The following is a 72,089-nucleotide window of genomic DNA, read 5'->3' on the forward strand; positions in this document are numbered from 1 at the left end:
GCAATCAGCTTACAGGGCTCGTGTTGCTTTTGTGCTTTCCTGTGGTAGCCAACTATTCCTCAAACGGCTGCCAGAGTGATTTCACAGTGCAATTGCCTCGTGGTTCTTCCTTGTCTACGGCCTGTGAGAGGTCTTCCATGACTCAGAAAATTAAACCTTGGTACTTGCCCAGGCATACAAAAGAGAGGCCAGAAGAGGGGATTTGCTGCCTCTGTCTTCTCTCCTCACGCTACTTGTTCACTATGTTGATCCACCATGATTCCTCGCTCCTCCCTCGTCTTGCCAGGTGTCTTCCCTTTCCAGCATCTTTGTAATCTCTTCTCTACATTCTGATCACAGTACCTGGATTTTAGTCTTACCTCCTAAGAACTCAGTCTCTTTTTCCAACCTGGTGCTAAGTGGTACCAATGTTTTACTCCTGGGTCATTGGATGATATTCTGCTTGTTAGGTGCTGTGGAACTGAGATCTCTTTGCTCTTCCTAGGAAAGTGACCCTCATAGGCCTGTTACTGAAGGAAAAGAAGCCCCATCACCATCACTGGTCCGTGTCTTGGCCGAAGTGTGGTCATTTCAGTGCTTGACAGGAGAAATTTCTTCCATTTCCCATGCCTCCACTCACTACCTGGGCGATCCTAACTGGGTTACTTCATTTTTCTGTGTCTTTGTATCCACACTGGGAAAGACCTCTAGTGTCTCTCTTAAGTCTAGCATTCTTTCTTTTACTCCTCCATTTATTCATCCTCACATATTTTCTGAGGGACTACTTTATGCTGCTGTGCTAGCACCAAGGCCTAAACTGTAGATAAGACAGATGTTCATTTCTGCCTTGCAGGAGGCTAAATTTTAACACAGGAGACATACTAAGTAGTTTTATCCTATGTGCAAATGAATATCAGCAAATAAATACTGATTTGAGTGTGTCTGAGGTAGAGGACAAGATAAATACTTTTATTCTCCCACATCCTATTATAGGAACCAGAAGGAAAGGGATTCCTTTCCAGTAACTTAAATTGGCGTGGAGTACTGGTACTGTCATTTCAAGGCTTTTCAGGTTTGTTTGTGCTTTTCCTAAAAAGAATATGACTATATTGTCTGAAAAGGCATAATATTGAACCCACTTGTACTGATACAGTAAGCTTCCGAGCATGAATGATCGAAGCAAAGGAGAGTAAACAAGGCAAAAGTCTCTCATGAAATCTATCCGCAAGAAGATTCATCTCCACTGAGGGGATGATTGACTATAAAGGTGAAATTAGATTTAGAGAAAATTTTCTATTCCTTAATAGAAATCTCAGCTGTACAGGGTATAAGAATTATTGTTTACTCTGGAAGGTAGAGTGTGTGTGTGTGTGTGTGTGTGTGTGTGTGTGTGTGTGTGTGTGTAACAGAGAAACAGAGTCATGTAGTAGTTCCTACAAAAATATTTTTAAAACAAAAGGAAAACTTATTTTTGTTTCACAGAAATGGAAAGTCGCATAAGGATACCTGCACTGAAATGAAAAACCATCTCCAAAGTTCTCATAGAATGTCACCATGCTTTTATTTTGGATAGGATTCAGATTTGAAGAAGTGTTGCACTATGATTATTTGCATCATTTAGCTGAACATGATAGATAGAGATGCAATAATTATAAGGCAAGATCAGCGACTGTGAGTTAGGAGTTGAATCAGTGGGTCACAGTTTACTCTAGGATAGTCTGAAAAGAATATCTGGGCAAAGGGTTTAGGAATTAGTGCTGCCTGCCAGGACAGCCCTCGTGTGAAATTCTTTCCTTTGAACTTTTCTAGTAGTGATATTTTACATCTAGTTTCTAAAATTTTTTTCTCCTACACTGGATGAACTGAAGTTCTCTGAAGAAGCTGCATTTATATTGGAGCTCTTACAGACTGTTTGACCTTGGCTCACTAGAACCTTGTGTCATAGAGAGATGGAATGGTACAGATCAATGCTCAAAGTTACCTTGGGTTTCTTTAGTCCCTTTAGAGAAACAGCCACTTTCCTCTGTATCTGACCTAACATTCTTTTGACCAAACCTCTCAGAATGCTAAGCTTAACCTGCTTATCCCATACCAACTGTAAAGCTAAGAATGCAATAGCATCTAAATCCTTTAGAAGAGATCTCCTGGCCTTACTGTAGCCTGCCTACCTGATGAGCCCATCTATGTATTGTGTAAACACAATGATTCATGACTTTCATTTGTGACTATAAAGCTCATGTAACCTTTTCCACAGTGAAACATATCTTTCACGGTAACTGAAATCTGTGTTCTCAGGCCATGACCACTCACTCATATTTTGCTAAAAAAAAAAAAAATCTGTTTACTTATTTCCTTTAAAGCAGACTTGCTATTTTAAATTGGCAGCTATAATATCCTCTGGTAATATCTAACTCTTCATAAAGTGTGCTACACATGACAGCCTTTTGTTAGTAAGATTGTTAGTAATTAAAGGTCAAAAAGGAAATTATGGCTTCCCACACATCACCTCCCACTGAGGCCAGCAGCAACGACCAAAGAAGTCTGTGGTACCAGAAACCCACAAAAGAGGGAACACAAGTAGTATCCAAGGCGTTTCTGAGAGTAGAAAAGAGGAGCAGTTGATGTGGTGAATTCAAAATGGCGGGAACCAAATAATTCCTTTCCCCAAACACATCGGAGGAAGGAGATTCTCAAAGGAAAAACAAGAGACATTTGAAATGCAAGCACATTGGTGGCAACTAGCCCTAGAAAGTGCACAAAATACTGAAAGAGGAAAGAATGAGGGAATTGATTTTACTCTCAGGTATTACAATACTGGAGAGGATTTATCAAGGCCAAAGGCACGTGCCAAAGAAATGTCCCTGGTAGGGGGAAGAGTGACTGCTCATGGTGTCCAAGAGCTGAAAGAATGTGCCTATCGCTGGATTGTGCGCTATGAGACAAGGTGAGGCTGGTGAAACTGGTGGAGGCTGGATCCTATAAGAACTCATAGCATAGGTTTAAAAATGATAGTTGTTTAGATCTAAAGCAAGAAAGTTGAGCATTCCTCTAAGCCCTCAGTCTAAGTGTCCTTACCTACAGGAAAAAAGGAATTATTAGGGGTTTGTAAGACACTGAAAGCACAGTCCCTTGAGAAATGAGAAAGCTTCCTGGAACATGTTAGCCCTCAGATTTATCACACAAAATTGACAGAATTGATGTCAAGAGAATGTGAGATGGGTCATAGACATTACATAAGAGAATGCTCTTGGTCCACAGAGTAAAAGTAATCATTGTTTTTGTATCAGCAAGGATCTAAGTCTGTAGGGAGTAATTTATAATTTTTTGTACCTTATAGAAATAAGTATTTCTGCTTGCAAAATATCTCAATTTTGATTTTCTCCTTGTCAATGCATGTGTAATTAAATATTTTAAGACCAGATGCAATGGATTGGAGTTTGCTTTTCTGCCAAAATTCAGATTATGAATTTCTAATCCCAGAGTGGCGGTACTAGGTGGGATTTTAAAGAGGTAGTTAGGTCATGAAGGTGGAGTACTCATGAATAGGATTAGTGCCCTTAAAACAGGGACTCCAGAGAGTTCTTTCATCTTTCTGTTATGTGAGGATGCAATAAGAATTCTGCAACCCAAACCCAAACCCCACCAGAAGCTGCCCATGCTGCCTAATCTCAGATTTCTAGTCTTCAGAACTGTAGTAACTGGTCTTTGATACTTTGATATAGAAGCCCAAAGGTACCAGTTGAGATCTGATTTTCTTTCACAGTCATGCTGCTGGATAATTTCTACTGCTATTGTCCAACCACAAAAATTCCTCCATATTAAAGGTTTTTTCATTAATCTAAAACAATCTTTAAAGGAATTAGGGTTGGATATTTTCCACTGTACTTGTGTCTGCACCACAGGAATATATACACAACTAAGAAATGAGGATTCTTTTTTTTCTGCCCATTCCTCTTATGTTAAGAATAAGTTAAGGTGATATTTGTCAAGTCAAACTTTATTCTCAATCACTTTTATTCAGAAAAATAATGCTCTTAGAGTATTCTGAGCTGCAAGATGACTTAAATATATCACTATAGTCATTTAATCAATAACAGGTATGTAGAACAAGGCAAGTAGTTCTGCATGTGAATGTTCAAAAAGACATCAGCAGGGCTCTGGTGCTCTCCGCCCTTCTGCTTGGCCAAGCATGATGCCTCATAGATGTCCCCCTTATGGTTTTTTTTTTGTTTGTTTGTTTGTTTTTTTGTTTTTCTCCGGTACTGGGAACCGCACTCACGACCTTGCACTTGCCAGGCAGGCGCTTTTGCCGCTGAGCTAAATCCCCAGCCCCTCCCTTATGGTTTTAAAATGGTGATAGCAGTGTTGGGAGTCTGACATAAAACCACGTAGCCTTAAAGAATTCTTCTCTCTTACAAAGTCTTTTATATTGGGAAGGGAAGTTTTGAAACTCTCTGATGAGAACCATTCCTTTAAGCCTCATTGGCCAGAGTAGGTTACATTAACATGTATAAAGCAATCACTGGAAAGATAAATAGGATTCAAATGATTTCCTAGACTCAATCATGATTTATGGCCCAAGATGAGTCTTAGAAGAGAAGAAAGAGGGAAAATCAAAGACAAGACAAGAAAAGGGACAGAGAATGAATAACTCTAAAGCTAAAGGGCCTTTCTAAAGATGTGTAAGCCATGCATGAGGGTACATGCCTGTAAACCCAGCATTCTGGGAGGGAAAGGCAGAAGGATCTCAAGTTCAAACCCAGCCTGAGCAACTTAGTGAGACCCTGTCTCTAATTAAAATTGAAAAAGAAAAAGAGCTGCTGATGAACTCAGGACAAAAGCCCTGCTTCAATCCCCACCACTCCTCCCCAAACCTCCCCAAAGAGATGTAAGCATGGTGTAGCAAAACCAACATCAAAGTATTCTATTTTCCCCAGGCCTAAAAGGGCAAGGGGAAAGAGTAGTTATCAAAACAAAGGAGGAAGTTGTTTGAGAGGACCTTCCCTTGAGGGCTTACTGAGGCCTGAGGCAATCGCACAAGCAGGGAGCCCAGGGAATAAACACCTGCAGTTTGCTCATCTCCTATTGAGGCTCCCATTGGCTACTTCCACCTGGATGGCAGATGGCAAGTACTTCACAGCAAAGAGCCTCCTGTGACAGGGTGAGGGGAAGGAGAGTAGAACTGATTTGCCAGTGCAAATGGAAGAGATCCAGCATAATCAATATAACCAGCCAGTAAGACCATTCTCACTGTCATAGCAAACAGAAATCATACACATGCACTTTCAAGCAGAGAATTCATTCACTTTTAATTAATATAAAGAGGTATTCCTTTTCTATTCCTTTCCCTTTAAAAGTTTACCTACAATGTTATTTCATTTTTTACTCCCCGGTGTTTTAACCTGATCAGCTAACAACATGTTAGCAGAATGGTTATGCTCACGAGTACAGACTAAGACAGGGGAATCCAGCACATTCATACTCTGTGCAAGCTGGGCAGAAAACCTCATGGGGGTGGAATCTACACAATATGGTAGTTTCCGGAACAGTTTAAATTGCTCTAGAGCATTTACATTTTTAAATAGTTTCCAAAGCTTTTTTTTTCCCCAAAAAAAATCTAATACTTCCAACCTACACAGAACAGCATTTTGCCAGCTTGGATTTCTCCCCAAACTTTTTTACAAACTCCTCTAATATCCTTTAAAGAAGTAAAAATCTTTGTACCATCTAATTTCTGGAGCATCAGGAGAAAGAACAAGACAGAAACATATGTAGAAACCAAAGGAAGAACAAGAAAATTTTAAAGGGTTTCCCCTATTTTCAGTCCCTTACTTTAATTTATACCCATCTGACATCTGCATGTCTTCTTCCGCTCTATTAACAGAAAAAAAACAAACAAATGTCATCTCTGTATGAAGCCTATCAACTACTGCACTTGGCTTTCAGATGCCTTCCTTTTATCTTGCTGTGGCTAAAATATTACTACAGCACACTTCTGTGTGCTGTCAGTACTAAGGTGCTTGTACCATGCTAAATCAATTGACTCCCCATTTTAAAACATGATGGTTTCAGGTGAAAGATACAGAGAATGAATAAAATAGTTATGTAGACCCCATTATACGGCACTAATTGATTTTTAGTACCTCTTCTCAGCCAAGGAAATTTAAATGGGTTAATTTAAGATAGCTGTTAGCAACACTTAATCTTTTCATGCCTGAAATTCATACTTTGTCTATTGCTAAAATTAAGAACTCTCTTTGAAATATTAGATATAAAATGGAGTGGCAAAGATAAGATGGACTTTGTTTTAAATAGCTAATTCTCTAATGATGATTTTAATCTTTTTGTTAATATGAAAGCAAGATGATTAGTCCACAAATGTAAGACCAGGAGAGCTGGGATTTGCATCTGATGTGCTCATCACTATGTTTTCAGTGCTGAGAACAGTGCCTAGTCCAGCACAGGAGATCAATTAATATGTGTTGGATAATGAATGAATACATAAAGCCCCCAAGTAAGAATATGGAACTATAAATGTAAAAAATACAGTTAAGTTATTCTAGTGGAGAAGTGCTAAAATAATATCAATAATAACAATGACATTATCACCATTTTTAATATTTATCTTTTGCTAGCCCAACTTGTGTTTTATTCATAATATGTCATGGAATTCTAGAGTTGAAAAGCATTCAACTCTACCCTAAAATAAATAGTCAGCATCCACTCTCCAGTTGAAAAATCTTTCTTTGAGGGGCTTCAAATGGATGAACCCAAGATTCACATCCTCATCTGTCTGCAAAGCTGAACTTCTTATGTACAAAGCTATACCTACCACTTGTATCATCAAAATTTAGCATCTAACCTGGAATTCAAGATTTAGTTCTGAGATCAGAAAACCTCTCATGACCTGGATTTGGGCAGCTCTAGCTCTTTATATCCATCACCTCACTTTCTTCTCAATGAAAGTGCACAAGACACTTAATATGTCAAGCCTCAGCTTCTTAATCTGTAAGATTTGTGTAATTATTGTACTACTTAAGAACTTTATTAGAATTAAATAGGAGACTTTTGTGAAGCTTATGTATTATGTAACCAATGCTTAAGTTGAAGATTCTGTGCCTCTACCCCAAAATCATGTTAACTGTGAGTTAAATTATTGTAGTATAAAATAAAAATGTAGTATTAAATAAAAATGTGATTTAAGTAATTTTAACACTGAAAGCACTTACTGTCATTCTACTATCCCCCTTTTGTTGTGGGGGGTGGAATAGACTTTTTACTCCCATGGGGCTGGGGATTTAGCTCAGCAGCACAGCGCCTGCCTGGCAAGCGCGAGGTCTTGAGTTTGATTCCCGGTACTGGAAAAAAAAAACAAGAAAAAAACAAAACAAACAAACAAAAAAAAAAAAAAACAGACATTTCACTCCCAGGATTCTAATATAAATTCTTTATTCACTTCAGCTATACAGAAGGTTATGTCTATTCAGCCTTCAAGAGCAATTTTCAGGGAATACTAACAGCATTGATGATTGATCAAAGAAACTTGGGAGGTCAGGTTGACATTAAAATAAAATTATTCTTGTTTCATTTACTTATAGCTTTATTTTCAGAGTCCAAGGAGAGCACGGAAAAGCAAAGAAGAGAACATTGCCTGCTAATTACTTTTTCCTAACTCCTAATTACTTGCTGTATTTGTTTATTAAACTTTCCATTTTCTTCATAAGATCGCAGACACTTTCATTTATTGTTTAATTTTTCCAAATTACAGGTGAGCATGAGCCTTCCTCTGGGGTTATACTCCCTGTACTCCCAGTACTGAAGGGCATTTTTAATTACTTAAGCCTTTCCATTTTTGTGAGAATTATTACATACCAGAGCAGAGCATCATCCTAAAATTAATATAATACCTAAGCCAGTGCTTATCTGAGTTCCTCATCTCCTTGAGGCCATCCCCTAAAAGAGAGGCAGGCCACAGTGGGCAAGAAAATGAACAAAACAGGAAAACATCAGGATCAAGAGGAAGAAAGTGTGGGTATAGCAACAAGATGGTTGAACAAATCACTCTCATAAACATCTCCCCTCTGAGCCACCAAGTGAAATACTTATCCAAATTTCACAAGAGCTAAGGAAGCCAGGTGAGAGATCACAGTACCTGGTTTTAGTATAATAATAAGAAAAGACAAATTGACGAAGGTAGAAAAGAAAAACTCGCCTGCATCACCCTTCCCTCAACTCCAAGCACCACAACATGGACAAGGAGCCCTCCTGCTTGGGGGGGAGATTAAATCCAGACCTTTGACTTGACATCCAGTACCATATCCACCATGGTGAAATCCAGTGCTCATCAGATCCCCATGACCCCTGATACAGGTTGGTATCCACAACCTGTTCATCAGCAGGCAAGGGACTGCCTCCACCACCCTCGCCCAACCTCAGGCAGTACAGTAAGGGGGAAACTCCATATTTTAGGGAGTAGGGCAGGGAAGTGACTTTGGCTTGGAGCTAAGTGCTGGGCCTCCGTGGTGATGCTTCTAAATCTACCCTGCTGTAGACTGAGCACTGGTGTCAAATTCATGTTTCAACTCGCATCATTATCAACTGCAAATACAGATCCAGCATGCAAAATTGTGGAGGATCCTGCAGTGTGAGTTGCAATCCAGCTTAGTGATAGCTTGGGCAGCCCAGGGACTGCCTCCGTCATCATTGTCCTCAGGAGCACTGTAAGAAGCAACACTCCTCCCATTAAAGGAATAGGGCAGGAAAGTGAGGACAGAATTGTGTGTTGGAGCTCAGTGTTAGACTGGCAAGACATTGGACAGATCTTGCTGGTCCCTGTCCAAGGCCAGTGCTTGTAAATACCACTGTATGGTCAGTTTCTGGTGCTCTATTTTGTCCCTTATGTAAGGTGATGGTTTTCTGAAAGTTCTAGATGTTTATTGGTATACAATATCATCTGAACTTCATAGACTAAGTATTTATTCCAGTCTTTGTAATCTGCCTCTGTTTATGCCTATACCTCTAGAAATTCTAAATAGCATGTTGACTGTCACCTGCACATTATGTAAAAGAAACTCACTTCAGCCTAAAGAAATGCATAGACTGAAAGTGAAGTGAGAGAGTAAAATATTCCATGCAGATGGAAAAAACAAGGGGTAGCCGTACTTGTATAAAAAAGAGTTTAAATCAAAAACAATAAGAAGAGACAAGGAAGGTCATAATGCTAAAGGGTTTGATTTGGCAGAAGGAAATAATTCTAAATACATATTCACCTAATATCAGAGAATCTAAATATATAAATATTAATAGTCAAAATGGAGAGACAGGCTTTGAAATAATAATAGTAGAGAACTTAATATCACCTTTTCAGCATTGGACAGAACATCCCATCAAAGAAATGAACAAAGAAATAGCAGATTTAAATTGTACCCTATGCCAAAGTGATATATGCCAACATATATCTAAACAACCTGCCATCCAATAGCTTCAAAATATCCACCCATCTCAGTAGCTCTTAGATCCTCAACATTTTTCCATGATAGATACTATAGGAAGTCACAAAACAAACCCTGACATATTTTTAAAGCTGAAATCCCATCAATTATCTATTATGACTACAATGCAATAGAACTTGAAAGCACCAAGAGGAACTTTAAAAATTGTAAAAGCAATAGAAATCAAGCAACTTATTCCTGAGAAAACCAATGAATCACATAATAAATTAAAAGGGAAATTTTTAAAATTTCTTGGAACAAATTAAATTAAAAAGGAAACCTGTGAAGTACAGCAAAAGTATTACTAAGAGGGAAGTTTATTGAAATCCACACCTACACCTACACACACACACACACACACACAAACAGATATGTCTCAAATAAAAAGTATCTATTGCTGCTCACTGGGGACTAGAAAAACAAGAACAAACTTAATTCAAGATTAGTAGAAGAAAAGAAGTAACAAAGATCAGAACAAGAGTACATGGAATAGAGGCTAAAAATCCAATATAAGAGATCAATGAAACAAAGAAGTAGTTCTTTGAAAAGATGAAAAAAATTGAAATAAATCTTTAGCTAGACTAAGAAGAAAAGATTCAAGCCAGGCATGGTGGAGCATACCTGTAACATCAGCACTCAGGAGGCTGATGTAGGAGGATTGTTGTTAGTTCGAGACCAGCCTGGGGTACAAAGTGAGTTCAAGGCCAGCTTGAACTGCATAGCAAGATCCTGTCTCAAAAACACAAAAAAAGAAGAAGAAGAAAATAGTCAGATAAATAAAATCAGAAATGAAAAAGGAGACATTACAAATGAATCACAGAAATACAATGGTCATTAAAGATTATTATGAGCAACTATATGTCAATAAATTTGATAAACCAAGAAAAACTGGATAAATTTCTAGACACATAAACTTTACCAAGAAAGAATCAGAAAGGAAAAGAAAACCTGAAGGGATCAAAATGAATAACCAGGTTGAATCAGTAATAAAGTCTCCCATCAAAGAGAAGAGACTTGATGAACGTTTCACATTCATCTTAAATTATTACAAAAAATTGAAGAAGAAGAAATTCTTCCCAACTCATTTGTATGAGGCCAGCATTCCCTGCAGCTTTACCTGATAACAAAACCAGGCAAGTACACACACACACACATACACACACACACACACACAACTACAGGCCATGCTCTTGATGAACATAGATGCAATAGTTTTGAACTAGCAAAACTGAACCCAAAAACACATTAAAAAGATTACTCATCATGATCAAGTAAAATTTGTTCTGGGGATGGAAGGATGTTTTAATAGATGCAAATCAATAAATGTAATACACCATGTTAACAAAATAAAAGACACGCTTGCCTTAGTATATGCAGGAAAATTATTTGATAAAATTTAACATTCGTTTATGATTTTAAAAGGCTAAACAAATTTGAAACAGAAGGGACATATCTTAAGATAATGAATGGCAATGGAGAATGAGTTAACAGCAAACACTGTAACAAATGAGGAAAAGATGAAGAGTTTCTCTTTAAAATCTGTGCTAAAACAGTAATTCCCATATTCAACATATTTTATAGCATAGTGATAGGAATTTTAACCAGAGCTATCAAGCAACATAAAGAAAGAAAGGGAATTTAACTAGAAAAGAACATAAGTTGCCACAGCTTCTGAATAACATAAGGTTATATATAGAAAATTTCCAAAACTTCATTAAAAAACTGTTACAAGTAACAAGAAATCTGCTATTTCTTTGTTCATTTCTTTGACTGGATGTTCTGTCCAATGCTGAAAAGGTGAATTCAGCAAAACTGCAGGATAAAAAAATTAATATAAAAAAATCAGTAGCATTTCTATATACCACTAGTGAATTCTTTGAAAAAACATCAAGAAAGTGATTCCATTTCTTAAAGCTACAAAAGAAATACAATACTTTGGAATAAACTTAATCAAAGAGGTGAAGGATTTCTATAATGAAAATTTTTAAGATTGATAAATGATATTGAAAAGGACACAAAAGATGAAAAAACATAACATGTTAATAGATTGTAATGTAAAATTTAGTAAAGAGCATCCAGACTCACCAAAATAATACACAGAATCAATGTAATCCCTGTCAATATATCAAAAATACCCAAAAAACAAGAACAAATGAAGAGAAATTACACTCTCTCTGTCTAAAATATATGACAAAGCTGGTAGTTAAAACAGCATAGTATTGTCATAGAAATAAACACATGGAGAATGGAAAAGAATAAACAGCCTAGAAGTAAAAATAGTATATTTGTAGCCAACTGATTTTGAAAAAAGACACTAAGAATATGCATTGGAGAAAGAACAGTCTTTTCAATAAATAGCACTGGGATAATCAGGATTCACATGCAGACCACTTCTCTCACCATTTGCAAAAGTCAATTCAAGAAGAACTAAGACAAATTTAACACCTGATACAATGAAAGTATTAAAAAAAATTTTTTAAAGTTTCAGGATATTAGAATGAATAATGATTTTTATGACAATTTTCAAAGCATATAAAATAAAAACAAAAAGAAAGGAATATATCAAATTTAAAAGGTTTTGTATAGCAACAGAAAAAACAATGATGACACAACCTAAAGAATGAGAGAAAATGCTTGAAAGGCACATATCCAACAGGAATTAATACCCAGATTACATGTGGAACTCTAACAACTTAATAGCAAAACAACCCAATTTAGAAAATGGGCAGTAGCACTTTTGAAACAAAGATGTTTAAATGACCAGTAGCTATATGAAAAAATGCTAAACACCACTAATCATCAGAAAAAATGCAAATCAGAACCATAGTAAGAATGGTTATTACCAAAAAGACTAAAGGTAACAAGTACTAGCAAGAATGTGTAGAAAAGGGAACCCGTGTAAACTGTCGGTGGGGATGTAAATTAGACACTCATTACTGAAAACTGTACGGAGGTTCCTTTAAAAATTACCAGTAGAGCTACCATTTGATCCAGCAGTCAAAAAGACATCTGCACTCCAACATTTATTGCAATACTATTCACAATAGCTAAGAAATGGAAGCAACAAAATGTTGATAAACTGATGAACAGATAAGGAAAATGTGATACATGTACACAATGGAATACTATAAAGTCATTAGAAAACATTGAATCTTGTCATTGACAACTATACAGATGGAACTAGAGGTCATTATATCAAATGAAATAAGTAAAGCACAGCAAGACCAATACTACATGGTCTCACTCATATGTAGAAATTAAAAGAGTTGACCTCACAAAAGTTAGGAGTAGAACAGTAGTTGCCAGAGGCTGGGGAGAATAGTAGAGAAGGAAGGATGTAAGTACTAAGTTATAGCTAAGAGCAAGAAGTTTTGATGTTCCACAGACAGTAGGGTGAATATAGGTAATGATAATGCACTGCATATTTTTGAGAAAGCGAGAAGAAAGAATTTTGAAAGTTCTCAGCATATGGAAATGATAAATGTTTGCAAAAATGTATATTTATTCTGAATTTAACACTATGCAATATAAACATGTGTCAAAACATCACTGGTACCCCAGAAGATGTTCAAATTTCATGTAACATGGCTCCTACCCTCTCACCAACATGGAAGAGCACTCTTGACCCAGAAAGCTTCAGGAATGACTCTGAATCCCAGGAAACCTAGGGAGATTTAAAAATGCAATCTTAAGCCTCCACCCCACCCAGAACAAGTCCAGGAAACATGAGCATGGAAGAATATAGAAGTCACACATCTGAAATTTCTAAAATGATAGCAATAGAAATGAAGAACCAACTACATTGGTTGGCTCAGGGCAAAAAAAGAAAGGACAACCATAATGAAAGAATAGCTCAGCATATCAAAAGAAGACATAAATAAAAAAAATAGAGGAGCACAGAAAAATGATGGAAACCTTGCATGAAGTATAGGAAAGAATTAGGATGCATGAAACAGATTCAAAGACATATACAGGAAATTAAAAATTACATGGAAAACTGACAAAACCACTTGAATGAAACAGAAGATAGGTTTTTAGACCTCAAAGACAACAATGCAGCTTGTGATCATGCAAGGAAAGATTTCTCAAAAATAACAAGGAACCAGCAAATAACAATTCAACACTGGGAAAATGGCCATACTACCAAACTTGTTATAAAGATTCAGTGCAATCTTGATAAAAATACCATTGGTATACCTCACAGATCTAGAGAAAACATTGTTAAAATTCATCTGGAACCAGAAGAGACCCAGAATAGCAAAAACATTCCTGGGCAACAAAGGCAAGGCAGGAAGTATCACAATCCTTGATTTGAAATTATATTACAAAGCTACTGTGATAAAATCAACATGCTATTGGCAATAAAACAGACCTGAATATCAATGGAACAGTTGAGAAGACACATCCATAACCACAAACACACTCAGCCACCTTATCTTTGACAAAGGGGCCATATATGTTCACTGGAAGAAAGATAGCCTCTTCAATAAATGGTGCTGGCAAAACTGGCTTTCCACGTGCCAAATACTAAAACTGGACCCATGTCTATCACCATGCACCAAAATAAAGTCAAAATGGTTTAAATATATAAATATGAAAACAAAAACTGTATTTACTTGAAGAAAAAGTAGTTAGAAGTCTTGAAGACATAAGGGTAGGTAGAGAGTTCATGAACAAAAACCAAATTACACAGAAAAATCTTCAAAGAATCAACAACTGGGATCTCATCTTATTGAAAAGTTTCAGCATATCAAAAGAAATCATCAACAAAAGAAAACATACACAGTGGGAAAAAATTTTAGCCAACTATCCCTCAGACAAAGGACTCCTATCCAGAACATACAAAGAATTAAAAAAATCAGGCCCCTGAAAATTCAAAGACCCAATACAAGAAAGGCATCTGAGATGAATACACACTTCTCTGATAAAGAAATACAAATGGCAAATAAATACATGAAAAAAGGTTCAATACCATTAGCCATTTGAGAAATGCAAATTAAAACAACATTGAGATACCATCTCACCCCAGAAAGAATGGCTATCATTAAGAAATCAACCAATAACATATGCTGGAGGGGCTGTGCGAAAAAAGGAACCCTACTCCACTGCTGGTGAGAGTGTAGACTAGTAACCACTGTGGAAATCAGTCTGGAGATTCATCAGTAAACTAGGATTAGAGGGCCCATTCAACCCAGCTATTCTCCTCCTGGATATTTTTGCAGAAGTACCGAAAACATCATACCAAAGCAATATATGTGCACCCATATTTATAGCATTGCAATTTGTAATAGCTAAATCTTGGAAACAACCCAAAGGTCCATCAACTGAGGAATGGATTAAAATGATGTATTTTTTTACATGATGGAGTATTACTCAGCTATAAATAAAGATAAACTAGAGACTTCTACAGGTAAATGGATGCAACTTGAGACCATACTTATAAATCAGACTCACAAGTGTAAACATTGTATCGCCTCCCAAGTATAAGATGCTGAAAGAGTAAACAAAATCTGAAAAGTACAACAGATATTGTGAAAGGGAAAGAAACTTCTTAAATAGAAAAGAATAACTGGGATGAGGGAAAAGAGAAAAGAAAGAAGGAAGGGAAAAATAAGTGTATTTATATACATAAGTTAGGTAAGATAATTGTACTATTAATTTCTATTAGTTTATTGAAAGGAACAGTTAATGTGTAATTGTTTGATCAATCTCATATGCCTATATCTTATCTGAGTAACTACTTTGAAGATAACAATATGTAATATAGCAATCATTGCTAATTTCCTGTCACCTTGTTTTGAAATTTTGTATCATTTTTGTTTTTATATTGTTTTATTTGTGCCTTTGTTTTTGTTATTTTGTTTTTGATATTTTTTCCTTAAAGTTTCAAAAAAGAAAAAATATATATACAAGGATAGCTGAAATAAGTGTATTACTCATGTCTGTTGATCTATTGAAAGGAACACAATGCTTAATTTTTTTTCTCTTGACCAATTTTGCATACTTATATCTGGTACTCAGAACAACTAATTTGAAGACAACAATATGCAATAGAACAACCATTGCTGAATTCCTGGCATTTTGTTAAATGAAGCTCTGTATCATTTGTAACCTTTTTTTATTACTCGCTATTGTCTTTAATTGTTTGATCAGTCTTGCATTCTTACATCTGGTAATCTCAGCAATTTCACTGAAGATAACAATATGCAATATAACAACCATTGTTAATCCCTATCATCTCATTTTGAAACCCTGTATTGATTTTATTATTTGTATTGTTTTGTTTTTGTCTTCATTGTTGTTATATTGTTATTATCTTTTCTTTTTGCTTTAAAATAAATAATAATAATAATGAAAACAAATATCATGTAGCATAAATAAAAACAAAAACATACGTAAGAAGAAAGAAAATAAAAATTTAGTATAATTTTTTAAATTTTTATTTTATTAGTACATGCTTGCAGTATATAATGATTATATTCATCATGGGGAATTAGTACTTGTACATAACAGCATAGCTTTATTTTTGTTGAGTTGAGTAAGTATGAGCTTCTTAGAATCTCTAGCAGCAACTTGACAAAAAAGATTGTGACATCTTCATAGGGCAGTTAAAAATGACATATTAATGAAAAAGAGATGATCTAATATTATAGCGCTGCAAGGTGACAATTTTTTAATAGTATTTGGAGAAGAACCAAACAGGTATAAAGCTGAGCTTCAGGTGAGACAAAGAAAGGTGCTCTGGATTTGACTGAGACTACGAATGAATAGTTCTGGGAATATTTTCAGAAAGTAAGTAGACTAGCGGCAGTGATTCTCATCTTTGGATGACCATGACAATCAACTGGGAAACATTTTGACTCAAGTTGCCTAGCTGCCCCTCACCAACTAGGCATCAAAGTCATAACCTTCGAGAGCAAGATATGGACAAGTATATATACAAGTTTAAGCTCTTGGTGAGTCCAATCAGCCACCAAGGCTTTGGACCACCAAACTGAATGGTAGATTTAGATGTTGATTCCTCATTATTTGGGATTATATAAAACTCTTAGTAAGCAAGGTCATTATTTTTCAAAGGGACAGTAATAAACCTAACACATTGTTTGCATGAAGTCCCTGAGTTTCCTGAAGCACTCTTGTTCCCTGCCTGTGGGACAGGTGACCATGCTATGTGTAAGAACCAAATTGCAGTTCAGATTGAGTCTACTAGCTAGGAGGTCTGTAAACAATGGGCCATTGGATCTCTGCACTCCTCTACAGCTGTTGAAAATTCTGAAGACTCTGGAACAGTTGTAGATAGAGCCTGTCCTCTTTCCAGCCACTCAGAGAAACACTTGCCATCCCAAGCAGCTGTCCCACAGCATGAACAAATTAGCCTCTGGCAGGGATCACAAGCAGCTGCTGAGATCAGCTGCGAGATGAAGAAGGGGACAGGGAAGCACTTCTGTAGCTACTGTCAGCTCCCTAGGGAACCCCATCATCACTCCCAGTGTCAAGTGAAACAGAAAAAGGGAGAAAGCTTAAGAAGGAAATCACAAATAAATATCTGCAAGTGAAATGACTATTCAAGGTATACACACTTTGACAAGAAGCCATTAACAACTTCCCACTTCCCGGAAATTTAGATATCTGTCATTTTTTTAAAAAATGTCTTGAAACTTTAAAACATGTTCACAAGAATTGCTTATTGTCTTTTTAGCCATTGTTCATTTTAAAACAAAACAAAGAAACTTGACTTTAACAACTTCATCTCTGCATTTGTCAGGTATTATAAACATGAGCTAAGATTTTTTAAGCCACTTTAAATGAATGGATTCTTCATTTCAAGCAGCAATAGTTCTCAGGTTTTTAAAATGTATTTTTAGTGAATTGGAAAGTACACTTGAAAGTGTTAACAAACTTGAGACACACATTTCAATTTCTTTAGCACCGAGTGAAGTCTGCTAAGCAGTGGGACGGAGCTTCACATTCCGAAAGCACCAAGGTCCTAAGATCATTTTGACAATTAATTTGTATGTATTATCCCAAAATAATGTTCGTATTTTGTTCCCTCGCTCTCTCATACTTCTATGCTTCAAATGGCATAGGGCTTGATTTAGGTTATCACACTTTTAGTTCTAGATATGAATCCGTAGTAAAAGGTATAAACTAAAGACAGTGTGAAACAAGCCCATAATAATTTCATGTAGTTTTACAGTTCAGCATCTATAGATTTACAATGACATCAATTGAATCTTTTCTGCCTTAAAGCCTCAGATGTATCTGCTAGGTTGCAAATACTATATTTTAACACCACCATCAAAGTCTTTTTGAAATCAATTTTTTCCCTCAGGGTGAAATATATGCTTTATACAGCTTTTATAAGGCTGCTCAAGAGGGAATATACACATACAAAAATATACTTTTGGAATCAAGCAAGGCAGGTTTAGGAGAATTGAAGAAAGTTCAAAGAAGCACTACACTGACAATCAAAAGGTGAACACTGGAACACACAGAGAACAAGGGAGGGAGAAAAGAATATATTAGAACAATTTCTGTTACAAATCACAATTCAAATGGCAATGGTTTAATCAAAATAATAGTAGCACTTGGAAGTAGCCACTATAGGCTGAAACCATGGTCTCAAAAAGACATCTTTAGAAATCTCTCCCCCACCACCACCACTTTGCAGGCCTTTATTCCTGGACAGGGTCTCTCAGGGGAGTGATGACAAAGCCAAGGGAAAGATCTGTATTCACCTGGGACCTGTTCCGCATTCACAGGGAACATGGAACCCCTCTTTCAAATATATCTCATCTAGAAGCTGAATTTCACTGACCCAAATTCGATCAAAAGCCCTGCTCTGAGCTACACTGGGATGAGGTAATATACCAAGATAGCCAGGTCACTAGCCCATTCCTAGATCTGGAGAAGAATACAGTTATTCTTACCTAAATTACACAGACAGAAAGTGAAGAAAGGATTGCAACTCAAAAGAAAAATCTATGCAGTATGGGCAGGAATGTGCATGCACACACACACACACACACACACCTGCATGAGAGCAAGCACACACCCATGTACACTTTACATCATTCAGCACTGTCAACAGTATCCTCATAGTAGAATAATTCAGAAAAGATTTGGTAAGTGATAGTTTGTTTAATAAAGGTATGGTCAGGGAATGGAAAAGACCCAAAGAACAGGAACAAGGGAAGACAACAATTTTTAGAATCTGGAAGAACAGAATCTTTTAGAAATGGTCACCTTGACAAAAGCAATCATTTTTTGTCAAGGGACAGAACTAGCTGAAGGTAACCTGTCAGGGAGGAAGCAAGAGAAACAAATACTGCAGCCTCTCCTCCTCCCTCCCTCTGATCTCCCTTGGAGATCCTCACTCATCAAATCCAGTAGGAATCCAGAGGCAGGGTAACTCTCAAGGCATGCTAAAAAAAAAAAAAAGAAGACGAAGAAGAAGATGACGAGAATAGATCTGCTAGGCCAAACAAAATATCCAGCACACAACCGTTACAAAAAGGTGATTTATAACAGTTCGCTCTATAAATAAATGGCAAAACCAATTCTATTACTGTAAATGTCTAGTTATGGGAATAGCCAAGTTTCTTGATAGAAGAAATAACATACCCTCTACTTCCTCATATTCCTTTCGCTGCACAATTGTAAGTTGGATTTTGCCCCCAAAGACTGTTATTTCTTTTCCAAGATCAGAGGCAGCAGCATTGCCTAGAACTAGTTAGAAATGCAAATTCAACTAGCCCTAACTGAGAGCTTCTGATCAGAAACCCTCAGAAGCTGGAAATCAGCAATCTGTGGCTTAGCAAACCCTGAAGGTGGTTCTGAAGCACATTACAGTTTGAGAACCCTATACTACAGAAGGTGTATTACTAAAAGAATACAGCTACTACAGAAGAATACAGCTACTACAGAAGAATACAGCTACTACTACAGAAGCTGCTATTTCTAAGAATATCAATGAAGAGCCACCAAACTATATTTTCTGAACAGTTTTCTGGGCTTAGATTTAGCAACGTTTACTTTGACTTTATTTATGTGGCATTTCATAATGTCATGTCTTCTGCAGGGAGAATCATCCTCTCTGTCCTCTCATATACCTCTGTTAAATCATAAACCAGGACTATCCACCCTCTTGCACATATTGGAATTGAAGGTCACAGCGTATGACTCCATTGCCCATATCCCTAACCTTCCTAATACTGGTAAGCATTTGATTGGCAATAAGTAGAATAAATGAAACAGAATCACTGCTCCATTGTGAACTTCTTTTTTTCTTTTCTTTTCTTTTGGGTTGCTTGCATACAAGCTTCATTGGAAGCTTTTCACTAGGGCACTAAGACAACCTACAGTTTTCCAACCATTGTGTCCTCTATTGAGAAGTATAATATAACTCAAAGAAAAAAAATATAAGAAGGAACCTATTTGAACCTCAAATCTAAGCCAAATTTCCCAATTCACTTTTATCAGTAACACTGGTATTTCAAACTTTATCTGACTGTTAAACATATTGTTCCATTTAGAATCCAATGAAAAAACTGAAATAATATGGTTACTTATTCTAAATCCCCAACACAGGGTGCATTGGTTTCAAAACTACATACTAGAATAAACCCAAGACTTAGCAGTTGAAGATCAGAATGTGGTATGGACAGATTGAACTTTCTAATATGGCTGAAATTAACAGCTGTAACAAGTGGTGGCTTTTTGGATCTTTGAACTTCTAAGTCAGCAGACATTTGTACTGTTGCTGGAGTCCACATAAGTAGGTCCAGTAAGAACAGGATTAAGACATGCAGCCAAAAACTTTAATCTGATGAGCAAGTGGCGAGTTGGAGCTTTCAGCAAGACTTTAACTGGTGTTCTTGAGCACTGAACTCTAGTTAGGTTTAACCAGAGGAGCAATTCATCTTAGTAGTCATGTTGGGCATTTGGAATGAATAATAAAAGAATCAACATGATCATAACTGTAAATATTATGTTCTTCCCTAAGGTCAGAGAAATTTAAGAGGCTCAGTTACACTATCGAATCTCCTAGCACCTGGTCCCATACAGACAAAGTGAGACATTTGCTAAAACCAGGATACGTTCCCATCAGATGGAACAGAAGCTGGTGCATGCACTATTGGGAGGCATTTTGGAAACAGAAAATGCAGCACAGGAAATGCAGGGCTGGAGCTAAGTAGCTCCTTATCTGCACGAGTTCAGGTTTTTGGGAGTCCTGAACACTGCAGAAGAAATCTAAAAGATGCTCGCTTGTCCTCACTCTCGTTGTATGTTTTACTGCTGCTAAATGACCCATAATGGAAGAAAAATCAAAAAGGTCAAATCCTGCTAAAAGAGAAAGATCGGTGGTAGAGATTGATCAAAATCATAAAGATAAGGGTAGAGTATGTAGTTTAGTGGCAGAACACTTGTTCAACACATGCAAGACCCTGGGTTCAATCCCCAGTACTGAAGAAAAAAAAAAAAAATTAACCAATAACAATGGAATTAAGAATGAAAAAAATGCAAAAGCTTAAGTAGCACATTTCATGAGTTCTTTCTTTCCACTGCATTTCTGCTGTTGCAACCAGGAAAATCTAGGACTTGCAAAAGTGGAAAGTGCTCTCATGAGAAAGCTAAAATCAAAAATCAACCTATCTCTCTGTCTCTGTCTCTCAGTGTCTCCATCTCTGTCTCTGTCTCTCTCCCTGCTACTCCCCTCCCCCTTTCCTCCCCTCCCCTCCCCCCGCTCACCTTTCCTCTTCTCTTCTGGCACCGCTAAATGCATGCTCCTCGGCTAACTAACATCCGCAGTGAAGGTCCGTGTATGTTACACTTTGAACCGTGATTGTATTATTTCCTATGATTACTACTGTTGTCTTCTCCAGTCTCCTTACTCATTGCTCCAAAATGGAAAAAATAAGGACAAAGTAAAAAAGGTATTGGTGACAACGTGCTTGCTCCTGTGAAAAGTTAGTATGATGAAAGTCTTTTTGTGTACTCCCTCCTCTAAAATATTGCATCTTCCTGTGGTGACCATTCCTTTGAAATACTCACTCCACTCCTTCTCAGTGTGCTCCGCCAGCTCCGGTCCTGCCATACATCTCTTCACTGGGGTGTTCTCCAGGGTGATGTGTTTGGCCTTTTCAAGTAGTTTTCTAAAACAGAAGTGGAGATGTCACTCTGCAACTTAAATTCTTTCAATAGAGTCCTTCAGTTTTCAGCATGAAATTTGAATTCTTTAGCTTAGAAGATTAAGCCTTTTATGATCTGGTCCTGGTCATCTCCTCTAAATACATAGGAGGAGAATGATTGAATTTATATATCTTAAATGTCACTTTGATAACAAAGTAGGTGAAAGCACTAGGTAAATGGGAAATATTTGTTGAATGAATTAAAGACACAAAAAATGAGAATATGAGACCTTGACTTTAAAATCATACTGAAGAACAGAAAGGGGAAGAGTGACTCAAGAGATAACAAAGAAGTAAAATCTACAGCCACGTTGAGTAATTCAAGGAGGTTGGAAGCTGAAGGCAGGGAGGTGATATCTAGACTTTTTTTTTTTTTTTTTTTTTTTTGTCTAGCTGGTTGTATCATTTTTTAAGAGAGAAAGTCATAAGGAAAAAATTTTAATGGAAAATTCATAAGGTCGGTTTTTTAAATACTGATTCTGAGTTTCAATCACAGCCTAAAATGAATCCCTTCCTATGGCCATTTAAATTCGTATACTTGAACACAAAAAAGTATTTGATGCATTCTCTGTATTTTTCATACTAATCTGATTGCCTTGAGTGCATTTCCATTCTTTTGTTATGAGCATCCTTTTCCTGAGATATTCTACCATGATTTCCATCAATCCATAGTCAATTTAAATCATCCATTTATGCATTTATGCATCCATCTATCCATTCACCATTTAAACAATTGAACACATATTTAGTAAGTGTATATTACTATGTACTAGGTACTGTCTGCTTTGTGATCCCTTCCTCTAAATGGTTTGTTAGTTTGGTTTATTTTGGATATTGTGGATTGAACTCAGGACCTCAGGCATGCCAGGCAGGCACTGTGGCACAGAGCTAAATCCCTGGCCCCAGGGTTTTACTGCTGTTGTTGTTTGTTTGTTTTGTGGCACTGACGATTGAACTCAGGGCTTTGTGCCTGCTACACAAGCAGTCTACCACTGGGCTACATCTCCAGCCCCCTTTCTCTAAAATAATATTTAGTATATTACACTATAGTAACTGATTTATAACTCTTCCATATTCTATACACTCCCCTTGAGTACAGGTATACTGTCTTATTTCATTTTGCTTTCCTAGAACCTAAACCATTGCTAAGCACTTGAAGTTTATAGAGGTTGCTTTGAAAATAGTTGCAAAGGAATGAATTCAGGGAAACTATTGATAGGTACAGATGTTAAACTCTGGGCAATAGTCCCTTTGAGAAACTAATCCTTGTAGATTCTACTCTTCAGACAAGAAAATAGACAAAATATAACACCAAACATCATAACCGAAACTGCATCAAACCCAAGGGAGTAGACATGAGTTAAGCTAATATGCTAACAAGTCTTACAAAAAAACAGAAGTTAGCTGTAGTGCAGCATCTCTTAGGGCAGTTCCATATACACTGAGCAGTTACATGGAGTATCTTTTATGCATCATTAAAAGAGAATTTCTCAGAGTTAGTACTGGATCATAAAGGAGCAGAACTCAATGAAATATTCCTAATATTATCATTAGTTGGTCTTTAATAAATTGTGATTAAGTCTCCCATTATCTTAAAGTATGTCACAACTTTATTATAATTGCAATTTCATTCATTTCTTTTGCTACCAACCATTACTGTAACTTGACAATTCTTACAGTGCTACTGTTTCAGAATCAAATTAAACTTATCTCCATATTTTCTAGGCATAAACAAGTGAACATAAAAATTGCAGCTTGATTTTATTTCTATACTTAAATTGTCCAAGTTTCTCTAACAAGCTCAAGATCTATTTGTTATTAATTTATTTAAATTAACTTCCAATAGATATGAACCGTAAGTTTAATACTTGGTTTATTAGCACTTACATCAAGTATTAAAATATGATGTGTTCATACATATAACTATTAAAAAATATTAAAATACTACATATACTTGAGGGCAAAATGGTACTCATATAGTATTATAAAAATAAAAAAACTATTTAGCTTTAAGTATATGATTAAATTAGTTACACAAGTCCTTAAAAATGTGCTAAAAAGCCATAGGGTTTTCCAGTCGACTCTTGAATCAGAGGGACTTGAAGGACTAATGACAAATAAGAAAAAAATTTATAGAATATGAATGATTGTAGTGGGAGGTTCTGACACAGTTCACTAGACAAATATAATAACTATTGTTAAACAGGAAAACAAAAAAGAAGGAGAAAAAAATTTATCAAAACAAAAAATGAAGTTGGCCAAGAAGATTTTGAATTGGATTTCAGACAGAGGAACTAAAAGTACAGTAAATATTTATGCAGTCATTAGAGATGTAGGAGGACTTCAAGGAGAAGATAATGACATGTAGAAAGCATGTGAGAGACTTTTATATTGCATAAGGATGTAAGACCTGGTTAAGGACTCACAGATTTAGAACAAGAAGTCAGTGAAGGAAGTAAAGGAGAATCAATCAAAAACAGTGAAGTACGGATAAAATGCCAATGGACAGTGTGGAGTTCACTCGCGTGGGTCCAGGTTGAGAAGCCGTGGAACCCTTGGGTGACACTGTATGTGCTCAGCTTACTCTGGGACATAGTTGTTACAGAACACGTCACTTTAATGCTTGGAGTTAAAAACCTAATAACTAGGTGACCTGTAGGAGACCGAGACTGACCTCCATTGTATATTAGTAGCCGTCTTAGGCGTCTTTCCCTTTAAGTCAGGACTGCCTACCGTTGCCTAGCTACTCCCGCCCTTGTCGGGTTACTTGGTTACTCCCGCCTTCAGAACTTCCTGTATTTCCCTGCGCCCTATATATGCGCAATACTCCCCGCCAATAAACGAGACTTGATCAGAGCACTGTCTTGTCTCCATTCTTCGTGTCTCTTGTCCCTTTATAATCCCCACTCCCCCTCTAGGGTTCACATTGACTCTACCCGCGGGCTGGGACAGTGACCCTCATTTTGTTTTTTTGGGTTTTTTTCCTGTGACACCTCTACTTGATGGCAAAAGGTAAAATATGTTTACTCTTCAGAACAGTGCTAGTAACCACATAGGCTGCCGGGTGATACTCTGTCCCAGAGGGACCTGTGGTAACCGTCTTCTTCAAAAAGCATGAGTGCTTTTCATGGGCAAAGGGGTCCCTCCATCAACCTCCAAATTAGACCCCTCTTGCTTTATCAACTGTTCCCATTGCTCTACAGAAGAAGGAGGAGTGCATTCATCACAAAGCCTAGGAGGTTGCAAAAAAGCCTAAGTGAATTAAGAACACAAAAAGTGTATGTGTCTTCCCCTCAGCAAGTCTTTTTTACTTCAAGTACTTCTTCAGAAAACCACTTTTTGCAGTCACTCAGCAATCCAAGAAACACTGGGCTGAGACAGCACTGTTTAAACTCAGGGTCAGGGTGCTCATCACCAGAGGAATAAAAAGCACAAGGGGTATGGCAGGTTGTTTCTTTGCCAACTTGGCAAATCTGAAAGGTTTCCTAAAATCCCTATCCTCTGTAATTTCCCAATTAGAAGTAATCAAGGAAAGGAATTAAGAAAAACATGGAAATAGAGCTTTTGGCAATGGCCAGGGGAGCAGTAGTCGGAGGAAGCAGGGAGGGCTGAGAGGCGAAGGGCACAGAAATACAATTAAGATGTGTTATATGCATGTGCAAACTGGCCCCGAGAAACGTGATCGTTATATACACTAACCATCTACTAATAAGAAAAAAATAAAAAGTTGGAAATAATAAAAGAAATTACCACAAAATTTGGGAGCAGAAGTGAAATACCAATATTGCTCTCTGAAAAACAGCAAGGCTACCCATAGTAACAGGCATATGCAGACCTACCAGCAGATCCTAGCTTGTCTTTGATTTTCCCACACAGAAAGATAAATGCATAAGTGCAGAAGATTCCAGCTCCCATGCCAGCTCTTTTTCCTGACCACAGCCTTTCTAATCAACAGGACTGCACAGTCCACCACAGACGTAGAAGCATGAGCCTCTTGTAGACTTCTGTCACAGTCCCACACTGGCAAGTGGACACACCTGCCTTCACATCTTCACATGTCCACCCACAGCCACCAATTTGTCTACTTGTACCACGACTTCAGAAGTACTGGCAAGTGACCATTCCTTGATCCTCAAATTCCCCTTTTATGCTTTTATTTCTCCAACATCTCCTGCAATTGGATAAATTCTCACCCAATCATAAATTCTTTGATCCATAATGGTCAGAGTGGTTCTGTCTTCTTACTACTGTTCACTGCTGTAATTATTGGTCCCAAGAATCTTTCCCAAGGGCAGCGGTAGCTTAAGAATGAGAACAATGAATTAGTTCTCTGACTAAATAGTTTCAAAAGCATGAACAACTTTTCTTCATGTGGTAAAGGGAAATCTAATAGTCTGCAACATGAAAAGGCAAAAAGAAAAATTACTTAAATTATCACCTGTATTCAAAAGCTTATCGAAGGCAACACTTTGGGTGGTCAAGTATTTTCTTTTATAGAAAAAGCAGCAAGTTTTAAAATCAAATAAAAAGTTTTAAAACAAATAAAAATATAATGGATTGGTTTTTGTTCTAAGTGCAGTAGAAAACTTGGAGAAATAAAATGATGGGCTCAGGAGGTTAATTAAATTCCCATCTCAAGGACCAGTAAGGCAACAGAAAGCTTCTCCGGTCTGTCCCCAAAGGCTCCCTTATTTCCTAAGCAGTAGGTCAAGATTTCTGAAAACAAAACTTAAACTCTAATCCCATGAGTACTTGAATTATAACCTCAATTGAATTTCCAACATCATGGTAAGTGCATTAATTGGGAAAAAATATTATGGGCAAATTCCAATAAAGTGCAAAACACTGGTTCCCTAGATTGTACTGATCCTCTTTGCCAGTAAAACAAACACTTTCCCCCTTGTGAAGTATGGAAATACCCTCCCCTGAGGTGGGGACCTTGTAGGGATCTTCCCACTCAAGACTACCCCTACCCCATGGTCTTGCTTCCAGACTGACAAGCAGATGTAAATCCTGGCAAAACCCAAGTAGTCAGGTTCAAAATAAATACCAAACGTACCCAAAGATTTGCAAAATTCTTTTTGCCATTTTTATCAACAGAAACATGATTAAAAATAAATACAGATCATAAGGGTTGTGTTATGGTAGAAGGGACCTTGTGTTTTGTTGGCCTTGTATGACAAGGCTCAAAAGCTGGAAAGAAGGTGAGAAAGGCTACTGTGACAAGTAGAAAACCCAAAGCAGTAACTGAAGTAGCTTGACTAACCAAGATTCTTGTCATTTGACAATATATTACAGTGTACTTAAGATGTGAAAGTTTGAGATCTTATCTGATTTACATATATGGAAAATATCCAGGAACTGAGAAGATATGTCTAATTTGAATCATTATGGTAGAGATACGACATTGGAACCAATTCAGAATTGATTCAGACTTCAAGAAAGGAAGGCTCAGCCTACTGAGGAAGGTCTCTGATACATAGCAATACACAGCTATATTATAGATCTTTTTTACAGTAGTCCTAAGAATAAAACAATAGGAATTTGTGAGTATTGTTGGATATGAGCTCTGAACTAACACAATTCCTGGAGGTGCAAAAACAATGACAACAACAACAAAAACAAAAATCCACCAAAAACAAAAACTGGACCACTGGTCTATCACAGACTATGGACGTAAGTTAATTAATGAAGTTTTTGATCAATATCTATCTCACCAGCATGTCTCTGAAATCAATCCTTGACTATCTGCCCACTTCTAGAATATATAAGAAGGACAATAAATATCTGGCAGAATCTCTACACCACTTAGCTGAATTATGGGAAAGGGCTCTTAAGTTGAAGAATCCTGAAAAGAACCATCTCTACCAGCCAAACTGATAAAACAAAGGCAATTTTTCATTCCCATGCAGATTTTTAGGTACAAATAAGTTCTAACATCAAGGACTTGAAGGATACACAGGGGATGGTCACTACCTTTCCATTCACTTTCTGATTTGGCCTTTGCAAAGGACAGATCTTGTTGAATGATAGTATATTTCAATAAACTTAAACAAGTGAGAACTCCTACTACAAATTTAGCTCATTAAATGAATTTCTCTTTGTGATAAAGTCTTTTCTAAAGCAAACTGATACATTCTCTGGTTCTTGATGCAACTACTGATCCTGTGGGTACTTTCTCTCAAATCACAACCACAGTTTTGCTTCAGAGCTATATCAGCTCTACTACCTTATGTCATAATTTGCAGAGACTTTCCTTGAGCATCTCTCCATTGCACAAGATATCATAATGGTCCACACTAATATCATACTGGTTAGATCTTGTGAACAGGAAGTAGCAACTAGCTTTAATACTTTGGTTAGATAAACACAGGCAAAAAATTTTTCAGAAAAAATTCTAGGGTCCAAATAGTTCAGATCATGTCATTATATCCCACCTAGGAGGAGCCCTTCCTCTCATACACAGAGCACAGGACAAGAGGCAGCAGTGAGGTTACCCATCATGCAACTGCACCACGGTCATTATCCTTCTACTTCTCTCCCTGACCATAGGAGAAGACAACTTCAAGGAAGAATAAGAGAATGCAAAAGGCTTTTACAAAGAGTAGGTTCACCATCCTTGTCAAAAAATAGTAAAAATCCATTCTGAATTGTGAGGAAACAGGCAAAGTGTAGACTGTTAGAAGCTAAGCTGAGTGGGGAGGAAGAGAATAGGACAGCAACCTGAACAAGCAGCACAACTCTTAGAAAATGTTTCCGAAACAGGGAGGATCTGAACATGCTTCTAGAGCACAAGAATGATGCTAATGAACTCACATTAATAAAGACAAAAATAATCGAGGTTTCAACGATCAGAAAATATAGGTGATGTCTGGACTCAAGAGCACAAGGGGAGAATGTAACTTATTGTTAATTTCCTATCATCTTGTTTTGAAATTCTGCATCATTTTAGTTTTTTGTTTTTTGTTTTTTTTTTTTTTTTCCGGTACCAGGAATCGAACTCATGACCTTGCACTTGCCAGGCAGGTGCTGTGCCGCTGAGCTAAATCCCCAGCCACCCATCATTTTAATTGATTTTTGTCTCTTTAAAAAAAACGAGAGCCCCAGTACTTCAGTCAACAGAGTAAAGGAAGAAGCATAGTGGCAAAAGAGAAAGATGCAAAAACAGAAAGATTCAAAAAAGCAAAATGAGCACGGTTTTTCTCTCTCCTGCTTCCCTTCTCTCCTCATCCTGGACAAAAGAAATTAAATGTATAAGAATGTGGCCAGAGAAAGATATCCCTTGTCCTTAACCCTGCAACCACCACTTCCTGGCCCATGAGTACAGAGAAAGTGTATGTACGGTGGGGGGCACCTTCCATAACCTGTATGACTTACATAAAAAGAAAAATTGCTTGGACAGAGGAATGTGGAGGACAGAAAAGGGGGAAGCATAAGGAGCACAGTATCTCAATACATTAGTTGGGAGATTATAATTTAAATCAAACATTACTTTAATTTGAAATAATTTAATTTTAACTATCAAACTCTGATTTCCAAAACAGCAGAGTGGTATAATCAGAAAAGAAGAACATTAAAGTGTAATCTAATCTTTAGTAGTCACCCTAGAGTGACTCCAGGGCTTAGATGCTTACAGCTAAGCAGTCGTTGGTGAATTGTTAAGGAAGTGATGAAGCTCAGCTTACATCTGAAGCTGTGTGTACAACATATTGAAGCAGAGTTGTTGTGAGAAATTATATGTAATACAGTACATTAATTTAATTTTTAGTCCTCAAAACTTCTACAAAAGTTTTGTATGCAGTCCTCTAACAATAATATCTGACATAAATCAAACCTTACTATATGTTAAACTTACTCTGTGTTAATAAGTATAGCTAAGTGCTATTCTCATTTAATTAACTTCATTCTGAAAGGGAAGCACTATTATTATTATCTCCATTTCACAGTAAGAAAATTGGAGCTGAGATTCTGAGTGATTTAACCAAAGATACAAAGTGAAAAAGGAAATTTAAAGACTCAAAGTTGGAGCTATATGACATGTAGTCCATATTTTCACCCACTAGTCCATGCTAATTTCTTATGGTGACAGAGCTAAAATTATTCATCCTACTTTAAATACAAGTGTCCAAATATTTCCCAGCAAAAATTTTTTTTCTTATGGATTTTATATATTTTTTCATGAATGTACTCTTGTATAAACTTCAATATTAAAATGATTATTTGTATTATGCCGTTGATCCTAGTCTCTTTCAAAAAAACCAAAACAGTCTCTGTGAAGTCTAGGTTTGATTTAAATTTAACACTATTTGGAAAAGGTTTGCCACTCTCCTGAGTCCCTCTATTCCTGGTGTGGAATTGCTGACCTAGTTCTAAAGTGATGGATAAATTCACACAGCTCAGATGCACTCTTTAGGGAAAGAGTAGAGCTGTTGCTCACATCTCATTTATATGGATGTTAACCTTTCAAAACAACCCATTGCTTAATGTGAATTTTTAACAAATAAAAATAATTGAGCTTGTGCTTATACATGCTACTTTGGCTTTGTTTGTTTGTTGTTGTTGCTTTTAACCAATGAATACCCCACTGGCAATTAGTCTTAGGAATAATGATGTTTTTCCATGTTGTATAAGGTATCATACCATGCACTTAACCCAATATACATTTAATCTGGAAAATAAGTTAGTAGGTAGAAAACAACTACCTCTATTTACACTAAAGGCAAGAGGGAGTAGAAAAAGAAGTTGATTTAGCACTTAGTTTTCTAAGTATGTGATGTTTAATGGCACATGTGATAAACCATTGTACTAATGGCAGATGGATTTTGACTTTTTGCTCATATAATAGATTGCCAACACACTAATAAAATTGCTCACTAGAGATTTAAATTATAACTATGATACTGTGATAGTTCATCCTGTTTTGTTCTTTGACTGGATTGAGATATACTTAGAAAATAGGGAAGTGGCATTTCTGGGTACATGTGTGAGGGTATTTCCTAAGATACCTGGCATGTGGGTCAGTGAACCACCTGGGGAAGCTTCACCCTCAAGGCATGTAGCATCATACAATAGGCCAGGAGCTTGGCTGGAACAACAGCTCTTCTTCAGTGGACGCATTTTTTTGCTACTGCCGTCACCCATGGACATCAGACTCCAGCTTCTCCAGCCTTTGAAAGCAGACTTACACTAGCAAACTTCTAGGGCTGCTTCCAGACCTTCAGGGTCAGACAGGGGCTGTATTACTGGTCCCTCTAGTTTCCAGGCTTCCACCTTCTTGGACTGAGGCATTAACTGGTTTCCCTGCAGCCTGCAGATGGCCACCGTGGTATTATCCAGCCTCTAACAGTGTAAGTCAATCTAATAAATGCCCTATTTATTTACTTATTTATACATATTTATTTATTGGTTCTGTATCTCTGGAGATTCCTGAACAATACAGATATTTAACATGCTTCAGAATCAGAAAATGCTTGTTGTTTCATAGTATTTATAAGGTAAAATGATTTAAGGGAAAGTTGTAGAATTTAGACATTGTTACAAGGTATGGTATAAACATATAAAAGACAAATAATAATGGCAAAGAAAACAGAGTTGGAGTTGTAGTAATATTGATTCAGTATAAATAAATTAAAAGCAATGATATCTAATATGACTAAAGAGACTTAAGTTGAAATAAATGCATCCAGAAAATATTCATGGAAAAATGTGAAAAGCTATGTTTTAAAAAGGGTATATTCTCTTGTAAGGGAATGGAAATTTCTAAATCCAGCCTCATAAAGACAGAGTTTAACATAAAAGTAAACATGCAAATTCCACGGGCATTTAGAGACAGAAAATGAAAAACTACAAAGTAAGGCATCTCTCAGAGAGCACTCAAGTCTATCGTCCTCGGCTCTCACTTGGGCATCTAAGTGTCTGCCGAAGCCAGATGGACAGAATTCCCATCTCCTTAGCTGTGGGTTGTTCTTTTCTTTCTTTCTTAATTGTTCTGTCCTGAACCATGGCATATCCACTATGATCTGGGCTCCAACTGCAAGGGAATTTTAAAGAAAAGCTTTGATAGGCAAAAAACATTAAGGTGTATATACTACCTTCACTAACAAAAAGGGTGAAAGAAACAAATATTAAAATGTTAGTGAAATAAATCAGACCTGCATATGCAAGAACCGCATTGTCTCACTAGTGTAAAACCTGAAAGAGTTCATTTAAACTCGGAGGTATGGTAGACATTGTGAAATGATAGGAAAACACTCAAGGGTAAGGGGCAACTGGGATGTGGGAAGAGAGAAGGGAAAGAAGGAGAAATTTTGTATGTATGTATATACAGGGTAGTTAACATAGTTGATCTACTGTCTTCTATTTCTTTGCTGAAAGCAACTGTTAATGATCAGTTTGATTGAGCAGTATTGCATGTCTCTACCTGTTTTCATGAGAAACCACTTTGAAGGTATCAATATGTAATACAACAAGCACTGTTAATTTCCTACCACTTTGTAACTCTGTATTGTCTGTACTGTTCTTTTGCTATTGTGTAAAAGGTTGTCTGTCTGTTAATGTTTTCCTCCTTTTATTTAAAAGAAATGTTAGGATTTTCCTACATTTCCTACACTTCTAAAATTCAAATGAGAAAACTTCGTGGTGGTATATGAGGCTCCCTCAAAGACATAAGCAAGGATATTCAAACAACTTACTTGGTCAAATATTCTCCTTTTTTTTATGCATATAGAACATTTAAATTCATTTATAGATTAGTGTAAATTGAAAATAAATGTTTAATAGTGCTTTTGATTTTTGCTTTTGAATGTAACAAAGGCTATTTGAACAACACAACTGAATTTAATACCTTCAGTATACACATTTTCAAGTGGACACTTTTCCAAGTAATAGGTAGAAATTATGAATACAAAACTTAGTCTGTTATTTACAAAAGAACTTGCATGATATGCTAACCATAGGATTTCAATTATAGGTCAAGAAAAAAATCTTATTTAGTGTAATTCATATTAAATTAAATTTTGTTAAAGGTCCTCATAAAATGTTAATTATTAATTTAAAAAACACTACTCTTTATGCCTTTCAAGCATATTTCTTGTATGCAACTATCTAATCATGTACGTATATTATATAGCCTACCTTACAAAGCTATATGAAAATGTTATAGGTGCTACTGTTTTTCACTAAGTCTTATTTCACTAAATAAGAAACATTTCTTATTTATTTATTTTGCTTTGAGTCCAAAAAGTATTTTCTATCTTCTGTGGAATTTTTAGTACTATGCTTTCAACAGAAGAGTAACCTCAAATTCACCAACTGATTTTAATCTTTTGTGGTCTGTTTTCCCTTTATCTACATTTCCTTAAGTTTTATCAAGCACCTACTTTGTAAAAGGCACCAAACATACTTAGTAATGCAGTTAGGTTTTAGTGGGCTTTAATCAATGATTTTTTAATCAGTGATTAAACTTCCATTTTACTCACCTTTTTTACAATTCCCTAACAGATGAGGAAATACATATGTAAACTCATAAGTCTTTAGATAACTGAGGATTGATTACATCTCCCAATACTTATGTGCTTTAATTTGTTCTCTTTTGCTTCTATATTCACTTTATTGCACAGTTCTCCCTTAGCAATCTTTCTCTGCACTCTTTGAAATGACAAATTAATATCAGGAAAAAGGTTAACATTTTGTACGTAATTAATCACAGACTCATCTGAACAGTCCTTCTTTAAATGGAATTAATTATAGAAATTAGGATTTTTCAAATTTCAAATTATATGAAGGTGAATTTACTGCTATTTCAGTAAAGAAATATCTGCTGAGGGAAATACTACTGGCTGGTACATAGACAACCATGTAAGTATTTGGTGGCTTTAAAACTGTATTTATTGCTGCTCTAAGTATGCTATGAAAAATTCTACAAATATTATGACACAGAATCTAAGTTCTAGCTTTCTTCAGGAGCTGAGAGGAGAGGCCAAACCAGGAGCTAGGGCCTAATCAGGCCCTGAAGATATGAATAGTGAGACCATTATGTACAAAGAAATTCAAAACTAAAGGAGAGATTAAACGTCATTTCTTTAGCAATAACTGACAACCATTCTTTAAAATTAAAGTTGATAAAGGAGAAATAGGAGAGAACTTCAGGGTCAAATGGGAAAGCAATACAGTAGTAAATACTATGTCCAAGAAAAGCAAAAGTCAAAATACTAAAAGATAACAAACATATTGAAAGTAACAAGGTTCCCTGAACTACTATGCAAGAAAATTTCCTCTGATAATGAAGGGTTCTATCCTTCTGTACTCAGGATAATGGCCTATCCACATGTAGCTATTGAGCACTTAAAATATGACAATTGTAACTAAGGAATTTTAAATTTACATTTCAATTTAATTAATTTTAATAACCATTTTGGCTACTATATTGGACAGTGAACCTTTATGAGGGTACAAATAGGATGTGTTCATTTACCTGGAGTATGTTTCATTGCCATCTAATCTTCAACAGCTCAACCACATTGGGGAATTCTGCCAGTTAAAAAATACATCTCCTTACTCTGATCATATGATATTACCCATTCTTTCCTATTTCCTTGAATGGGTATGTACAGTTAGAGTAATATTTTGGTATCAAGAGAATGTATAAGGTCAGAATATTAGATTGGAAAAAATTCCTGCGATTGCAAAAATGTCTCTTGTGCACCTTCCAGTTTCTATCTCCCAATTAATCCACTACCAGTAGATGCTGTGTTCACTGTTAAACACCTGAGGGTAGGCATAGAAGAGGTATTTATTGCGGTTGTGGCCCTAAAAAAGAAGGATGAGTAGAGAATTGGGACTTGTTCAACGGAGTAGTGAGAATAGAAATGAAAAGAACAGACAGGAAACAGGATTTATAAGGAACCATGTTTGGCTGGTGTTTGTTTATTTGTTACTCAGTGTGTTTGTTTTTTGAGACAGGGTCTCACTATCAGGAACCATCTTTGCAATATGTTAGAGAATCTTCCAGAATAAAAAGGTGGTTTGTGTTAGTTGACAGCTTTCTTACATTTCACATTTCACCTTGATGGAAGGTGCCCCAGAGAAGAACCCGGGCTCTGCAGAGATGCTAAGCTGAACATTGATGAGAACTTGTTTGTTTTTACTCCAGTTGGGTGATATGATTATAAATCTGACGATCCTACTCTTTGCAGATCTCAGAGAGCGTGAACTTCAAGAGCAGATGATTGAACTCTATGGATAAAGAAGAGAATACTCCTGCCAGCTCTAGGTAGGAAATTGCCGGGGGTGTTTCACCTTCTACACTCACACTGAATATGACATTAATTTCAAATAACTTGACAGGAATTGTTGGACATCATCTGTGGAAGGAGCCCTGTTGTTTTATCAATTCCTAAAACACTGCATGATCCATAGCTGACACTGAGTGAGCATGAATTAAAAATGCCAAACCACGGCTTCCCTCTCATGAATTGCACATTGTTCTGAACATGGTTTTGTCAGGTTGGATGAAAATGTCAACGTCCATGTGGCCCATCTGCTGTGGATCTGAGTCTTCTCTAAGCATGGGTGAGGATTAGGTAATGTAGCGTGTTTTTGCTGTCAAAAGTAGAACACAGACTTCTGCCAAGAAAATGAAGTAGACACTCACACCCACACACCAAATACAACACTCAGGAGGGAGAAATATATATACGTATTACATTTAAAAAGACTGCAAGTTGGAAAGAAGATCCATCAGGGACCACTCCAAGACACAAAGCATGATGTCGTAATGAGTTCCTTGGGTTTTCTTTTGGTTTAGTTTATCCCAAATTTGGAGCTAAAGAAGTTAGCCATCTAGAAATGCTAATGGATGCAGATAAGAAAAGCCCAAACAAATGTTCTCTCTCTCTCTAGCCAAACAATGAAGAGTTAGCCAGTTTAGCAATATAGAAAACTCATAGGTGATAATTCCTCCATTCCAAACAAACACCATAGAAAAATGGTGGCTTCACCCTCCCCACTACCACACATCGCAGCAAAGGCCAAGTGTAGAGTTCAGACTTCTCCCTTGATGAAGCTAAAGTGATGAGTCTCCAATATCCTAGAGCATTGGGCCAGAGAAGCCAAGGAGAGAGCTGAGATTTTAATCTCCCTATGGCTGTAATCAGGTAGTGTCTTCACATCATAGCTGGAGACTATGTGAGGAGCCAGAAATTCTACCCCCAGCCAGAAGAAATGAGTGGCCTCTTCCTATCCCTGCAGGGGTGGTGTCAGCAGAGGCCTACTGGACAGTTAGGACCCTTATCATTGTCCAGTGGTATTGAGGCCACCGACACTGTAATACCAATGAAAAACATCTAGGAACTAGCATTCCCACCCTTACCTAGCAGTAACAAGGAATTAACACTTAAGTTGCAATGGAGACACCAAGCTGATGTGAAAGTAGCCTTTCCTACATTTGCATGCCAGACCAGTGTCAAAGAAAGCTAGCTAAAATGACTTAAATGATATTGAAAGTCTCAAACATAGCACGAAGCCATCCAAACCTCTAGCAAACTAAATTTGAAGGAAACAATGTGACATAACTCTCCAATATCAGGAATGAAACAAGGGCTGTCACTATAAGTTGTACTACCATGAAAACGAATGGTTTCCTATGAACAATTCCACACATCTGCCACTGAGATGACATAGACTAATTTATTGAAAAACATAACCTATCTTAATTCACTCAAACAATTTACATATTCCTATAATATTGAGGAAAGCGAATTTGTCACTAAAAATTCCCAAAATAGCTATTTCCTGGCCCATATGACTTCATAGGGATTTTGGTAAATGTTTAAAGAAAAATTAACACCAATTTTACAATATCTTGTCCAGGATACAGAAGGTCAGAAAATAGTTCTTGATGCCTTTTATGAAACTAACAGTACCCTGATACCAAAGCCTGACAAAAATGATGCTAAAAGCAACCAACAGCAAAGAATTGCAGACCAATATACATCAAAGGTATGGGTGTAAAGCCAGGGAGATTGCTCAGTGCTACAAGTGCCTGCCTGGAAAATGCAAGGTCCTGAGTTCGATTCCCGGTACCAAAATAAACAACAAAAAAAGGATGTAGGTGTAAAATACTCCATAGCATTTTAGCAAACAGGATTCAGTAACATATAAGAAGAATTATTTTCCATGTTCAAGTGGGATACATTCCAGGGTTGCAGATGTAGTTTAATCTTCAAAAATCAATCAGTATAATCCCCAATGTGAAAAGGCAAAAGAAAAAAAATCGCATGCTCATATCAACCAAAGTAGAAAATCATTTGATAAAATTCAATGCCCATTCATGCTAAAAGAAATTTTTTTAACTCCCAAAAACAGAAATATAAGGAAACTTCTTCAACTGATAAATATCAATGAAAACCTTACAACTAACTTCATGCTTAATTGTGAATGACTAAATACTTTCCCCATAAAACTGAGGATAAAATGAGGAAGTCTGTTTTTCACAGCTCTTGCTCAAAATAATGCTGTCTTTGCCAGATCAATAAACTAGAAAAAGAAATAAAAGTCATAGAAATGAGGTATATAAATGAGCTGAAGAACTGCTAGTACACAGAAGACACCAAAGTAAAATATACAAAAATTTTACAACTAATTAGTGAATATGATGAGCTTACATAATAGAAAGTAAGCACATGAAACATTTTTTATACATTAACAATGAACATGTGGACAAAAGTTTAATGATATAATTGCAAATCTATAATTACATCTGCAAATATTCTATGTATATTTATATAAACATGAAATGTGTAGAATACACTATAACTATACAACATAAAATGTAATCACAAATATATATTTATATATAAGTATGCAAATACATGCAGAATGGCTATAACTATATAGTACTGATGAAAGAAATCAAAGAGGATTGAAATAGATAGAAAGACCTACAGGGTCAGTTATTTAAAGACTCACCATAACAGTTAATTATCCCAAAATTATACACAAGATTAACTCAGTAACTGTTAAAAATGTCAAGATTTTTTATAGATATTGACAAGATTATTTTATTTTTATATGGAAAATCAAAAGAACTAGATTAACTGAAATTGTTTTATAAATAGAATAAGGTAGGAGAGATCAATCTATATAATTTCAAGACTTACTATATACAACTATGATAATCAAGAGTGTATAGTATTGGTGGAGATACAAAAACCACATCAACAAAACATAAGACAGAAACCAGAAAGAGACTCACACTAATATACCAATTAGTTTTTGGCCAACTTGTCAAAAAAATTCAATAAGGATAGCCTTTTCAATACCTGCTTCTGCGGTGATTGGATATTTATGGAGAAAAAAGAAAAACCTCATTCTAAGTCTCACACTGTACATAAAAATTAGCTCAAAATAGATCATAGGCCTAAATATAAAATATAAAGCCATAACATCTTAGAAAAATCATAAGGGGACATCTTTGAGATCTATAACTAGGCAAAACGTTTTTAAATTTTACCCTAAAAGCACAATCCTTAAAAGGAAAATCAGTAAACTATATTAAATTTAAAAACTTTTGCTGTGCAACAGTCCCTAATAAAAGGGTACATAGATGGCCTATAGAATGGAGGAAAATATTTGCAAATCACATATCTGAAAAAGGACTATAATTAAAAAAAATAAATGTCCTCACAATTTAACCACAAAAAAGCAAACCATCCCATCAGGATACATGCAAAAGAGATGAAGAGATATTTCACCAAAGAAAATACATAGAGATCAATAAACATATAAAAAGATGTTCAAAATCATTAGCCATTAGGTCAATGGAAATTAAAGCCTCAGTGAGATACTGCTACACCCATATCAAAGTGATTAAAATAAAAAAATATATTGGCAGCACGACATGCTAGTAAGGATATGGACATCTGACTCACTCACACACTGCTAAAAGGAATGTAAAATACTATAGCTACCCTGGTAGAGTTTGACAATTTCTTCAGCAGTTGCATTTCTAGGAATTTATCCCTGAAAATTTAAGGGTAATTTTTACTGACAAACTTGTATAGTAATTTTATTCCTAATGGTAAAAGTTCCTGTCTCTTCTGCAAGAGCGCTTTGTTTCCTCTGTTACCAGCCTTGCCAGCCTCTCCACTTGTCTAGCACACCCAGCTGCCATCCCCTCACCATTTTCCTCAGTGAGTAGATACCAAGGTTCTGGGTGCCTCATGGTCTTTTGTTCCCCAAGAGCAACTGGTCATCCCGGATCCCTGTCTGCACCTCTATTTTGTCTCTTGCTCTTTCTTCCCACTGTATGCCATAACTAGGAGACTGGATACTCACTGCAGGGATCTCCAATAGTGGTTCACCCAGACCATGAAATACTATTCAGCAGGGACGAGGAAGGAACCACTGACACACACAACAGCCTCGACAAGTCTCCAGAGAATTATGCTGATTGGAAAATAACATTTTGAAATCACAAAATTATAGAAACAGAAAATACAATAGAGATTGACATAGAGGGTGTAGAAGCGGGTGTAGGTGTAATTGTAAAAGAGATCTTTGTGTTGGTGGAAATGTCTTGTATCTTGACAGTGTCAATGTCATTACCTTTTCTTTTGATACTGTATTGTCCTTAGGAGGGAATCAGGTAAATGATATATGAGATCTCTGTATTATTTCTTGTAACTGCACATGAATTTAGAATCAGTTGAAGGAGTTTTAATAACAGAACTAAAAGAGCAAATGTAGAACACAAGGACTATTCATGGGTAGAACAGAGAATAGAGCTTTCTTGAAACAGAGTTTTGGGCCACTGTTTGATAGCTACATATATTTAAATGTATATCACGTGAAAAATGAAGAAAAGACTTTTTCGCTTTAAAAGACAAGCCTAGAAGAAAATTACAATGCTAAATTAAAGCTCAAGGTGGGGAAAGAGCTTTTCAGTAATGAATTTAAGGATGTCAAACATTAAAATGGGTTGCCTAAAGAAGTGAGCTCCGTCTACATGTGTCCACAAGGAAAGACTATTGCAAAAGGCATGAGCACATTTGGAAGAGGCTGGACCTCATCAGGGAATCTGAGATTCCAATGTCAACAGAAGCTGGATAATGAGTGTGCGCTACTACCACACGCTGGGAGAGAAAATAAAGAGGCAATAAGGGGCAGCCGGGCTGGGGAGCAAGGGAGAGGCCATCTGCCTCTCTGCTCTGGATGTCACTTTTTCGAATGTTGACCTGATGCAGCTAAATCATCAGGTGTTTCAAGACAAGTTGAAAATTCAGCTTTTTATATGAACTCAACCAGTAATTAAAATCTACTTATTAAATTGCATATCAAGTTCAAATACTGTGGGTTCTAAAACTGTGGAGTCAAAATAACTTACCTGAATTTTATTCTATTATTTATTTTTAGCACTTTAAATGAATAATGAAAAGCAACTTCTATCCCTACATCCTTGAATTTTAATTTCTAAAACATTTCATGTTGATAAACCATCATGTCAGTTCCATGAAAACATCTTAAGCGTGTATATCTCGTTTGCTACAATTTGTATTTGATTTTAAGGTTGCACTTAGAACATTCTCCTTCTGTTAAGCCTTGCATATAATGTGCCACCCTACACCCTCTTCCAAGCTTCAGTTTAAGACAGCTTTAATTTTCTCACTGAATATATCATCTTTACCACCGATGCAGACAAATTATGATATATTATGTTTTGTTGTTCATATACCCTTTATAAGAATATGTCTTCTCCTGACAGATTTGAACTTTCTTGAGGGAACATCTAAAGTCCTAAGTTTTGCTTTTCTGCCCTCAGTATTGATTACCACAGTTAGAATCATATAGTATATGCTCAAAAGTAGATAGCTTCCACCAGACTGCATGTCAAGCAAAATAACTGAATATATTCCCAGACTAAAACTGAAAAGCTAAGATTAGTGAGCTGGAAGATTGATTCAACCCCACCTTTTGGCGTCCTACAATCAGCACCATCACAAGTTCCCAGTCCTTCAAGAAGCCTTGCCCTCTAAATTTTCAGCATCAGCCATGTTTGCCCAGGAATCTCTTGGAGCCCTCCAGCAGACCTGGTTGAGGAGGGCCATTCACTGCCTTCAAATTCAAAAAGAAATAAAGATAAAATCAAGCTGTCTCTGTCTTCCAGAGACACTGTCACCTTGAGAGGAGTTTGCATTATAGGGCAATTTAGATGGCGTTGATCAGCCAGCACAAGAGATCAAACACACATATTCCTTATTTTTCTTTCTTTCAATTTCCTGGAGATGTTAGGCTGCAGTATCTACCATGTCGAGGGTCACTGGAGGCTCCTGTGGCAGACAGTTTCTATACATCAGAAGGGGTAACTGAAAATATGGCAAGTGGCAGCTGACAACGGAGAAAAGTACTAATCTCCAAGCTAACAAGATCTTCAGGTTCCCACTTATCCATCAGGCACTAGATTTTGAGCTGTGAAAATAATTTGGTGCTCAAAGAACATAGAATTTCCAGAATTCAGATAATTTTATGTTAATGAAGAAAACACACACACACATCACCTTTGCTCAAAAAATAAAATGAAAAGAAATTAAGAGGCTATCTATAGGTTTTGATAATCAAATATAGTACTTTTATAACACATAGCAAAAGATAAAGTGCAGCATAATTGATGTCAACAGAACCTTCATCAGTATCTCTCAGTATAGAAGAGAGGAATTTGGATGTACTCACTACTCAGTGCAAACTTGAGTGAAAGTATTACATAAATGCATACAAATATTATATTGATAAACATGTTTCAAAACTCAGTTTCAGCATTGCCTGTATATGGGGAGTAAAGAGGTGTTATCTACAGTCCTATACCCCGGACACTGGGCCCCACACCAGCCCTAACTTTCCAAAACAGCAGCGCTAGAGCTTCCAGAGCTCCTGGAGTGGTCTGCTTTCCCTTCCCGGAGGCCTCACTGCCTTTAACTTTTCCTTGCTTCTACACACTTCACATTTAGTACATTCCTTTGCCCAAACTTTTGTTTCCTTTTCCTTCTCACTGATGTGGTAACAGTCATTTGGGGTTCTTGAATGTGTTCAATTTGTGGGAAGACACAGAAAAGAAAACCAAAAACACCTGTGTCCTACTGAGTATTTCAGGTTCAAAATTCACTTCTGAGGACACAAGCTGCCCTGAGAAGGGTTGACCAGAATTCTCGGGGTTCTGGTGTGTAAACCTCAATACTAGCGCAGGCTCCTCAGATCTTGGATTGCCACAGAGCAGTACAAAGGAGCGATATATGCTCCCTAGTATTTCATGTCACCTTCTAGTCCTGAAAGAGCAAAGGTTACCAAACGATAGACAATTTCCCTTAAAGTGCAGTTTCTGTAGATCTAAGTTCAATGAAAGCAGCAGAGATGGTGCTACTTGTGCTTTTGATTTTTTTTTCAATCTGCCACAGAAAAGCAAGTCAATTTCTTGTTTACCTGAATGTCTGGACCAGCTGCTTCACTGATCATCTTCTTCTGCCCTTCACTCCCTCAAGAGCAACCAAGGTAAACCTTTAATTTGCATTAGATGGGGAAGGTCCTCTGCTCAGACTGTAAGGGCTCAGACTTCCAGCTAGAGAAAGCCATGTTTGATAGTGTCTCTGCCCCCAACTACCCCTTAGGGTGTTAACCTTGTCTGCTGCCGTTCTTCTCTCCCTCGCTCCCTCTACTCAACCACAGCAGTCTCTCTACTGTCCCTAGAATGCCAGGCAGGTGCTGAAAGGTATTATTCTAGAAAGAAGAAAAAACACTTTAACAAAATAATTGTAATTTACAATCACTCAAGAGACAAACCTGCATATTTTGCATATTCTAACTCATAGAGTTCTCCTCCACCCTGGGATTCATGGAAGACCTTCAATATTTATAGAGTAAAAGTGAGCTGTGAAATTTCAGGTGAATGCAATTTTACAAATGAAATGAGAGTGGAGAGCATTTTTAATTGGCTTCATCTAGGACATCAGAGCTGTCTTCCCTCTCAGATCTATTATTTCCAGCCTCACACATTAAGACATAGGCACTAGAGATTCAGAGTAATATCAGACCATCCCCTGGAAGGCTGGCTCACAATCACAATTCTGCTTGGTGCCTAAACCAGTTAGTCAAACTCCATGGATCTGGAGACCTGAGAGGTGGGTGATGCTCTGGTTTCAAGCCTTTATCCCTGATTCATGCTTGCTGGTCTCCTACATAGGCATTGTACCCTTGTTTTCTAATCTTCTTGCTCTCCAAGTCTCTTGACTTGGCAGATCCATTCTTTGAGCTCTCCCTTGAGCTTTGTGTGACAGTCCAAATCCAGCCAATGTAGCAGATCCACACAGAGATGCATTGCTTAGATCTTCTCAGAAATGCACATTAACCACCTGTGGTGAGCGCTATCGGCAGATAGCCCCCAATGTCACCTCCTTCAAAGGCTGCCTCAGCTCCAAAGGAGCTGTCCCATGACATCTCTCTGTCCCATAACATCTTTGGGACAGCATCAATCACTGGTGCCCAAAGGATGAACTCGTAAAGGAGCAGTATATTGCCACAGAGCCCCCTGCCAATGGGCCAAGGCCTTGCCACTCCAGCTTCTCCCTCTGCCTAACCTGTTTCCACTTCTTTTTTCTTTTAAACAGGTGCTGCCTCCTAATAAACATTTTGCCCCTCCAAACACCACGCCACTATCCACCCTGGAGAATCCATCTGACGATAACCACCAGCTGTCCTAGTTAACAGAAATGTCACATTTGAGGATGTAGAACAGCAAGATATACGTCAGCAACAGCGTATGACTGATCTTTCACTGAAGCAATGCTAAGACAGTGATGAGGCCTAGCTGTATTATCTGTTATTAATAGCAGGTAATGAAGAAGAGTTACTTTGCTTTCTTAAGCCTTTAAGCCAAAAATCTCTTCTAACCCAACTTTTAGAAAATTTTTCTTCATTTCAATTTGATAATTCTTTTACACAAATCAATAAATCAATGATCAGAGGATACTTAAATTCTAAGTGAGCACCTGGCAGACCTGAACTTACCGCATCATAGAATTTAAAAGGATTTCATTCTGAAATTTGTATATTAAAACATCTGTCAGAAACTCACTTTCCAATATATAACCTTCAGTTTTAAATTTCAGGAAAGAATGGGCACGTTTTATTTCAAGATTCAGTGAGCTTTCTTTTAGTACTTCCGCTACTGATTTGTACCACTGTGTATAGGTTGGAGTCATTCACCCCTACTTTATTGTCATATTTCTTTATATTACTTGAGTTAAACCTGTCTTTAATCCAGTGCAGTTAATACTCAGGAGACACCTTAGCTGCATCCAAAACCATGCCTCAGCATTGCCTTCACTTTGCCTGAGGGTGACTACAATTAGCACTTTCCAAATCCCCTCTAGTCACCATGTGATCCTCTGAGTACCTGAGCTCTGTGCCAAGCCTCTTGGCTTGGCCCCTCATGAGCAGTTCTGAATTCCAAAGGCTGCTTGTTTGAAAATTCATGAGCTCCTCAATGATTCCGTTCCTTTTTTGGATGCCCCATTGCTCAGTTAGTTCAGACAACAAGCTGCTTAGGGATGGATAATTTTTCCTCTTAGCTGCCAAAACCTACAGGGGGGCTGGTATTTTACTGCTATTGTGGAATTTTCAGAAGTTTGGAAAACAGAGGATTTTATTTTTTGTTTTGTTTTGATATAGAACATTTTGACAATGGACTTGGCAGTGAGACAAAAACCTCCATGCTTGTAAACCAGAATAACATTTACAGCCATCTGGCTTCTGCGTAGCACCCTGTGAGTGGGATAGATATAAAAGCAGTTAGCAACCAAGAGGTTTAAAATGGCTTTCCAGTTAGTTTCTGAATTGAACTATCCCATGATAAAGATTTGAGGCAATGAAGGAGTAGCGGATTCTTCATCAGCACATGTATCATAATAAAAATTGTCTGACATTTCTTTAATTTCTTAGTTTCTGTTTCTCTCCACCACCATCACCATCATTCACCCAGATTTCTAGACTCAAGTTTTTCCTAAATGAAACATCTTCCATCTTAAAAGACCATAAAAACCTACTAAAAGATCCACTATATGCTTACAGAAGTTGATTATTCTTCCTTTGGACTGTGACAGAGCTTGAATCTATGTAGGAAAATTTTAAAAGAATATAGCAGGAATCCCTATATTTTACCTCTATATGTCAAGGCCTAATCTTTACAGGACAAGCATTGGACATTTTGATAGGTGATTTTTAAATGAAACAAATGAAATGTTTGATTCTGAAAACTAAAGAGACATAGTTATTTTAAACCAGAAACTACGCCTTTTGACCTCTTTAAAATTATTCAGTTATTTATTATAATAATCATCTGACCATATCAAGATATATACATAGCATCTCCAACTTGGTCTCTTGTCAATTTCCAGTGCAACAACAGTAAGACAAAATTACACGCCATGCCCCAGAAACAAACTTGGAGAAGTTATGCTGAGATGAAAAAGTACAAGTGAGACAGTTCAGGAAGAAGTTTCTATTTTTCCTCATTAAACATGCCCCCTCTCCTTTCCTGCCTGTCAAAAAATACGATCTACTAATAATGTGGAAAAAAGAGCTTTCTGTTGTCACTTATTTTGTACATTTTACATAAAGTAAAATGTGCTGTTTTTTTTTTTTGTCTAAGACCTTCTGAGACTTCTCACTTAAACTGTCAAGTTTGGAAAATCCAAGCTATAAGAAATCAGACAGGAGTCTTCTCAAACAAATTAGCATGTTGAAGGAAGATGGTGTAAATAGTAGAATCCTTGGCAACATGAATTTCCCCTATGCTTGAGCACGTTTTCCAGCACAGCTAAGATATTAACAAGTGATGGTTTCATGCACTTGAGGTGATGATTTATGAAGTTGCTTCCTGATGTAATAGAGTGCTAGAAAGGATTGTTGTTATACCAACTAAAAAGAATCATAAAATGGTAATGAATGTTATGAAACTTCATGAATATTTCATCTGAAGATGGGCTATCAGATTTATTTTAAGGTTAAAGAACACATAGACCATAAATCAGACCCACGATGTAGTTGCTTAAAGTTCATAGTTGGTGAGAACTATTTACACGTCAGGCAAGGCTATCTGTGGGTGTTTATTCAATCACATACTAGAACTCAGCTAAGGTAAAGGTAAAAAATCAGTTTTAAAATAAATCACTTTTAAAAGGATCATCTAAGATTTCTAGGGAGGATTAGAAGTATTTTTGAAACAAAATTGGCCTTGTTGAAATTTTCTCATTGACATAATTAAGCATTCAAAACCGTAATCAATATTCAGTAAAAAGATATCACAAGGCTATTATGTTATAATAAAACGAGATAATGAGCATGAGCTTATTCTTTGGCTATGAATCTCACATATAACCATCATTTATACTCAATCATTAATATATCACCAGTTTTAAGGCAGTTTTTCATTTGAAATATTTATAGTCATCTTAAAATTCACTACTTATTTTGTTAGATAGGTATGTTTTATTTCTTCAACAGGACCTCAGAAAGGCTATTTTTTCCCAATCTACACTAATAATATAGAAATAGAATTTTGCTTATTGTTTATGGAATTTTTTTCCAAGCTTGGCAGCTAGCTGAAACCAAACTTCTTAATTCCATAGATTGTTTCTCTGCTTTCTTATGATTGCCAAAGAGTAACATGTTATTTAAATGTGGAGGTAAAGTTTTGCCAATATTTTATTTGTCTGTCAGTGGAAATTGAAACCTAAATGTTTATCCATTTGTTTGGTTGGTCACTCAGAAGCATTTTTCAGTTCACCACGTGCCATCTATGTGATGGGAAAAAAATGGTGGATAAGTAAGACAAGGTCTCTAGCCTATGAAACATTTTCTTCAAGAAGAAGGCCTAAATAAGTAATAATTAAACTGTGATATCTGACTTTTACAGGTATGTGAGCACATGGGAGGGGAACACGCCACAGAGTTTAGAAGTCAAGGTTGGCATCTTGGACAAAAGCACATCTGAGGCAAAAGTTACCTAAATAATGAATAAAATCACGGAAAGCAAAATGAAAAGGGAATTTCTGCTTTTAGTGTTTTGGGGACCCAGCCATACCTCTCCCAAATGTCTACCTGAAAGAGCTAAAGTCATCATATTACAGTGATATATTAATTCCCATGTTTATAGCCTCACAACTCATAATAGCTAAATTATGGAAATCAACTATCTGCCCGTCAACAGATAAATGGATAAAAAGAATGTAGTATACATACACAATGGGGTACTACTCAGAAAGGACAACTTTTAGTCATTTGTAGGAAAATGGGTGAATCTGAGACCATAGTACTAAGTGAAATAAATCAGACACAAGTTAAATATCTCATGGTTTCTCTAATATGAGTGACTAAAATATAGATAATTTAAAGAGCAAAAGGAAAGCGATATGTTAAGAAACAGGGAGGTAAACTCTATAGAGATTGGGGGATCTGAGGAAGGAGGGGGAGGGGAGGAAAGAGGGCGAAAATAAAAATGATCAAGCTGTGATATGTGCATGTATCAACCTCCAAGGTGAATGTAATCAATACTGTATATCACAAACATACACAAGAAAAAGCTCACATACATGTACTAATGAAAAACTTACAAAGAAAAAAAGAAAGTAAAGTGCAGACCAACAGGAAAAAACCCTACATGATAATCAGAAGAGCTGAGAGAGGTTTGTAATTGCCAAATTGTGTTGAATATAGGTTGTCGGATATAAAGAAAAGGAGAGAAACAAAGGCATAAGATGAGTGCAAGTTCTTCGAGGAGTTTGAATTCCTCCGCAGGGCAACGAACTGCACTGCAAGGCCTTCGGTAGTAGACTGATAGAACTGGATTCTCATTTTATCTTGTTTAAAGTTTCCTTTCTTGAGTGGTAGAAAAATCATTGAATACATCTATTCTTTGTACTACAATGAACATCAAGAATTTGATCAGATATTATAAGTGAAAGAGTGATGAGTTTTGAAAGAATTTTATAGAAAGCAAAGGGAAATTAGATCATTTATAGAAAATTTTGGACATCTACAATGCTCTTGAATGGAGTAAAAGAGAGTGATCAGATAGATATACTGTGCCTCTCTAAAATTAATCAGATTGGAGTTTATTACTCTGAAGACGTTCCTAACAAGAATGGAGGTATTCCACAGTTAGGTTATGAGATTTTTTTTATGAAGGTCTTAAAAATAAAAATTATGCTTCATTTTAAAGAGAACTGTAGCTTACATTCTAAAGAAATCCTCTCTCTAAGATCTACCTCTCTCTGCCTTTCGTCCTTTTCAGTACCTAAAAATGCAGATTAGGGTAAGGATAATAATTAATGTTGATTAAGGAGATACAATGTGCCAGCTCCTGTGTTGTCTTTTAAATAGATTAGTTTATTTTTCCTCATTTTAAAATCTGTACAGTAAATACTATGACCATCCTTAATTTAAAGATGAGGGAATAAAACACAGTCAATTTCCCCAAGTCATAGTCAGTAAGTGGCCAAACTGGGGTTGACAATGGGGTGCCCCTTGCTCTCTGCCTGACACCCTACAGAACAACACAGGTTACTCAGTCTGCCCAGTGGGAAATGATTTGGAAATGTAAAGGAAAAGTGCCATCAAAAAGGAAGAGCTATTCCCACCTATCTTGAATATTGTTTTATTTCCCCTCATGAGAAAGTTCACACTAAGGTAGGAAGAAAAATCTAACTTGATTTTCTGCAAGGCACACCAACACTCAAAGCAATGTACTTACTCAATAATTATTGCTGAATGAGTTCTGTGTTCTTCTTACAGTCTTATTATGGTATTTACAGACAGGAAGTTCACTGGAAGCATGACATCACCTATAAGAGAATAATAATGTTTAAAACTTTCCTTCACAGAGAATATATCATACTAAACTGTCACTAACATTAGCTTAAACTGGGTTATAATATTATTACCTACTAGATGTCACATCCTTCATTCAAAATGGAAATTGTATGTTTGGTTCCTCCAAGTGTAAATCTCCCAAATAAGACACCTTAGGTGTCTAAGCCAAGGGCCAAGAAATAATGTCACAGCTGCCCTGGTACAGAGAGCCATTTGTTCAATGTTCTGACCTGCTCCTGCCTAAAAAACAAGGACAGCGTAGGATGACAAAAGGTTTCCAGCACAAGGGGATTTATAGTCAGAATCAGTTTTCTCTGTTTTTGTTCATTTTGAATGAATACAAAGAATAATCTTGCTGCTTTCACAAATGCAGCAACCTGAGCCATTAAATCGACAGTGTGATCTATCCCACTTCACACTGCTTTATAAGCAAAATGCATCATTCTTTGGGAGCTTTCTCCTGGTTAAATAATTGTGAGAAATATATCTCTTGCCATTACTTTTATTGATAAAACACAGCATGCCATCTTAATTCATCCTTGCCCTGCTCTATTTTATCATCTACCGAGCGATTGGGATTCTGATCACCCTGCGTTCCGCTGTCAGATTGAAAGCCTCTGTCTACTCATCTGTTATTCTTCACGAAGCAAAGCACCAGTGGAACATCTGTTTTCTCACTGAATCTTCACCAGAGACTCCGATTCCAGAGAGCAGTAACCTTGGAGTTCGCAGAGAAACTCTAGGGGTCCCTGCTATGTTAATGCTTGAAGCTATGCAACAGAATCAGTGGAGGAAAGTCCTGCTCTTCTATTTTCATTTTCAAAGTCGAATTTGGCGTTTATGAGTTTGAATAATGTTTCACTGATTTTTGAGACTAATTATCATGTGTTTTAGAAGGCTGGAAGTTTTAGCTCCATATCTAAAACTGTATACTTCTTTATTGATGCCCATCTTATGCTCATCTCTTATTTTAATCTCAGAACACAGAGGACATTTATCTTGTCTGACTCTGTTACTTTTGTGAAATTTTACACTTCTAATAACAAAATATAATAATGATTTCTATTCCAAATTGGCATGGTTGATATTTTGTTTGTGTTTCTTGATGGGATATGTCAAAAATTCATTTATCTAATTAGTTAAAATTACTAAAAAGAGATGATAAATGAATTCAAATCAGAAGCTGATTTTGGTCATAGCACAAGTGAAAAAAAATGTATAATCTAGAATGTTTGTAGACATTAGTCATTTGTATAATTAGTCACAACTTATTCCCAAAGCCAAATTTAGTGCTTTATACTGATACATATATGTGTGTTTTAACACATAAACATGTACACATATATAGATTGAGTACACTTATTTCAGATTTTGGATTTTTATTTTTATTTTGGAATATTTGCAGATATATAATGATACATGAGACACAAATCTAAAAGCAAAATTTATGTATCACATACACCTGTACAAGGGAAGATTGCAAAATATGGTGAATGTTTACATTTCTAAAAATTTATTATGATAAAAGACACATTGAAAAGAATAATGTGTTAAGTATGTTCAAAACAAGGGGGACCATTTTGAGGGGGATCCATGGCAGTATGTCCTTTGCTGTCATAAATGATTTTATTTGCACATCCACCATATCTTTTGATCAAACCTTGTTAACTAAATGTCTATGGCAATTTCCATCAAACAAAAACATTATGGTGTGTCCTTTCTTCATCCGTTCATCTTATTCACTGGATCTGGCACTGTGTGCTTTCTGGATCAGTCCTAAAGGCAAAATAGTCATACAAAGTAGAAGTTTCAAGGTGGCTTAGGACATCTAGGCCACCACTGTAGCACAACTAAACACCCTCATGAAAGAGAACTTCCAAAACTGCTTCCCAGAGTGACAACAGTGGGAAGCTTGCGTTTCAAGTGAGGGAGAGTATTCTGAAGGACACTAATGGCAACATATATTTCACTATAATACATATTTTTAATTTAAATATCCACCACATATCTTGATCACATATCATCTGCATATTTAATCTAAGCATAAATCAATGCAATATTTCTAGTGTATTGTGATTTGACGGCAACTCATCACAAGGTCAGGAGTGGCATTTTCCACTCATGATATGTTGACACTCATTAAGTTTCAAATTTGAAAGTATTTCAGAGTTTGAATTTTTTAGAAGGCATGTTCAACTTTTCTATCTAAGTAAAATATTCATATACATAAACATCATGATAATAGAACTATAAAGTCAATATCAAAAGCAGTGAGTTATCTACTTATTCATTATCCATTTCTGCAAAACAATCCACCCAAAATTTAGTGGATTTAGTTAATAGCGATTAACTAGTAACTTAAAACAGTAAGTTACGATTTTTCCAGAAGTTTGTCAGTTGATAGGACTTGGGAATTTCTTCCTTTCCATACGATATTGGTTAGGTCACCTCACCTACATTCAGCTGGTAGCTAAGGTTAACTAGGAAATCAAAGAAAGCTATACTCATATTGCCTAGCGATTTGGTGCTTCTCACATGGGTCCTCCTCCCTTGGTGTTCCTCACAACGCTGTGGTCCCAGGACAGTCAGATCTGTACAGAGCAGTTGGCTTCAAGGAAAAGAAAATGGAAGTTACAGCCCTCTCTACAGGGCTAGGCCTGGAATTTCCATAACAGTACTTAAACTACATGCCACCAGGCAGAGTAAATCACAAGACAGCTCAAGTTCAAGAGCAAGAGAAATAAACCCTCACCACTGATTGATAAAGCAACACAAATGTAGAAGAAAAGAAGAAATTGATGTCCATTTTTGGAGACTATCTAGCACACTTACCTAATTTAAATTCCCAAAATCTATTTCTCCATCAGAACAGAGTTATTTTTAATGTTCTTCATTATAACAGGTTACAATTATTGATTTTTCTGAAATGTCACCCTGTCTAAATACTAGGTCAACTTGGACACTTAAAACCACATAGACTCACTAGCCTGCGATGATGTCCTAGACATTTGCTAATCTTAACATCTGAAATCTTAATCTGAAAACAGAGCTGAGTTTTCAGTCTGTCTGTCCCTCACTGCACTTCCAATTTTCACTCTCCTTTTCTTCATTACTTTACATTTTCCTCTTGGATACCATTAGAAACCAAGTGGAAAATGAAAGCTGAAAGCAAACTTATAATGTGTTTACACATATGACCCACTCAGTCTAATCAAACTTGGCCATCCATCCAGAAGCCAGCAAGCACCATGAAGCTGCGTGAGAAGTTGCCAGGCAATGTACTTCTCCATTCATCTCTGTCGGCCGTAGTCAAACTAGCTCCATTTTTCAATTATGCACACCAGTGGTTTCCCCCATTGACAACTGTAACTAAGAGATGACTTTATGCTTAGCAAGAGTTTAATAAGTGTTAGTCCACAAAGTATTGTTTCAGATATGTTAAAGACAGTTAGCTCATTTCTTTTGTTTGAAACATTTGTCAAGATCCCAATAGACAGTAGGCATTGGGAATATAAATGATCTCCTTTTCAGAAGCCTAAGAAGACAAAATATTTCCAGAGATTTCTAGTTTTTTAAACATCTTTAATGAAATAACATAAAGCTAAATAAGCTTTCATCAAAGATTCTGTTCATAATGTTCTAGTATCTTCAAGTAAGATTGAACCAAATAAAGCTGCTGCATTAGACAGAAGGACATTTAACAATACAAGCCTTCTAAAACAAAAAATGATTTTAGTCATTTTAGAGAAATGATTTCAGTCAAACTTTTTTATCTGCAGATCAGAGATTTAAGAGACGTGGAAGTCACACAGAAAAATCCTCTGCAGTTAATCAGAGTAGGAAAATCAGTTTCCAGAAGAAGGAGCTATATAGAGATGATGTGGTGTATTGATTCATTCAATAGATATTTTTGAGCACCTACTGGATGCCAATTTGGTGTTGGGAGTACAAGGAAAAGTGAGAAACGGAACAAAACAAAAAATACAAACTCCATTCTCCATTGAGCCTTCCGTCTAGTGGCAAATGCGTGCATGTCAGCAGCTATAATCAGTGTGGTGATTGTAAGAGTGAAGGGTCTGAAGTCAGCTAAGGGCACAGGATGGGAAGCCCTAACTCATCGAGGAGGTCAGGAACAGCCTCAGTAGAAAAGGATAGGCAGAAATGGATGGAATGAACATTCAAGGCGGAAGAGAAGAGTGTCCCCGGCACAGGAAACAGAATGTATGTAACCCAACGCGAGAGAAGATGCTCTCTTCTGGGACCTGAACATCCTGTAGTTAGTTCCACAGGGGTCTACAAAGAGGGAAAACTGGAACGAGGACTCAGCCTCAGCAGGAGTGCTCGGAATCCTGGGACAGAAGGATTTAAATCATGTAACTCCATTAACATCCCTCCTCTAATGATTCCCACTTATAGAGCATATCACATATATTTTTAGGTTTGAACACAAGTGTATATTATGTGAACATAGCACACATATTTTTAAAAAATAGGAAAGAAAATATATCATGTTAGCCAGATGATTATTTTCTAAATTTGCTACCTTGTACTTTTTCTGTATTTTAAATACTATGCATAGATATTTTTAACAGGGGAAAAGGCATTGTTTAAATAGAACAACTTCTGCATATAGCTACAAGTGATATGTTTCCAAATACTTTTAGACTTCGTTGGTTTCTAAAGGACATTTTCTACACATGAATCTTTTTTGTTCTTTAAGAAATGTTTTGTATGTGGAGGATAAGTCAGGTGAATTGAATAACTTTAGAAATGGGCTTTTTAGAAGAACAAAAGCTATATTAAGAAATATAAACAACATATCACATTTCAGTTTCAAAGTGTTGGATCCAGTACCCCTGAGGATACCAAAATTGGCAAATGCTTAGGTTTCTTATATATAACAGCACTGTATTTGCATATTACCTATGCATTCCTACCCATCTACCCTAAATCATCCAATATCTAATGCGATACAAACAGTTGATATACTATATTGTTTAGGGAATAATGATAAAGATAAAAAGTATGTACTTGTTTCATGCAGTTCTTCTACAAATATTTTGGTCTTTGGTTGATTGAATCCTTGGATATAGAACCCATATATATTGAGGTCCAATTGTCTACATTTTAAGCATTCCTTACTCACAGAACATAATCCTTAAATCTCATAAATGTCTTGTATACAGTATGTATGCTCTATGCACTATATACATATATGTACATATATATTTGAATTCAACATAGTACAAATTTATATTAGACATCCTATGAATATGCTGAAAATTGCTTTGCTAAATTAAACACCACTATATTTTAAAAAGACGTAGACAGAAGTTAATGTTTTCTTGATTCTAGCAGGCTTTTATCAATTTTCTATTAATCACCCCACACAATATTTTCCCCGTGATTTGTAAACTCTGCTTATTGAGCCCAAATCCACAAGATCAAGGCATAGTTTAGAATTTAAGCTTGGAGGAGACAGAAAAGAACCAAATTCATGTTTAACCTTGTACGTGTGGGCGAGGTCACGAAAGATGCACGCAGAATAAATGCATATGGTGACGGCTGCAATAAAGATGGCAAGAGTGATGGCACAGCCCTGAAAAGTAATAAAAATAAAAGGTTCTTTGTCCTCCAGGTTCCATTTCTCAGAGCTGAGTTTATGCTGTTTTCCATAATTCCGGGCATGACTGTCAGCATGGAAAATGAATGGTCAGGTTCTTAGCTCACTCACAGACCTTCAGAGGCCCCTGGCATATTCTGAACATCAAAATTCATAACTTAATTTGTTTACTTTAAGGAAACTCTCACTTGGTTATCAAATGTGAAGTCTCTTACAGCTAAGATTAAAAAAGAAAAAAAAACCTAACATGCCTGAATTATTAATTATCAGTTTACAGTTTAGATCTTCACTTGGCAAAACAATTCACTTTTCAAAGATTGTTATAACAAGTCTTGGGCACGACAAGAGCAAACATTTGTGTTTGTATTAAATCTGGCTATTTCCACATATGCTTGCTGTGACTGTAGGAACAGAGCCATTGGAAGAGCGTCGGGCCAGCAGTCATTCACACTGCACTGATAACTGCAATTCAGGTTGGGAGGCTAGCTGCGTCAGAAACAGCGTTAATGTTAATGTGTATGACAAGACTTTTTCCTACCCTAAATCTACTGAAGACTTCTTATTTATCTTCAGGCTATTCATATGAGGCACATAGGTGCCCATCCAAGAAAAGAAAAAGGAAATGGACCCTATAACCCTAACTTTTAGTGTAATCAGATTCCCAGGAAGTAAAATATCACAGGTATTTAAAGTTCCCAAGTGCCATTCCTAGTAGGATAAGAAACTATCAGGAAACTATGTATTTCCGTACAGCCAGTGCACCAGAGCAAGTGTGACTTACACATGGAAGAAATGAAGAAGGCTACGCAAATCTAAAGAAGATGGATTGGATCTGTGGTAAATGCTCCACCGCCATTTTCTCTCACAAGTGGACATCTTGTTCCAGTCCTTTAAAGTTGAGGGAGAAAAAACAGAGCTGTGCCCAAGACAGCTTGGTACCAGGAAAGGCTAAAATAACCTGTGAATGATCCACACTGTTTCCCTGCCTGGAAGCAGGCTATTCCCCAAACCATGGAGGTTGTCATACAACCCAAAATGGGGGACAAGTCCACTGTTGTGATTCTTTCTAATTCATCTAATCCTTTGCATTCAACCATAACACTTAACAAGTGTATAAATGTGCATACATACCTCTGTGCGTGCATGCGTGTATACTTCTATTCATTCCTAGAAACTGAACATTGAATACCTCAAAGATTCCCTCCTCTTTTTCCACCCTTTATAACTGTCAAATCAAATACATTTAGATTCTTTGTAAATATCTTTGGGACAGTTTCCCAAACAGTGATATTTTATGTTCAATCACCTGGCTTGCCCCCAGTAGAACAGACTAAAATTCCAGAGGAGATTAATCCAGATATTTTCTGACAGAGAACTACAGGCTTCGTCTGGTCGTGAGATCTACTTGTAGTTAGAGAAAAGCAGCCTAGAAGTCATAAAATAACAAATTAACTCCCTCAAGTAACAAAGCAAAGAAAACTGTTCAGTGTTCACGATTGGCATGGGTTCTAGAAGCCTTGCTTGAATTTTTTGCGTGTTCACAATCACCTGATGCAATTGTAAAAATGCCCATATCCAGAACCCCCACATCCCCAAATATAGAGCCCAGAAATTGGCAATTTGGGGTTTTTTTGTGTGTTTTTTCTTTTAATTTTTATTACCATAGACTGAACACAGGGCCTTTTAGTTTTTTTTTTTTTTTTTTTTTTTTGGAGACAGGATCTTGCTAAACCACTCAGGCTGGGCTCTGACTTGCAGTCCTTCTGCCCCAGCCCCCAGGGTGCTGAGACTATTGGTGAGTGCAACCATAGCCAGAATCTGCATCTTTACAGAGCACTGAGGTAGTTGAATCAACTGATCTGTGGATCACATTTCTAGAAAACATGGCATAAAAGAAGGAAATCTTGGGAAAATCAATAGTTGTCATTTTAAATAATCATTCAATAATATCTTATCTCCAGTACTTAGCAGGAGACAGGGCAGAAAACAAGGCAGATACTATCCTGCCTGATGTGCTTCCCTATCTGTTAGATACAAAGAACAGAAGAAAAAATATAATCATATATGAGAAACCTAATTCACTTCTATTACACACTTTATTCCAGATCTTACTTTCAACACCCTTTGGTACAGTGTGTTTTCAACAGTAAAAATTAATTTAGAAACAAAACTTATTTCACATATTTAAAAATTCATATGTAGTGATGTCTCCAGTGATAAGAAAAAAAATGATAAAGTATTTCAAGAAGGCCTTTTCAAATACAGTGATAACTCAGAGTTTGAGTTCCACATAAATATAACAGGCCAGAAAAACACAGCGTCTTAATCAGGCTACTTCTCTTGCATTTCATGTTGGGTGAATTTCCAAGTGTAGAACCACAGGTGAGATCTCAAAGAAAAAATAATCTGAACTAGAAGAAGAAAATACATATGAAATGATTTTATTTACATAATATGTACATACATATTACATAATATTTACATATATATACTATCCATATAAAATTACATAATGCATAATATTATGTGTAATAATTTTAATTGACAGTTCCCCTAAGTGAAGATGAAGAAACAAATATGATGATTTCTCAAAAGTGTTTTTAAAGGCAAATTTATTCTATCACCATTAAATATCATCTGATAAGGCAATTATCCATTGCACCATTTGGCCAGATACTGACCCTCATACTTATAACACTGTGTGACAGAAAAGTTAACCTTTCTGTGACTCATCTTTGAAGTTAAAAAAGGATAATATCAGGATTTATTCCAAAGAATGATTGTAAGCATTAAGCTAGGTAATATGTATAGGATTTAAGAGTGTCTAGATAAATAAATGCTAGTAGTGCTGGCGGTTGGAAAACAGAAGTGATAATTATAATTTCTGACTGCTCCTGAAATTCTTTTCAAATTATTATCTTCCTTTCTTGAGACAAGGTATCACCATGCTGCCCAGACTGGCCTGGAACTCCTGCACTCAAGAATTCTCCTGACTCAACCCCCTGGTGGACTTACAGCGCACTTCACCTGTCTCAAAAACTTTTATCAAATTAGATGCTCATTTTGTGTTTATATTCTTAGCAGGTTCCTATTAATTTTTAAGTCATCCATCAGTGTGAAGCAGGACATCATCCACAGCTGTGCTGATTCTCACATAGTCATTGTTCTGGCTTTTCTAATTCTTCAACTTCTGCTTGATACCATGGAGTCTATTTTCTGTGTCCCCACAGGACTCTAAGACTGATAGATCTCCCAGAAGCAAGAGTAATGTCCTGCATGGGTATAATTCTTTATTGTCCACAAAATCTTCACTTACTCTCACTTAGTCCTCATAATTATTCAGATAAAATGACTGAGTCCTATAAAAGGTTGTTTTTCCATAAATCATAGCTAGTAAGAACCAAGAGAGAAACCAAGGTCTTGTGATTCCAAAGCTCTTGTTCTTTTCAATTTTTTTCTTTCCAGTTTTAATAGCTACTCTCAGATTGATTTTTCAAGTAAAAAAATATGGCGAAGCTCTAGTGTCCTTTTATCAATCCTTTCAGATGTGATTATGATATATTTTATGTAATTCTGGCATTGGATTAGAACTCCCATCATTGTCAACACCATGTAAATCCTGGGAGTGAGTTTAGGATCGTGAAGGGAAAACTGTTATGTTGACAGATCAACCTATTGCAAGTTGCCCTACCTCTGGCTAACCCAACATTTCTTATCTGATAAATGTCTCAGATCTGGGAAAGAATTTTATCTGTTACGGTGAACTAATAAAGTTTTCCATATATGAGAGAGTGCATTTGTCCTTACAGGTACATATGCTTATACATGAGGAAATTTGAAAAGCCAGTGAACACATTCAGCCATCTCTGACAGAAAAATTATATAACTTTGACATCTTGCATACAAATTCAAATGTTTAATGCCAAGGCAATTGTATTTGAATTTCATATGTTTAAAGAGATGAACCTTGTGTTCACAGATTCTTTTTATGTTTTCAGAGAATAAAGTGGCTCACAAACCCACCCACAGACCTTAACTCTTACAAAAGGGATTCCTGGTAGAGAAAAAAGCCTCTATTTTGTCTCCATATTGTACAGCAAAGACTTTCATCTCATTGTAGACTATCACCAAATATTTTAGGGTAATTATTTATTCTTATGAGTACATGTTTGCAGTACATAACGTTCATCCCTTGTGCAGCATTAGGACATGCCCACTGCACCTTAATACTGTTCTTACCCTCTCCCCTTTCCCTTCCTTCTCTCTCCCTCCCTCCGTCTCTTCATTGCCTTTCCATTTGAGAAACGCCTATCTCTCTACTTCCCATTACCTAACTCTTATTTTGCTCTTTATTTATAATTTAGATTTCTCGTAAAAGAGAAACCATGCAATATTTAAACTGTGCATCTGGTTTATTTCACTTAAAATTTTGGTCTCAAGATGCAACCATTTTCCTACAAATGACACAAGGTTATCTTTCTTCACGGTACAGTAGTACTCTCATGTATGTAAATACCACATTTTTCTTTCTCCATTCATCAGCTGATAGACATATAGGCTGCTTCCAAGATTTAGCTATTATGAATTGTGCCATTATCAACATTAGCATGCATATTTCATTATTGTCAGAAGTCTCTAACTCTTTTGGGAACATACCTTAGAAAGGGAATAGCTGAGCAAATGGAATTTCTTAATATATAACCTTAAATTAGATAAAGGGAGAAATATGTACAGATATACATAGACTTTATAGCCTCCCAAGGGATATAATATATACCTAAACACAATATAAGGTAATAGATGATCATATGAAAAGAAGGACACAGGATGATATGCTGAAAATTTATGATATTTAAAATCAAACAACGCCAGATTTGAGTTTCATCTATGTCAGTGATTTGGACAAGTTTCCTAATACTTTGCAGTTTTTTTGCCACTATAGAATGATCCTTATAGTACATACCCCACATAATTGCTCTGGTGGATAAAGTGTTATGTGTAAATCACAGAGCCCAGCGACTAAAGAATCTGTTCCATAATAGTAACTATGATCATTGTAAAATATGAAGTGCTGTGTACCATTAAGTTCCAAAGGAGGGAAAAAATAACTTCAAGAAATATCCTGGGGGTAAAATTTATAGAACTTGTAATTATTAGCAGGAAAGGAAGAAGGAAGGAAGGAAGGAAGGAAGGAAGGAAGGAAGGAAGGAAGGAAGGTGGGACGGAGGATGGGTTGATGCACATTTCTCAGATGAATGAGTTGAAGTTTGATGGTCATTAATAAAAATAAAGATAAGGATGCAGGAGGACAGAGAATTAACCAATGATAAGAACGGCTGCTCACAGAAGAGCACCTCATTATTCCTTAGCCATCTTGCATTATCAAAGTATTTTCCAGGTGTTTAAAAATATAAAGAATGTGGAAGCCCTTTTCCCTTGGGTATATTTTAAGGAATTTAAATTGGATGTTCAGCAAAAGTGCTCCATATTATAAGAGTCATACTTTTCTAAAACTGTACATATGCCGGGCTCCTTGGACTATGCAGCTAGCTCAGAGATACCTGACTGCAAGAAAATTATCCAGACAGATTTGAGGAACAAATGTAATTGGACGTATCTCAGCAATGAGTAACAGCTAAACCAAAGCCAGGTGTGGTGGTGCACGCCTGTAACCCCAGCACTCGGAGGCTGAAACAGAAGGATTTCCTCAAGTTCAAGGCTAGCCTGGACTATATAGAGAGTTCAGGGTCAGCCTATAAAGCAGGACTCTGTCTGAAGAAACAATAGCAACAAAAAACATCCGGACTAAAATGAATCCAAAATTTCAAAATCCTCTATGTTAAAAAGGAAAAAAAGGAAGTCTTCAAATCCCAGGTGATGTAACCTTAACTTGGGAGAGTCTTTAAATGATGAAATCCTGTATCACATTAAGAATCCTACGATGAATAGAAGCTCTCAGGTGGCTTTATGGAGCACAAGTGATTTTCAACTGTCTGTCCTAGGGGAGAGCTGATAAAAGGAAATTAACTGGGTAAAAAGATTTCTCTATTCCCTGAGCACAGACTCTTGCTATTCACCAAAGCACTTCATATATTTTGCATTCTTAAGGTGATTTTTCTTCCGAGGTGATTAGCACAGTATCTTGAAACTATTTAAAATGTAAATCTACTTTGAAACACTCTTTCCACTGTGTTAAAAGGAAAATACTCATGGTGTCTGAACTAACCTTAGCAGCATGTCCAGGAGACAAGTGAAAGGACCATTATTGTATGGAGACTATTCTTCCCTTGGGAATTTGGTTAACTCCACTGACCCTGGCTGGTCACAGTAAATAAAAGCAGATGTTACATCATGCTATGTAACACTGAGAAAGACAGCACCCTTTTAATAAAATACCACATTTGCTTGGTCTTTTTATTTGAACCTAAAATCAACAGCACGGTTGTCCTTTTTACAGCCTTCATAAAAATACTTTGTATAGCTTTTTCTAGCTACTGTTGTTTCTGTTTAAACCTCAGAAACTATCTAGACTCCTAAATCTTACTTAGTACTATTCCACAATTAAAAAGAAAGTAACATCATAGTCATGGAACACACTCCCATAAAACTGCAGAATATACCTCTCTGACAAGTGCTCAATGTTCCTTGAGAATATGACTCTAACAAAAGTTCTAACCCCCAAAATTCCTCATATCTCATGCAACATGGGGGTAATCATTTCATATTTTTACTTAAAATTCTCTAGCCATTTGTAATAAAGTATAAAAGCCAAAAATGTCCATAATTTCACAGCACATACGAATTCTTATGATATTAAAACAAGAAAAAAGATGAATAATATGTGCAAATGGTAAGCCATATCAAACCAAAATGTATAACATTGAAAATCTCCCTCTCCATCTCCAGCTGCAAGTTGTTTCTTGCACATTCTTTGAGATCATTAGCTATATAGCATAATCTTTCAAAATTTTTAAACTAATAGAATACATCCGTGTATTACATTTGCTATGAAGTGTTTCTTGGATATCATTCCTAATGAGTAAACATAGACCCATTTCATTTCTTAAAGAGTCTGATAGTGTTCCATGGTAGTAGTTAATAATTGTGTCTGACTTTATTTTGTTTTTCTTTTACAAAGAATGCTTCAATAAACACCTTTTTTCTTGTGTGAACATTTACAGAGAAAATTTCCATAATGGAATTGCCTGGACAAACAACCTGCACATTTGAAATTTTCATAAATATTTCATAGCATCTTGTAGATATTTCCAAACTATCTTCTAAAAGATAAAAACAATTTATACTCTCAACTGCTATATGAGAATGTGTGCTACCTCCCACCCACCTCCCTAATGTCACTGTACTACATTTTTTAATGTTACTAATAGTTAAGGATTGAATCATATCCCCCCAAAAAAATGAAGTCATAACACCCACTACATATGAATGTGGCTGTATTTGGAAGTAAGATCTTTGCAGATGACCAAGTTAGGATGAGTCATTAGCAGGGACTCTAATGTAATATTATTGCCCTTATATGAATGGTGACATTAGACACAAAGCAGATATACACATAGGGAGAAAGTCATATAAGAATGGAGATTGCAGTGATGTATCTAAAGCCAAGGACTGACAAGGGTCACCAGCAAACTCTCAGAATCATAGAACATATCTTCCCATGGCTCTCAAAAGGAGTCAATCCTACTGATATTTTGATCTCAGACTTTTAGGCTCAAGAATTGTGAGGCGAGAAATATCTGTGGTATTAAGCTCCTATTTTGTGGTAAGTAAAAGTAGTATCTGATATTTGATTCATACTTTTTCCATTCTTTCATCTTCACCTACTCTCAAACTTTTTCATTTTTATACTAAGAACAAGTATTGCATTCAACAAATGTTGATACCTACTTGCCAAGTAAGTGCATACATACTAGAATAGGTAGGCTAGTTACAATTTATAGCACAAAAAATTATAGGAGAAATGGTGTATTGTTATTTAGACTGAGATTTTTTTAAAATAAACTAAATTGAGCATATTATCATGATACAACTGGTCATTTGTCATTTTCTTGCATTAAACTAATTCATATGTTGTGCTTAGTTTTTGTTGACTTGTGCATTTTATTAAGTCAGAGAAATTATCTCTTTGTCATATTGCTATATGTATATCTAGCTTTAGTTTGCTTACAATTTAATGAGGATATTTTATTGTAATCACTTTACATTTCATAATATTTTTGCTATTAAATAGTCAAGCTAAAACTTTTTCTTAAGGCTTTTGGAGTATCTTATTTGGAAAAAAAAATTATACTTTCATTGATAAATAAATATAACTTTTGTTTGTACCAGGATTTGAACTCACAACCTCACACTTCCCAGACAGGCACTGCATCACTGTGCTGTATTGCTGGCCCTATAATTTTATCTTTACATTTAGATTTTATATATTTGATTGAATTATACATCCATCAAAATATGTAATATGGTGGTACATACCTGTAATTCCAACACTTGGGAGGTTAAGAATGACTGCTCTAGCCATTTGTGATAAAGTATAAAAGCAGAAAATGTCCATAATTTGTAATAAAGTATAAAAGCAGAAAATGTCCATAAGTACGAGGCTGGCCAGGGCTACATAGTAAAACCATATTTCAAAAAACCAAACTCAAACAGAAAAGTATGTAATATTAGCATTTTTATAAAGTTCAACATAATGATTTACTTCTTGGTGTAAAGGAGGTAGTTAATCTAGATTTCTTTTTTCCTAAATGGCTAGCCAAGTGTCATAAGACTATTTCTCATATAAATTATTTTTGTTAATGTCCATTATTATTTATAATATATTCTATTTTTATGTTACAGAAATTTTCTAACTATGTTGAAGAACATTATATATTCTTAGATGTTTTAATAAAAATTAACAGAAATCAATCAGAAAATTTTGCCTTTCCTCTTCTAAAAAAACAATTTTGGCTTGTGAATTTATAATAAATTTATATGTATTAATATTGAAAAACTGATATTTTGGAAAATTAATTCTTTTGTAAAGAGAAGAGTGTTCTTTTTTACATGAGAGTTATTTTTAAAGTTCCCTAAATTATTTAATCATTTTCAAAGGACAGCCTTAGATTTATTTATGGGTATTTTATGATTATTTTAAAATTTTTAATACAAATGAAATCATTTCAATATAAAAATGTCATTTTGCTTTACTTTATTTCATCTCACCGGTCCTGAAATTTTTACAAATTGAAAGGTTGTAGCAACCCTGTGTATATCAGCTCCATCTTTCCAACACCTCCAGAGATTTTTAGCAGAAAAGATATGAGTTTGATTGTTTGGTGCCACAGATTGAATCCAGGGCCTCCCATATGTAATGCATGCACTCTTCCTCTGAGCTATAACCCTGGCCCCCAAAAAGTGCTTTTTAATTAATGTATGCACATGGTTTTGTTAGGTACATTAGTCAAATAGACCATAGTAGAATACAAACACAAATTTGCATTGTTTGCTTTAATCTGATATCTGAGCAATGAGCAATATCTTTCAGCAATGTCTTTGAGTTATGCCTATATGTTCTTAATGTTTCTTTATTTGAAAATGCTATTGACTTAGAGATATCAATTTTGTAAATGATCATTTTGAGAATTTTCTACTTTATAATACTTTTATGTCCATTTTCTTATGTAGGTCTGCACACAATTATGCTTGCCTCATTCTCAGTACTTATTTTTGTTTTCTTACTTAATTGAATTACTTTGCATTGCTACAAAACACTAAAAAATAAATAATAGTGCTGATAGGTGTTCTTGTCTTATTTCCAATAATTTAAATAAATCTTTCATCATTTTGCCACTAAATACTAATTTCAAGCAGGAAAAAGAGAATATATGAACTATAACAATTGAGCCTCAATTCTATGACCTTTAAATTAATTTTCTGTGGCCTATAGGATTGAAGCCAGGGCTTCATACATGCTAGGCAAGTGCACTTCCACTGAGCTACAGCTGCAGCCCAATAATCTTAAAATTCTTGTCTCTTTTGGTTGTTGTGCAAATTACTTGTTTGTATATCAACAGGTCTGGACCACAGTAAACATTTAATGCATGTTATACAATTATTTTCTTGCAGACACTTTTAGATGCCTTTGTGATTTTAGATATCTACTGAGGAAGGGATACTGTGTCTACTTAAGCAAAACTTATTTAGACCCAAAATACTTAGGAATAATTCAATCCTCACGTATTTACTACGCTGCTTCTATGAGTGAAACCCTGTATGTGTCTGGCTCCATCGCCTCCGCAGTCTCTTACCCTCTACCACGCTGCGCGGACTGAAGGCAGACTCTCCCCACTGAACTAAGTAGCCCACTATCTGAGTCCAGCGTGATAGCAGCAAATGCTTTTTCAGACGTTATCATGTGCTGTGCATCGCTCTGTGAGTTTTGTTCGGGCTCAGACCTCACTATCCCGAAATTCCACACCTTTTCCTTTTCGGTACATTTAGGGGAAAGAAATGGAGACAACCGCAGAAGCAGGAAGCCACAAGCATGATCATAAAAGAATTCTTCGGCCTTTCTCCTTTGACAGTAGGTCATAAGATCTTCATTTCAGAGGCGGCCTGCCTTTGCTGGGTGGCCTAGAAGAATCAGAGCAAAATAAGCTCTGCAAAATCCCTCCGCGTTCCCGTCCTCTGACCCTACCCTCTCAGTCCTCCAGTTATATTTCTGTACCACAGTCAGTTAGAAGTCAGTTTTACTTACACCTTTGTCTTCATTTCTGAAGACTCTGTGTCCTGTGAAACTTATATTAAATAAATGTCTGCGCTTTTCTCTTGTTAATCCATCTCATTATAGAAGCATCAAGCATGAATCTTGTGACAGGCAAGGCATAGAAACAATTTTTCCCCCCTGCATAATTAATTCTAACACTTTGATTCCCATTTTATAGCTGAGGAAATGAAGGCATAGAGTTTAGGAAACTTCATTCTGGAAGTGGTCAAGGCACAGATTCAGGCAGTCTGATCTAAGGTCCATCTGGATAGAAAGCAGGCAGTCCCCCCAAGTGTGGACTCCATATATCTATCCAGTCACTCGTTTAGTATTTCATATTGATTCTATTTCTTTGCCACCTGTACTTTCCTTTATATTCGTCTATCGAGCACCCAAGGTAAGCCCTTCCAACATTCCTCTAATGACTGCAACTGTCTCATAATGAAGTCTTAACTCTTCTCTCCCCTGCAATATAACCTTCATTTTGTCTGTCACTCTTCTGCCTGTGTAATGTATCTGAAATAGAGTTAAAGTGCAAATATCCTAGCTTGACATTTACAATGTCCCATACAATCAGGATCCAATCCACCAAGCATCCTAAAATATTTCTATGTTATATTTTGTCCAAGCTGAGTTTTTCATCATTCCTTAAGAATGCCCTATACTTTCCAAATATTCATTTGTTTCACAAACTACTTTTCCTACAAAGACTGGTCTCTCCCATCTCTGTGTTTAAATCATTTTAAAGAGTTTTTCAAATGTGAACTATTGCAGGAATGTTTCCTCCAGCCCCAGAATAAAAATGGTTTTTCCTTCTTTCCCTACCCTAGCATTTGAACTATGCTTGTGTCATTAATTGTGTTCTACTTTACATTGAGTTATTTGTAGGCATACAATTACAATTTGGGCTGGTGTGCAGATACAATATTTACACAGAAGATTGTATTAAAGTCAATTTAGGGAAAGCTTTTAAATTAGGCTGTGTTTGGCTAGGCAAAGAGGCTAAGAAACACATTATAAAATGGGCTAAAAAAAGTGTAGGAGAAATAAGAATATAAAGCAACTAGAAAGGAAAATTTATATGAAAGCAGTTGGAAAATGGAGCCAGACTGTTGAAGATGTTTAATTTCATGTTAAATAATTTAACTTTGAACTCATATGGGATGGGAGCCATCTGAAGGTTTCACATTCAGGGACAGAGGATACATAAGTGGTGTCCAGGGAAAGTTAAACAGGAACAAAATCCAGGATGAATCTTCAGATGGGAACTCTGGAGACAAGAGATACCAGTGGTGGAGCCAGAATGAAAATTCAATTATCTTTCTAGTTAAATTTAAACCAGTTCTTAGAGGTGATTGGCCAAAGTGTATTGCTGTATCAAAGAAATTGTCCTAAAGCAGCTACTTCACAACAAGATCTTTCAGGTCTAAAGGACATTATCCCTCTTGGAAAACTATTTCATAATCAAGTTTGCTCTAACAGCAAGGAGGTTCTGGTTGTTATCTATGGTTAATAAATTCTCCAGCCTCTAGAATTCTCTGATTCTTTTCATCCTAACCCCTGGAAACACATTTCTGTAACTCCTGAATGGGGAAGTGGAACCAGTATTTATAGAGAGATTGCTAGATTTTACATTTAATCTTTACAACAAGGCAACAAATTACTTTTGCCCATTTTATAGTGGTGGCAGAGGAATTTCAAAGAGATTATTAGGCAATTTAACAAAGATCATACAGCTGGAATACAGTAAAAACATAAATTTGATTGTTATTCTTGCTGTTAAAAACCTCTTCCCCGCTTCCCCTACAAGTGCACCGTGAACTCCCCTGTACGGTGAAGGCTTTCATTAGACACACTAGTTAAGGTATTTGATAGGAGCTTCATAAGAAGTCCTATACTACTAGTGGGAATATAAATTAGGGGAGCCATTGTGGAAATAGTAGGGAGATTGCTCAAAAAATTAAAACTAGAATCACCGTATGATCTAGCAGTCCCACTATTGTGTATATACCCAAAAGAAATACAATGTTAAAAAGAAAAGTGTACTCCCATGTTTACAAAATACTGTTCATAATAGCCAAAAATGCAAACAATCTAAGTGCCCATCACCTGAGGAATGGAAAGGAAAAAAAAGTGTTAATACATGTTATGGAATACTCTTTATACTCTTTGGCCATAAAAAGGATAAAATTCTGGCATTTGCAACAATATGAATGAAAGTGGAAAGCACTATTAGTTCAAAGCCAGTCCTATGAAAAATACCACATAATCCTATGCGTATGTGGAGCCTAAAAAGTTGACCTCATGCAAGTTGAGAGTAAAATGGTAATTACAAGAACCTGGGATGAGTAGGGGGAAGAAGGAATGAAGAAAAGTTGATTAATGGGTTCCAAGTTATAGTTAGATGAGAGACAGAAGTACTGGTGCTTTATTGTGTACTGGGATGATACTGATGATAATAATTCACTGTTTCTTTTAAGTAGAAGAAAGGTTATTGGATGTTTTCATCATAAAGAAGTGATCATTGCTTGAGGAGATTAATACGTTTGTCCTGCCTAGAACATGCATCAAAAATCACATGATACCCCACATATTTTAAACATTTTTTAAAGTTCCATGTGATCCTGATTCTAGGGAAATAGGCCCAGCATTTACAATTACGTGTAGAATTAAGGATGATTAATTTATTGGTAATCTAGTGATTTGCTTCCTTATGAATAAGGAAAAGAAAATTAATTGCTTTCTTCATTTAAAAAACAAACTCTTGGAGCAATTCACCCCAAAAATCTGGATAATTTGTTTTCAATTCATTTTTACACTCCACCCTTTAAAGATGAAGGTGACATGGTAGGTAGCACATGTTTTTTGAAGCCTCAATGACCTCCAGAATTACTGAAAATTCTGTTTTCAGTATAACTTCTCTGGTAGCTGCACTCCAAGATGGTACCCAAGGATCCTTGCTCCTCCACATTCTTGTTCCCATAGAGTCCCTGCCTACGTCATATGAGAACTGACCTCTGTGACCAGGAGGATATGGCAGGAATGTAACCAGTAGGATATGGTATTTGGTGAGACTAGGTCACATGGCATTGTGGATCCTGCCTATCCTTCATTAATAATTGCTTGAAGAAGGCCAGCTGCCATATTCCCAGAGGCCCACATAAAAAGGAGCTCAGGTCTCCTGCTAAGACCATGGTAAGTTTGCAAAAGGATCATTCAGCCCAGTCTTGCCTTTAGATGGCTGACATCCCCATCAATATTTGCACTGTTATTTCATAAAATCTGCTAAACCAATCTACTAAAGCCATTTCAGAATTCTTGACTCGAATAAATGAAAGGATATCTCAATTGCTCTCTTTGATGTCCTTTAATTTCTGGAAACACAACTGCTGGATGTCAGTCAGGAATACTTTAAGGTTTAAGAATATTATTTAATTATTCCACACTTGTGAATATGTGTGTGTGCATGCTGAATTGGCAACAAAATTTACAAGTGCTACTGCGAAACAAAAACACAAATTTTCCTGTTCAAAAATACTCAGAATTTCAAAATGGCCACAGCAGAGCATTAAATCAAGCATGGAGCATATTTGCTGACCACAGAGCCCTGACCACATTCTGCAAGCTTATGAGGCCTGTCTTGGGTTTCACAGTCATAGCTAATATTTATTGAATGCTTCTCAAGTATCAGGTACTACACAAGCGTACTCTAATTTTCACACAACCCTGTAAGTCCCATTATTATCCCAATTCAAATGGTGCATATGGGTGGGCTGATTAATTTGCTGAAATCCAGCAGATATTAAATGAGAGAACTGAAATTCAAACAAAGCGTAGAAATCCTTGAGTTCTAACTTAAAATGGCTACATTGCTACTTTAAAAATATTCTCCTATTTACTATTGCAGCATAAAAAGTTACACCCAAATTTAGCTTCTGAAACACCATTTTTATGTTGTGCACAAGGAATTCAGAAAAGGCTCCACTAGACGATCGCCGCTTGAGGCTTTGATACCATTACAGTCAGATTTTGAATAGAGCTGCAGCCATCTGAAGACTTGATTAGACCACATATCCAAGATAGGTCAATTCACATGGCACTTGGCTAGTACCACTTATGGACTGGGAAGTCAGCTGTCAACCAAGACACCTACTCTTGGATTCTTCATTATGGCAGTCTTAGAATAAATGGACCTCTTGTCCTATGGCGCTTTTCCCCAGAATAAATGTCCCAGGAGAATCAGACAAAAACTTTAGGACCAGCATCACTTCTGTTGCATGTGTTGGTTGTAGGAGATGACTGAGCAGGTATTTGTTGAAAGGAAAAGAATGTAAATAGATCATGTGGGAATAATCTCACATCTAAATAGGAAAAGTGACAAAGGATCTGTAGATATGTTTTTATTAATTACTTATGTTTGTGGTGCTGGGGATCAAACTCATATCCTTCTACATGCTAAACAAGTGCTCTACCACTGAGCTACATTCCTAACCCCAATTTGTGGGTTTATTTAAAACACCACAAGAATTAGTTGGGTAATTATTTAGAGTCAATGCATCTATTTGAAATTTGTTTCCATGAAGTATCTGCTTTAGCTAATGAAACTTAAAATAACCTGGATCGTTGCTTATAGATGCCTGTCTGATTTTATGATTGTGTGGGTAACATGAAAGGAGGACAATTCAACTCACAATACTTATTGATTTTATTATCATAGTACTTAATTGATTTAGACAGTCTGATTTATAAGCACGCATTTTGCAAGACCTTATTGTGATAAGCATGATTTATCTCTGGGTCTTTATAAATATGAAAGCAATAGTAGTATAACTTGTGTTAATAAAAATATTAGTGACAACTGTTACATTTATTCACCATTTCTTTTATACTATGAGGTTGAATGTGCATTTTTGAGGGAAAAACCAGTACCTTAATGACTCATCACTACTTTTTAAAATTGTGAAAAATGAATTTCAGCACTTTACATGTTTGTGACAGGAAAGTGAAGAAAGAAAAATCAGAGAGAGATGGGGATCAATAATAAATAATTTGGACAAGGGATTGGCAAATTATACTGTCACAACAACACAAGCTATCTATGGAATATTCTGCTTTTGTATGATCTGAAATCTTAGAATGATTTTTATCTTTCCAAATATTGAAAGATAACATTTAATAGCATGAAGATTAAAGAAATTAAAATGTATTGTATTTCAGTTAAATTTCACTAGAGCACAGCTCTGCTTCTTCATTTGCCTACTGTCTATTGTCAAAGTTGATCAGCTGCACTGGAACCCATGTGGTCCACACTACCTAAAATATTTAGTGTGTTACCTTGTGAAGAAAAAAAGAATTGCCAGTACTGCATTATACAAAATGAGGATTACAGTAGACTAGAATGGAAGTAATAAATAAAATTATTCTTACTGGCATAAAACAAAGAAGTCACACAGGTTTTATTAATAATGCTGATAGAAATAAGTCTGTGAACAGTTTTGCAAATTATTAGAAATATAAGAAAGTTTTCTTTCTAATTTTATGCCTATGATAAGTGTGGTATTTGACCAGTAACACCTCTGCCACTCTGCCAATATAAATTTACACATATCTTCAATAACAAAATAATTTGGTACAGTTATAAATCAGAAGCTTTGAAAGCATATTTGTCATGAATATGAATGCCATAGATGTGAAAGTTAGAATAAAGCTAAGAGTGTTTTTTCATTTTGCTCTTTTATTTATTTAGTACCATGCTCTTAATTATTAAAGATTCAGGTGCTCCTTGCAATGTAGTTCCTAACATTCTAGCTATCCCTAGCAGAGGATCAATGTGCAGACAGGTATTGTGACTACAAATTACAATTTCAGCCAGGGGCTCATGAAGCTGGAACATTAGAGAGAGTTGGACTGTACCTATTTTTGTTTAATCTAGCCTTGGAAGTAGATGCCCCCAAAAAGAACAGCGATGATGACTATGGTCTGACTCCCTCAGTGCTGGCATCTCCAATCACAAATTAAATGACAAGTAAACAACAGTTTAGATACAATAAGTGCAGAATCTTTCACCTCTAACCTGAGTTGGTTTAATTTATTCTGCATGACATAATGATTTTATCTCCCATAAGAAACTAACCATTATATTTTCAGGGCTGGTTGCTAAATTCATGAAAATAATTGGGGCTATTTAGATTAGAGATGGAGTTAGAATGTCTTGTGGTATCACAGCTGGGCAGGAGCTCCAAGAGCTGAGACATTGGTGAAGATGAGCAGAAGTAGCTCCCAAGTAACAGAGCATGGAGCCAAGATGTCATGGTTTATATGGAAACTATTCCTAAAGACCTCATGAGCTCATGCATAGGGCTTTTGGAAAAGGATTGGACCAGGGATACACTATAGATGATTGCTGTTAGGGCGTGGGGACAGTTGGAGTAGGCCGGTTCCCTTGGGGCATGACCAGAAAGGATACATCTCCCTCCTGGGTCCTTCCTTTCCTCTGTTTCTCACCACTATGGCTATCCACTGCCTGGGTCGTCTCACCAGTCAACTTTGAATTGAAACATCTGAACACTGTGAGCCCAAACCAGCTTCTCCTCCTTTAAGTTGTAGGGGTGTCAGGTATTCTGTCTCTCAGTAAGGAGAAAGTAACCAAGACAAAAAGAAATTTGCAAACACAGTTCCCAGGCAGGATAATTAAGCATTCATCACCTGTGGACATGATCTGCCTATGAAAGCAAACTGACAAAAAATGTTGAAACTGAGGCTAATCAACGTTTTTACATCTAACTTTCAATGAGGAGAAAATACAGAGAATAGAAGCTAACAGATATCGTGAAGAAAGGTGGAGAAAAACAGAAAATGAATTTTATATCACAAGAAGTAAACATGGGTCTCATGTCCTAGAAAAGATAGGGTGGAGAAAGGGGTAGAACTATTTTAGACTAGAAGAAATCTAGTAGTTCAAGAGATTTAAAAGTAATTTATAGTCATTGATTATATCTTTCTATTAAAACTACATTGAAATATCCTGACATAAAATGTTAGAAATATGAACAAGGAATGATTATTAAATGATATTAGGGATTTTTTTCTAACTTTGCTTGATAAAATTATGATATTATGGC

This window comes from Chinchilla lanigera, unplaced genomic scaffold (genome assembly GCF_000276665.1).
Source record: "Chinchilla lanigera isolate Chin_1 unplaced genomic scaffold, ChiLan1.0 scaffold00002, whole genome shotgun sequence".
Classification (NCBI taxonomy): domain Eukaryota; kingdom Metazoa; phylum Chordata; class Mammalia; order Rodentia; family Chinchillidae; genus Chinchilla; species Chinchilla lanigera.